The 58128-nt window shown below is 36.9% G+C and overlaps 1 protein-coding gene and 1 pseudogene across 1 annotated transcript; both read left to right on the forward strand.

Moving 5' to 3' along the window:
* Nucleotides 1-10489: 10489 nt before the first annotated feature.
* On the forward strand, nucleotides 10490-33903 carry CPSF6 (cleavage and polyadenylation specific factor 6, 68kDa). The gene is made up of 10 exons (XM_011976603.1): nucleotides 10490-10881; nucleotides 12566-12669; nucleotides 16197-16342; nucleotides 17234-17407; nucleotides 17537-17647; nucleotides 18088-18592; nucleotides 18918-19033; nucleotides 19526-19679; nucleotides 21850-22042; nucleotides 29062-33903. Exons 1-9 carry the CDS (start codon nucleotides 10768-10770, stop codon nucleotides 22037-22039), a joined length of 1614 nt encoding a protein of 537 aa, XP_011831993.1. The 5' UTR covers nucleotides 10490-10767; the 3' UTR covers nucleotides 22040-22042; nucleotides 29062-33903.
* Nucleotides 33904-43785: 9882 nt separating this feature from the next.
* Nucleotides 43786-45353, forward strand: LOC105537118 (annotated as a pseudogene).
* The last annotated feature ends 12775 nt before the right edge of the window (nucleotides 45354-58128 follow it).

Consider the following 58128-nt stretch of genomic DNA (forward strand, 5'->3'; position numbering starts at 1 on the left):
AAAGGCCAAGGACCAGGACAACCCACGCAAGGCCCTCCTCCTGGTAACACAGGGCCACAGCGCCGCCGCCGCCCCTTCCCCGCCGCTGCCGCTCGGGCTCAGATTCCTCCCATTGCTCCATTTTGTCTCCCTGCCCGCGCACTATCGCCTCATGGAAGGCCGCATTCACGGCCCTTTGTATCCCGCGCGCCCAGTCCCTGGGGCTCTCCTCGGGTTTGCGACAGGTTTCGGCGTGGCGCCTTCCTCCTCCCTTCACACTTTCTGAAGGCGGCTGAGGTGCAGGCTTGTTTGCAACAAGTCATTTGACTTTTGGAGCCACAGATAAAAGTCGGTTCGCTGGTCCTGCCTTGTTAATCCAGGGCTTGCAGTGCCTTTGGAGCCCAGTCGTTTTTGGCCTTTGTTATGAAAATACCTGGGAAGATGGGTGGCCGGGGACCAAAAGGAAGATTGGAAGCGCGATGTTTGGATGGAACAAAAAGATGTTAGCTCACCCACAGGTCTCATAGTGATTAAAATGAAAGAACGTTCACCCCAAATACTATGATGTGGTTTAAAAATGGAGTTGTAGATAAGACCCTGTTTTCGAAAACAAAGTGTTAAATCCCCCGGCCCTGCATTACCTTTTGAAAGGTTGAGCGAAAGTGAGAATGCAAGGTTTTCCTGAACGACGTTGCTTAGAGGTAACGCGGAGCTGTGATGTCTGATAATGGGCATCCTTGCAAAAGATGTCGTTTGTTGCTAGAGTAGTGACGTTTAAGGTTTGAACCTGCTGGTCGTATCTTTACTGCATTTTATGTAGTAACACATTTAAAACAAATTGTGCCTAACTGCCGTGTTCCTAAAAGCTTTATTTTTTTGTATTTCCCAGGTCCTTATGAGAAGCTTAATAAAATAATACTGGCTTAATGTGTTTTTTTCCCCCTCCATTAACCGTCGTATTCGTGACTAGTTGCTCAGGCTTTTTAAAAACAAGGAAACTCAAGAGCTCATTACTGTTTTATTTTTCAGGAATGACTTTGTTCTGGTTTAAATATTGGAAAACAGAAAACTACTAGTTGGCTTTAAATGTTTGCTACTCCGTTGAAGACTGGATTTGTTTAAATGTAATATATTGTAATCAAAGGTTAAGTTTTTAAATTTTTGTGTTTTTAAAATTGTGCTTGTTTTAAATAATAATGCTTGAATTGTGTCAGTTACAAATCAGATACATTCCTCGAGTGCAACACAGATTCTAACGCTTATAAGACCTCTAGGAAATTTTTTTCCTTTTATTTATCAAGTGACTGTAACAGTGCGTTTAGAAGAGGGCCGTAACTGCAAGAAACAACGATTAAGTGTTCAAGGCTGCCCTTGTTAGCTTTTCTTACAAGAGAATACTTTGCTTCACCTTTCTATGCACAATAAAAGAAGAATTGGGACACAATTTTAGAAGTTAAACTTTTTTCAGTACCTCTTAATGAAATATGTTTGGGCTTTTGCATTCTTAATTTGAGAGGGACATCTCCCTTTTCCGGATAGCTGGGTGGATTGTTATCCCTGTGCAGTAGCAAGTGCTGACTGGGCGGGAGGTAAGAAGAGATTAGTTTTGTGGACCCGATGAGGGACTCCTTTTAAATGTAACTTTTCAACGATTTGTATAAGGTACGTACCACATATCTAACACAGTTGTATAATTTTGCCAGTAAGATCTTTATATGTTTGAATAGATTGATGGCGAGGATACATAGAGGCATTGTTTTTGCTGCTTTGCATATCGTTGGCCAATCAATGATTGATTTGTATATCTTTTTGCAGTACCACTGCTTGCTGTGGTAGTTCCTGTACCAAAAAAAGAAAGTCACAAAAGGATAGTTGGTTATTTTCAGAGCTTATCCTGCTTTTAAAAATGTTACTGTCATTGAAATGGTTTTGCAAAATTTTGCCACCATTAGAGGCAACCACAAAATAATTTACAACTGATTTAATCTTTACTAGCTGGTGACCTTATTTCTACTAGTTGCTATAGTAGACTTGACCTCTTGTTTTATTGTTGAGTAAAATACTTTCCTAAGTATTAGCCAGTTTTGACTTATTTTGGCTTCAAAACTGTTGTAAACATTAAAAAAAAACCTTTGTTTTCCAGTGTAAACTGCAGTTCTAATTGGATTTGTGTACTTTGAAATTCGGCATGGTCTTTATTTCCATTTTCTACTATTTTTTTGTCTGTATCCTGCTGAGTCTCATATTTTAAATGTCATACTTTTATGAAGCTTGTTTGTATTTTGGTAAGGCACAGTATTATTTCAAAACGTGATTTGCATCTATTGAAGTAGAAAAAAGTGAGGCATTCAACAGTCTTAGCAGAAACTAATTTGTTTGGGGATAGATTGAGAATAATAATTTAGTGAAACTCTAATAGAGTTCTTTTCTTCACCAGGTGAACTTAAGAATGGAGAATGAAGGGGGAGGAGGCACAAGGGACTGACTAATCCTTATGGGTTCTCTTTAATTCTTAGAGGTCTTTGGATGTCACCAAGTTGAGAACAGTTAGAAGGGCAATTTGAACGTCTTCCAAACCTCCATATTACTTGAAGTTGAGAAGAAAGTGATTCTGTCTCACACTCAATAGTGTGTCAATTCAGTTTAAACTGGGATTTATACTCAAGTGTAGTAATTACTAGCCCAATATTTAGTAATTGTAGATTTTAAAATTCTGGCCAAAACTAAATAATTTAAAAGTTGAATTGTTTAGGACGAGTGTGGTGGCTCATGCCTGTAATCCCAGCACTTTGGGAGGCCGAGGTGGGCAGATCACTTGAGGTCGGGAGTTCCAGACCAGCCTGACCAACATGGTGAAACCCCATCTCTATTAAAAATACAAAAATTAGCCGGGCATGGTGGTGCCTGCCTGTAATCCCAGCTAATCAGGAAGCTGAGCAGGAGAATCGCTTGAACCTGGGAGGCAGAGGTTGCAGTGAGCTGAGATCAGGCCACTGCACTCCAGCCTAGATGACAGAGCAAGACCCTGCCTCAAAAAAAAAAATGTTGAAAATACATTTCTTGAGTGTCTGTTATGTGCCAGCAACAAGGGATACAAAGTTTAGGTAGTCTCTACCCTTAGAGTACACTGTAGGGGAGCTGAGAGATACCTACATACAGTAGTCCACACGTATCCACAGTTCCACTTTCTGTGGTTTCAGTTACTCGTGGTTCTGAGGGCTGAAAATATTACATACAGTAAGGTACTTTGAGAGATACTATATTTAGGTAACTTTTATTACAGTAAACTTATACAATCGTGTCGCTTCATGATGGCGATATGTTCTGAGAAGTCTATCTTAGGTGCTTTCATCATATGTGGTCATAGAGTGCTTTTGCATTTCAAACCTAGAAGGTACAGCCTGCTACATATGTAGGCTATATGGTGTAGCCTGTTGCTCCTAGGCTACAAACTTGTACAACATATTACTGTACTGAACACTGTAGGCAGTTGTAACACAGTGGTAAGTATTTGTGTATCTAATATATCTAAACATAGAAAAGGTAAGTGAAAATCTTGGTATAAAAGATAAAAAGTGGCACACTTGTATAGGGCACTCATCATGAACCTGCATGACTGGAAGTTGCCCTGGGAGGGGCAGCAGGTGAGTAGTGGGTGAATGTGAAGATCTGGGACGTTACTGTACGCTGCTGTAGACTTCATAAACACTGTACAGTACACTCAGGCTACACTAAATTTATTTAAACTTTTTTCTTCAATGATACATTAACCTTAGCTTACTGTAGTGTTTTCACTTGATTGATTGATTGGTTGATTATTTTCTCACTGTCATCTAGGCTGGAGTGCAGTGGTGCAATTGTGGCTTGCTGCAGCCCTTATCTCCCAGGCTCAAGCAGTCCTCCTGTCTCAGCCTCCAGAGCAGCTGAGACTGCAGGCGTGTGCCACCATGCCTGGCTAATTTTTATTTTTTTATAGGGATGAGGTCTCACCATGTGGTCCCAGCTAGTCTGCAACTCCTAGGTGCAAGCTGTCTTCCTGCTTTGAACTACAAAAGTGTTGGGATTACAGGCGTGAGCCATTGTGACTGGCCCATTTTTACTTTATATACTTCTTGGACTCTTCAATAATAACAGTTTAAAACACAAACACATTGTATAACTATATAAAATATTTTCTTTATAGCCTTATTCTATAAACTTTTTTCTTTTTTGTTTTGTTTTGAGATGGAGTCTCGCTCTGTCACCCAGGCTGAAGTGCGGTAGCGCAATCTTGGCTCACCGCAACCTCTGCCTCCTGGGTTCAAGCACTTCTCCTGCCTCAGCCTCCCGAGTAGCTGGGATAACAGGCACTCACCACCATACCTGCCTAACTACTGTATTTTTAGTAGAGATGAGGTTTCACCGTGTTGGCCAGGCTGGTCTCGAACTCCTGACCTCAAGTGATGCTCTCGCCTTGGCTTCCCAAACTGCTGAGATTACAGGTGTGAGCCACCACACCTGGCCTAAACTTTTTTCTATTACATTTTTTAAAAAAAACTTTAAAAATTAATTTTATTTTAGAAGAGACAAGGTCTTAGTGTGTTGCACAGGTCTCAAACTCTTGGCCTCAAGTGATCCTCTTGCCTCAGCCTCCCAAAGGAGGCTGGAATTACAGTCATGAACGACCACACCTGGCCTTTTTTATTTTTATTTTTTAACTTTTGTTAAAAACTGAAGACACACACACACATTAGCCTAGGCCTCCCCAGGGTCAGGATTATCAATATCACTGTCTTCCACCTTTGCATCTTGTCCTACTGGAAAGGTCTTCAGGGGCAGTAAGAAGCATGGGCTCTCCTCCCAGGAAAACAATGCCTTCTGTAATACCTCTTGAAGGACCTGCCTGAGTCTGTTTTACAGTTAACTTTTTACAGTAGAAAGGGTACACTCTAACATAATGATAAAAAGTATGGTATAATTGGCCTTGGTGTGGTGGTTCACACCTGTAATCCCAGTGCTTTGGGAGGCTGAGGTGGCAGATCACTTGAGGCCAGGAGGTGGAGACCAGCCCGGCCAACATGTCGAAACCCCATCTCTATTTAAAAAAAAAAAAAGTAAAAACAAAAAAGTGTACTATATATAAACCAGTAACACAGTCGCTTGTCACGTATCATGTGCTGTACATAATTGCATGTGCTATTCTTTTATATGACTGGGAGCATAGTAGGTTTGTTTACACCAGCATTACCAGCCCAAACGTGTGAGTAATGCATTGGGCTAAGATCACTAAACAATAGTAATTTTTCAGTTCCATTCTAATCTGACCACCTGGACCAAAAACCTCGTCATGCATGACTATAATTGTTCTCTTTTATTAGTTATTTTTTACAGTGCCTACTTTATAAATTAAACTTTATCATAGGTATGTATAAGGAAAAACATAGTATGTGGGGTTCCTTGCTTTCCTTGGCTTTAGGCATCCACTGGGGGTCTTGGAACATATCCCACTCAGATGAGAGGGGACTACTGTAATTATAGCACACTGACAGGTCCTATATTGTAGTTACCATTCCTTTATGTTTAATCTGTAGAGTTTTGTTGATCTGGAGAGGAAAGTCAAAGAAATTCTGTGAACTTGACACTGCATTCATTGAAGTAGTGTATTTTGTTGCTTGTTTGGGAGTCAAAAACTCTTAATGTGGGATTTAGTTTCTGGCCTGTCAGGCAGTTAGTCACTGAGCACAAATTTAGTAATCTGACCACCCAACTTTAAAATGGAAGTGTAGGCCAGATGTGGTGGCTCATGCCTATAATTCCAGCAGTTTGGGAGACTGAAGTAGGTGGATCACTTGAGGTCAGGAGTTTGAAACCTGCCTGGCCAACATGGTAAAACCCCTGTCTCTACTAAAAATACAAAATTTAGCCGGACGTGGTGGTGCACACCTGTAATTCCAGCTACTTCAGAGGCTGAGGCAGGAGAATTGCTTGAACCTGGGAGGCAGAGTCTCCAGTGAGCTGAGATCAGGCCATTGTACTCCAGCCTGAGTAACAGAGCAAGACTTTGTCATACACAGAAATAATTACTTTTTTAAAAATGTAGGTGTATAGAGGTGGTAGTTGAAACAAAAAATTCACTTACGAGTTACGGACCTGGACATCCGATAAGTCAGTTTTTATGTCATGAATCATTTTGCTTTACATTCAGTCATTATGTATGTATTCTAGCCAATTGTTTAGCCAGTTAATGAAATAAGTTTCTTGGACAAATATCAGAGAAATGTCGTTTATGATTTGTTTATGTTTACTAGGAAACCATCTGAAATAAAGCTGTCAGGTTGAGAATGAACTAGTTAGAATTGATTCAGAAAAATGGATAGGAATGTTCAGGGAAGCTAGAACTCTTCTCTGTTTTGTTATTTATGGGTACAGTTAATTTAGTTGCCTATGAATTGTCCACTGTGGTTTATGTGGCATATTTTTAGTACCAAATTGGCTTCCTTACCATTAGTTAAGGAAGGGATTTTTAAAGGGATTACTAGCCAATTTTAATGCCTACTCAGAACATAATTAGATAAAACCAGAAAATGATATATTTTCTTTAAAAATACATGCATTAGGTTATTTGCTATTGGATTTTGCATACTAGTGTTTCTTTTCCTAGGTACAGGATATATTTTGTAAATGCAAAATGTAACTTTCCCCCCTTCATATATTTCTTTAAATGGAAATAATTTAAAATAGGCTTTGAAACAAGTGGCCTTTGCTGTGTATTTACTGATAGTATCATGTAATGCACGAAATGTGTGTGTGTGTGTGTGTGTGTGTGTGTGTGTGTGTGTGTGTGTATATTTGGGGAGGGGCGGGTAGAGATGGGATCTCCGTAAGTTGCCCAGGCTGGTCTTAGACTCCTGGACTCAAGGGATCCTCTTGCCTTGGCCTCCCAAAGTGGTGGGATTAACAGGCATGAACCACCATGCCTAGCCTCGAATGATGTTACTGTAATTTTAGAACCATCAAAAAAATGTCAGGCCTGTCAGGGAGAATGATGAATATTTTGACAGCTAGCAAGTTCATCCCAATAGTGGTATACAATATGTATCATGTATCTGTGATATTAAAATTGTAAGACGGGTAATTAGGGGAAAAAAATGTCTAAAAGTAACTTGTTGAAGGGAAGGAGTAGACAGGGATAATGAAAAGGTTGAGAAGCCTTACTTTAAGGGAACTAATAGGATTTTGGTCATTTTACCATCCATTTTCTCTGGCTTGGCAACAGATACTTGTATGTCATGTAGAACGTAATCTTATTTCATAAAATGTTGAGAAAATACCTTGCCTTTAGAATGATTGTAGTGATTTAGAATGGTAGGGAGTGAAAAAGATTAGTGAGTTTTTTTTTTTTTTTTTTTTTAAACAAACTCTAAGAGCTGTTGTTTATTCCCATCTTTATGTAATGTAGCTAGCTAGCTACTATGAACAGCAGATAAGACTGGGCAGCATTTGGAATCAGAGATAGAGGGATGATGATATTTTCTTGTTTTTGAATGTCATTAAAATTAAAAGTAATAATTGAAAAGACCCTTCATGTAATAAAAAATGATACTGTTAAATATTTCTTTAAAACTGGAAACCTTTTTTTTAGTTTGTTCAGTAGGCTTGCAGAGCGCTATTTCTATGTGACCTGTGATATACATTTTCCATAATTTCTCATGCAAACATCATGCATGTTTTCTCACTTTCTGAAGTAAGAACAAAGTTCAGTGTGTTCTGTATTTTTTTACTCTGGAGGATTGACGTGATATGAAGCTGATTAAAAGGAGGATTACTGATACTACATAAGAGTGTGCTTTGAGTTTCATTTTTAGTAATGGCAGCAAATGTATTCAGATTCATTATATTTTTTTCACAAAGTTTAAATGTATACCATTGGGGCTAAGTGTACAGGCTGTGGCCTTGGAACAGAGAAGCTAACTAGTCCACATGGACCCCGGGACCATGGTCTTAATTAGGATCATACTACAACCACTTGGAAGCAGTACAACTGCCAGACAAAATGGCTGATCCTAAATATTGGTAGAATCATATCAATATGGAAAATTGGTTTGTGTCAACATAGGAATTCATGGATGGACAAAAATAGTGATTGTGGTGTACCAGGTTAGTGTAGCTGCAATTATGCTTATAAATTTTTTGTCTACTTATGTAAACATTTTCACAGGTTTGTAGCTAATAGAAGAAAAATAATCTGTTCACCTATTTATGTAAGTGAAAGTGTAAATTTAAAAATATATTTAGTACTGCTGTTAATAACCCTTCCATTCTTTTTTACTTTCCCTCAGACCATATATTGTGATTATAGTTTCTGCTGAGGAGGATGGAAACTCAACTCCCTTTGAATAATATTAATAATTCTACTTGATGTACAGAATTGGATTTCAAGAGAGATTAAAGTGCCCAACACCCCTTGTGGGAAACTTTTTAGTATCTTAAGTGCATGGAACTACTGCTGCAGCCACATCGCCTGAAGCTTCAGCTACACTGAAACTTCATAACAAAACTTACCCTCTTTTTTCCTAGTTTCTGTGGTCATTGAAATTTGAGGATGTTACTTTAACAAAAACTCATTTCTTGAAGATGATTTTAGATTGCTGTACAAACAATAAAATTATGGCATTATTCGGTGACTTGTGGTCTTAGTTTCTGCCCTTTGTTAAATTTAGCTTTGTTCTCTGAGTTAACCTTGAGATCCCAGACCCCTTGTTAAATAAGTCTTTTAGATATTCTACCTCATAACAAGTAAAATTGGTATGTAAAGATCCTGTAACTAGTAAATTGGATAAGTCTTTAATTACATAGATTACCTGATGATTACTTGAGGTCCCTTTATGTATATAAATGATATTTCCCCTTCTAGGGTTTTTTCTTTTTCTTTTAAAAAGATCTTATTCTGGCTGTCTTTTAAATAACAAAACAGTAGCCTGGGCCCATAATAATATCTTGTTGCTCTGTTTACCATCATATAACAAATGCTTTTCTCTGGGTCATTCTCTATCCATTTAGGGACTGTTTTGGCTCATGGTACCTAAAACCATTAGCTCCTCCATATGTGCCATTTGTATATTTCTGTAGTAAATTGTATTAATGGGAGAATCTGTAAGTTATATCTGAACTTTTAAGTTGCCTTGTAATTGTCTTTTTCCTTATGTCAAATGTTCTACGTCATAAGAATAAAATGGTTCACACCAATACAGGTACTTAGTTGTGGAAAGGGAGAGTAGAAGATAAAAATGGAAATTTTCCTGTGCTTCAGGCTCAGTCAAGCTTATGGTCTAGTAATGGTTATCAAAGGCAATTAAATAGTGTTGAGTATTCTGCTTTTACCTACATTTCGTTTTTCATGTACTTAGTCACAAATTGAACCCTCTTTTCTATTTTTTTCCTGCTCCTATGTCTGTTTCATTTTAGTTTTCCTTTTCCCTAATTATCATTTAGGCATGTGACACCCAGTAGCATTGCTTTGATTCGTTGGTGACAGTGCCAGGGCTTTACTCTTTGTTTGGTGGTCTGTTGCTTTTCTCTTGCTAATTTACTTGACTAGATAACTAAGAATTCAGGTAAGCATTAGATCTTTGTTCACTGAGAATGATACAACTTGGAAGATAATTAATTTGGATAGTTCTACATGTATTTCATTTGTTATTTCTCTTTCCCTTGTTCATTATGATGTTTTGAATTATTTATGTGCCCATATTTCTTCTTTCCGATGCCTCAGCTCACTATGCTTTTTAAAAAAATATTAGTAGATTCCTCAAGGTTGGAAAACAAGATCTGAATACTATAGAACGTAATAACTATTTTTCTGTGATCAAATATTAAAGATATAATGGCTTTGGATTTGGGGGTGATTTTTCTAATGTCAGTTTTAAAAAAAACTTGTCTATTTGCATTTTTATGTGTTATTACTTAAGAGTATTTCCAAGGAAAGTTTCATGTTGTTTGTCTCCATGTCTTTCTTTTTCCAAAAGAACTTATTTTTTATATTATAAGTATCAGTGGAAAAGTAGGATTCATTATATGGAAATTAACTTTAGGCTGGGTGCCGTGGCTCAAGCCTATAATCCCAGCACTTTGGGAGGCCAAGGCAGGAGGATTGTTTCAACTCAAGAGTTTGAGACTAGCCTGGGCATTGTAGCAAGACCTGGTCTCTACAAAAAATAAAAATAAAAAAGGAGATTCACTTTTTTATTTTTGAGATGAAGTCTCTCTCTGTCGCCCAGGCCGAAGTGCAGTGGCACCGTCTTGGCTCACTACAACCTCTGCCTCCCAGGTTCAAGCGATTCTCCTGCCTCAGCCTCCTGAGTACCTGGGATTACAGGCGTGAGCCATCATACCTGGCTAATTTTTGTATTTTACTAGAGACATGGCTTCACCATGTTGGCTAGGCTGGTCTCGAACTCCTGACCTCAAGTGATCCACCTGCCTTGGCCTCCCAAGTGTTGGGATTACAGGTATGAGCCACCATGCCCGGCAAGAAATTTACTTTTTAGGCCTGTTCAAGAATACATCTATTGCATAAAATGGAAAAAAATTGGTACTGAAATCCTTGACCTTTTTCTATCAGATTTTTAAAACAAAAAATTGAATTTGTGTTCAAATCTGTTTTAGTAGTATTTTGACTTTTGTATAATCTAGAACATTATTTCTGTATCTCAGGAAGCTGAATATGGTGGGCATGATCAGATAGATTTGTATGACGATGTCATATCTCCATCTGCAAATAATGGAGATGCCCCAGAAGACCGGGATTACATGGATACTCTCCCACCAACAGTTGGTGATGATGTCGGTAAAGGAGCGGCACCAAATGTTGTCTATACGTATACTGGAAAGAGGATTGCATTATATATTGGAAATCTAACATGGGTGAGTGAAGTTAATATATGAATTAAATTATTGGTAATTGATTTTGAACTGCTCTAGTAATTAATGTTTTTCTCCAGGTTTTTGTAAGTTTGAAGTTACTGTGTTTGTTTTTCTATACGTGTTTGCTTGTCCAGTGAGGAGAGAAATACAGATATCTTTGCAACATCATTAATTCCAATTCTTCTAGTTTTGAGTTTTGTGGTCGTTCAGCTTTTCTTGGTGGAGATACTAGTTAAATATAGTTAAATTAGTTTTGTCTTCAGTTACCTTTTTTATGCTACCACTTTACCTTGCTTCAGATAGCCTAATTTCACTAAAAATAATGCTCACATGGAGTCTCAAACCAGGATTCAAGTGTAAAAGGCAAGAGACATAGTGTCACTCCTGGTTTAAAAATAGTGTCCATTTAATTTGTATTACAAATTTGAGTTTTATTTCTGCTCTTAAATTTGAAATCTGATTTATAGAAGCACTGCTATATGTATTATATTTTAATTTGGGTTGTCATGAGACTAAGATTATTGATTTAGAGTTTCATTAAATGCACATATGTATATTTATGTTTTTATTAACATTACATTTTAAATATCATTAAAATAGTCCTATAGAATATTTGTATCTCTACTTAGTTATTATGTATACTTGAAAGTTAAAAACTTGTATATCCAAAAATCAGTAAAATTTGGCACCGTTGCATTTCCTTAATAACACTGTATTTTTAACCTTTTTATTTACATTTCTTTTTTTGGTGGGGGAGACAGAATTTGCAAAACTATCACCCAGGCTGGAGGATAGTGGTGTAATCATAGCTCACTGAAGCCTCAAATTCTTGGGCTCAAGTGATCCTCCTGTGTCAGCCTCTTAAGTAGCTAGGAACACAGGCATGTGTCACTACACCTGGCTAATTAAAAAAACAACAAAAACTTGCTATATTGCTTCAGGCTGGCCTCAAATTCCTGGCCTCAAGGTATCCTCCTAACCAAGCCTGTTAAAGTGCTGGCATTATGGTGTCCAGCCTATTCACATTTCTTTTAAAACTAATTTGTAACACATCTCCCACCACCCAGTCTGAGTATTCTATAGTATTGGAAACACTAGCAGTGTAGTTATGTAAGTATGGTTGCTAAGTAAGTATTTGGATCTTAGCTCCACCATCTATTATTAGTTTTGTCACCTTGGGCAAACTCTAACTTCTATTGTATCGTGTGTAAAATGAGGATAATAATAGGGTTTATAGGGTTGTTATAAGAGTTAAATAGTTAATACATAAAGTGTATGGTAAATATTAAATACATGTTAGTTTTTTCTTGTCTATGTTTTAATTCAAAAACAAGATGAAATTCAAAATATTTTCCTTTAATGGGAGGAAGTGAAATTGGTTTTATTCACAATTTAAAATCATAGCAATGTAAAGCTGTAAGGGACCAGAAACTCTTGAGAGTCAAATTCTATTGTAACCCCAGGGGTACTGTCTAGTTTCTGAAATATGTATCAGGGAATGAAGTTAGGTTCCCGGATGTTTTTTGTGCTGTTTAAAAATTGGAGCCTGACTGGCCGTAACTAGACTTAGATTTGCACTCAGCATTTATTTTGTATGTCCCAAATTTCCCCTTAAAAACTAAACTGGGATAATAAAAATCTTGGTTATATTTTAATGGTTAATAAGGGGAAAAATATCTTGCAGTGGACAACAGATGAAGACTTAACTGAAGCAGTTCATTCTTTGGGAGTAAATGATATTTTGGAGATAAAATTTTTTGAAAATCGGGCAAACGGCCAGTCAAAGGGGTAAGATTTTTTTCTTTCTTTTTGATTTAGTAGCTAGTGATACAGTTTTTAACAAGTTAACTTTCCTTTAAGTTAATGTTAATTACGCGTGCATACAACACATGATTGTTTACATTGGAAGGAGGTTCTTGAGCAGAGATTGATACTGTTCACTTTATGTACCCTATTACCTCGCACACTAAAACCAATAGAATGGAGATGTGGACAGATCTATTTTCTAATTTTCCCAAGTTTTCTCCATCTGTGGTTGAAATGGTGGTTGAAATCACAGTTTAGGAACCATTACTCTCCCTGTGATTAAGAGATGGGAGAAGATGGGCAGCTGAATACCGTGTGTTACATGAATGTTTTGCTGTATTTCACTAGTAAACTATACAAGTGAGATAGGATCAGAATGAGAACATTATAAAATATAGATATCCAAAAGTAAGAAAATAAAATGCCACTATCCTACCATCCATTGATGTTTACTTTTAACATTTTAGTGAAGATTCTTTTGGGCTTTTTCCTAAAAATTAATTAATTAATTAATGGAATTATAATTCATGTGTTTATATGTTTGATATAAGGAATAAAAATAAATACACATCTCTAATGTCTAATTCTTTCGCATCATAGCTGGTATGCTACCATAATTTATCTCTTATTTTTGGTTATCGTGGTTGTTTCCACCTTTGCCTATTGTAAATAACGTTGCAGCAGACATCATTTTATATAAGTCTTGGTACAGATTTTGGATTTTCTTTTAAGGATAAATTGTTAGATGCAAAATGATAAAGAATATGCTTATTTCATATATTGCTTAGTTATCTTAGAAGGTTATACCACGTTATACTAAACTGAGAATATTTTCAAAATGTATGCGGAGTCTGAACACTTCTCACTAACTTCACTTACACCACTTGGTCAAAGCCACTATCATCTCTCACTTAAACTTGGCAGTAGCTTTCTAACTGGAAGTGTAGACTGCCCCCTACAGTCTATTCTCCACATTATGGAAGTTCTAAAAAAAAGATGACATTCTTTCTGCTCAGAATCTTCTCATGGCTTCCTGTCTGTCTCAGTCTTTACCATTGTCTACAAAGTACTTTGTGATCTGTTTTCCCACCACCTTTCTAACCCTATCCTACCACTGTCTTGCAGCCACATTAGTCTCTTTGCTGTTTGCCAGACCAATTCCTACCTAGAACCTTTAGCTGTTTTCTCTTCTTGGTTTACTTTTCCCCCTCAAATATCTACATGGCTTATTCTTTCACTTCATTCAGAACTCAAAATGTTCAAGAGTTTTCTTCCATGACCACCTTGTGCAAAGTAGCACCTTTGTATCCTGTTTCCTTTATTTCCACTCTGATATATTTTACTTGTTTGTTGTCTCTTCCAAGACTTTAAGCTTAATGAGAGCAGAGATTTTTTGTTCGCTATTACATCTCCAGCTCTAGAATGGTACGTTGCTTATAAGAAGTGCTTAATAAATATTTGTTAAATTAATTTAGTTGTTTCTAAATGCTGTGACCCAAGATAATCCTGGTGCAAACAGCAGAACTTGTTGACTGGAATAAGAGGTATAGTTTACAAGATCATATTGAACATTAGGGGGAAAAGAGCTTAAGCTTCTTAAGCTACTAAGACCCTCCCTCCCTCAAATAATTTAGAATATCCTGTAACTGTACAAATTGGTAATCATTCTGATTATTTTAAATTTATTTTTCTTATTGAGGTATAATTCACATGTCATAAAATGCACCCTTTTAAAATGTACAATTCAGAATATTTATTATATTTATGAAGTTTGGCAAACATTACCACTGTCTCATTCCAGAAAATTTCATCACCCCAAGAAGAAACCTTGTACCCGATTAGCAGTCACTCCCATTTCCTATCTGCTGGTAGCCGCTAATGTGCTCTGGATATGCCTGTTCTGGACATTTCATCTAAATGGAATCATAAAATATGTAGTCCTATGTGACTGGCTTTTTTCCTTAGCATAATGATTTTAAGATTCATCCATGTTGAAGCATGCATCAGTATTTCTTTTTGTGGCTGAATAATACTCCACTACACGGATATAGCACTTTCTTCTTTTAATCTATCAGTTGATGGACGTCTAGGTTAATTCCACCTTTGACTATTAAGGAAAATGCCCCTGTGAATATTTGTGTACCCATTTTGCGTGAATGTGTTATTTTCAGTTCTGTTGGATGTGTACCTAGGAATGGAATTACTGGGTTATATGGTAACTCGGTGTTTAAACTTCTGAGGAATTACCAGATTATTTGCCAGAGCCATTGTGCCATTTTATTAATACGTGCTCATCAGCAATGTGCAAAGGTTTCAGTTTCTCCACATCTATCTTTATTTATTTATTTATTTATTGAGACAGAGTCTCACTCCATCGCCCAGGCTGGAAGTGCAGTGGCAGGATCTCGGCTCACTGCAACCTCTGCCTCCCAGGTTCAAGCGATTCTCGTGTCTCAGCCTCCTGAGTAGCTGGGACTACAGGTGTGTTGCCACCACGGCCGGCTAATTTTTGTATTTTTAGTAGAGATGAGGTTTCACCATGTTGGTCAGGCTGGTCTTAAACTCCTGACCTCATGATCCGCCTGCCTTGGCGTCCCAAAGTGCTGGGATTACAGGCCAGCCATCACACCCGGCCTCTCCACATCTTTAATACTTGTTGTCTTTTTTATTTTTGCCATCTTAGTGGGAATGTGATGGTATCTGTGGTTTTGATTTGCACTTCCCCAGTGGTTAATGGTATTGTACATCTTTTTATTGTAGCAAAAATTGGAAGCAACCCAAATGTCCGTGTACTGATGGATAGATTTCTTTTAATGTTGTATATTTATGATGGAAAATTATTCACCCATAAAAATAAATGAAATGGTGATGCATGCTGTAACAATGGGTGAACCTTGAAAACATGCTAAAGAAAGCTGGTCATAAGGGACCTCCTATTGTATGATTCCATTTAGATGAAATGTCCAGGATAGACCAGTCCAGAGACAGAAATTAGGTTTAGTGGTTCCATAGGGTACAGGGATGGGAAGAAATGGAAGCGTTGGCTAATGGATATGGAGTTTCTTTTTGGGGTAATGAACATGTTTTAAAATTGATTGTGGTGGTGGTTTTAACACTGTGAAATACTAAAAACCACCAAATTATATATTTTGAATGACTGAATTCTATGGTATGTTATAGAATATGAACAAAAATGTGTACTCATGTAGTTTTAAGAAATATTTTCAGTTTTTAAAATTATTTATTTATTTTTAGAGACAGGATCTTACTCTGTTGCCCAGGCTGGAGTGCAGTAGTGTGATTATAATGTGCTGTAGCCTCAAACTGCTGGGCTCAAGCAATCCTCCTGCCTCAGCCTTCTAAGCAGCCGGGATTACAGGCATGAGCCACTGTGCCCAGCTGTTTTTTTTTTTTAAATAAAAGCAGATTAAGACCTTTTTACAGAAGGATAACAGTAATAATATTCATCTCTTTTTACTTTGTATCCTCGCCCCTTAAACACCTTTTAGGTTTGCCCTTGTTGGTGTTGGATCTGAAGCGTCTTCAAAAAAGTTAATGGATCTGTTGCCTAAAAGAGAACTTCATGGTCAGAATCCTGTTGTAACTCCATGCAATAAACAGTTCCTGAGTCAATTTGAAATGCAGTCCAGGAAAAGTAAGCAGTCCTCAGAGGCTTTTATTAAAATATATACATTTTAACCAGTGCATTTGTTAGGCGTTTTATACTAGAGAAGTCATCTTAATACTTGCTCACTAGAAACTCCATTTCACAAAGTCCATGCTTTGAATTAGATTTAATCACTGGTTATGACTGTGGGCCTGTGTACTAGAAACCTACTCTTGTTCCATTTTTCTCCAGATATAACAGACCCAATACTACACAACAATGTGCAAGTTCTGTATCCCTGCCATTCTTGTCCTGTTATTTCCATCTTAGATACAGAAGGAAACTACATTCTAATTCTTAGATTAAAGGAAAACTATGTGGATATGTATTATGGTGGGGGAGAGATCACTGATAACCAGAAAGTGTTCATTGATTTTTCTGCTTGGCAACAAGACCTTTCACCACTTGGTAAACTGAATATAGAAAAGATTTGTCATTACACATTTAAGGATGTTACCATATAAAGAGATAAGATGGATGATTATGTAATTAACAGAAATTCAAGTGGTTCCTTTTCTTTTAATGTTTTAGCACTTAAGACTTAAGAAGAAGTATGTTACAAAATTTAAATGATGTAATACTGAAATTAAGATATCTATTGAAGAATTTCGGTCTTGGCTGCTGCAGAGTGCTGGTATTTTGAAAGTAACTCATGATTACTTATGGAAAATATATTTAAACCTGAAAAATTTGAGTCTTTAAAAGTACCCATATAGATGTGAATGTTTTTCCTAACCCATACTTCCTTATGTAGTTTGCATAGGTACAAGGCATTTGCAAGTTAATATGTTAGAAATAGAGTTGTTTTTAATAATAATGGTTGCATTTGAGAATACTATTTTTAATAATTGCTATTTATGAGTATTTGGATATTTGCAGCTACACAATCAGGACAAATGTCTGGGGAAGGTAAAGCTGGTCCTCCAGGAGGCAGTTCCCGTGCAGCATTTCCACAAGGTGGTAGAGGACGGGGCCGTTTTCCAGGGGCTGTTCCTGGTGGGGACAGATTTCCTGGGCCAGCAGGACCAGGAGGGCCACCCCCACCTTTTCCAGGTAAAACTTTTCTTAAATTACCATGTATAAAACATGTCTACCTAATACCTCTTTTCCTTTTCTCTCTTTTTCAAGTAATGCATTATTAATGTGACTTACTCTCCTTGTTATGCTATTTTTGGAATCCAGGAAATTTGATCAAGCATCTTGTTAAAGGAACTCGGCCTTTGTTCCTGGAAACTAGGATTCCATGGCATATGGGGCACAGCATAGAGGAAATACCCATTTTTGGCCTAAAAGGTCTTTATTTTTCTCCAAACTTGCTTGACTTATATATAGAATATTTACATCCGTCTTATTTTCTTACCTCTTAAAAAATCCTTTCAAGATCATTTTTCCTTGTTTCACTTTCTAGCTTGGCATCAGAGTAGAATATAAGGTGGGTGATTTCACTGTAAGAAGTGTGTGTACACTGAAAGATGGAAAATATCTCTAGGCATTGTAATCTTTTTTATTAAAGTTTTTGTTTCAGTAATTTTTCTTAAGCATAAATGGAGCTAGTTAAGTTTGTAAGGATATACTTCGTTGTAGTTGGTAGTGTAATATTTACCATATGGGTTTTGTTTAAAGACAAAGACTTGGTGTATGCTTTATGCTTTTAAAGTATAATCTTGGCATATGAAAGAAAATATCTTATTAGTGAAGTGGTTTTTTTTTTCTCTTTCTCCTTTGTTTTTTAGCTGGACAGACTCCACCACGTCCACCCTTAGGTCCTCCAGGCCCACCTGGTCCACCAGGTCCTCCACCTCCTGGTCAGGTTCTGCCTCCTCCTCTAGCTGGGCCTCCTAATCGAGGAGATCGCCCTCCACCACCAGTTCTTTTTCCTGGACAACCTTTTGGGCAGCCTCCATTGGGTCCTCTTCCTCCTGGCCCTCCACCTCCAGTTCCAGGCTACGGCCCCCCTCCTGGCCCACCACCTCCACAACAGGGACCACCTCCACCTCCAGGCCCCTTTCCACCTCGTCCACCCGGTCCACTTGGGCCACCCCTTACACTAGCTCCTCCTCCGCATCTTCCTGGACCACCTCCAGGTGCCCCACCACCAGCTCCGCATGTGAACCCAGCTTTCTTTCCTCCACCAACTAACAGCGGCATGCCTACATCAGATAGCCGAGGTCCACCACCAACAGACCCATATGGTCGACCTCCACCATATGATAGGGGTGACTATGGCCCCCCTGGAAGGTAGGTTAGTGTGTATCTGTGCAAGTACTTGATGATAAAAGATAGGAACAATGACTGTAAATAATTAGATTGTAGCTATATAAATATGTTATTTCTACCTTCCAAGAAGATGAGGTGTTTAAGCTGCTACCCTGTTTTAGCTGAAAGATACTGGTATAGGAGAATTTTTAGACGTTCTCTTTGTAGCAAAAGTAGCATGCTTCAATATGGAAAAGTAACTACTATTGCTTTGTCAGAAGCAGCTAGTATGAATTGCTATACACTATTGTGACTAACTTAGGAAATCTGTTGAGTATGAGTTAAGGTTTGTGTTTTTATTTTACAGGGAAATGGATACTGCAAGAACGCCATTGAGTGAAGCTGAATTTGAAGAAATCATGAATAGAAATAGGGCAATCTCAAGCAGTGCTATTTCGAGAGCTGTATCTGATGCCAGTGCTGGTTTGTATATTTCTTGTATTAATATTTCTTATTTATGTTATTAGGAATGACCTAAAAATGTAAGTACAATCTAGAAGATAGGTCATTTACATGTTCTTTCTGTATTCCGAAATCATTACCTGTGATTTATTTAAAAAGCATTGAAAAAAACTGTGTGTCACAGTGTAGTGGGGAAAATCCAAATTTTAGGTTATTTGGTATAGATGTAAGTCTTACCCTTGACATTTAAAGGTTCCGGGGCCTTATGACAGCTTATTTATTCTTATATTTGCAAAATGATAATGTGCTTTACACACCTGTAATAATAAGTTGAGTTAGTGTCATGACCATGAAAGTCTTTTGCAAATGGTGAAACAGTAAAAGAAGACATTGCCTTGCATAGTTATTTTATAGCACAGTACTTTTGTAAAATGCCTTATCACTCTTATCTCAAGTGGTTTGATGGTATTTTGAAAACAAAATTTGTTTGACTTGAAACTCTTTCCCTCACAGGTGATTATGGGAGTGCTATTGAGACATTGGTAACTGCAATTTCTTTAATTAAACAATCCAAAGTGTCCGCTGATGATCGTTGCAAAGTTCTTATTAGTTCTTTGCAAGATTGCCTTCATGGAATTGAGTCCAAGTCTTATGGTTCTGGATCAAGGTAAAACTTTCCTGTCTCATTTCCATTTAAAAAAAACTGTTAGTTTACAAATGGAAAGAATACTGTGTTTGAGACTTTAAAAAGAGGACTTTGCTTTTACTTATTATTTAGCATCTGGAGTGTTTTTTCTTTTTTAACTCTAAATGTTAGTTGCTTGCTTAAAACCCTTCAAAGACTTCTACTCAGTCTTAAAGCAAGACTAAAGATTGAGGGACTGTGTGATAAAGCCCCTTCCTATCTTTTTAGCTTCATTTGTACCTCTTCCTTACTGTTCTCCAGCCATATTTCTCCTTTTTCTCTAGATACATCAAATGTTTGACCACTTCACTTTATATTCCTTCTCCTGGGAGCAGTTTTCCCTGTCTCTTCACATAGCTGGCACCTTATTCTTCACGTCTCATTCTAACTTCTTAGGAGGGGGCTTCTCCCAAGTTAGTCTGTTATATTGTTCTTTTTATTTCTTCCATAGTACTTACCGTAACCAATGCTCGTTATCGAGGCATATTTTTTCCTCATTAGAGCACATGTTGAATAAACACATGTTGAATAAACATGTGCTCTAATGAGATAAAGCAGGGGCTTTATCTATCCTGTTCACTGTATTTCTTTTCTTTTAAGAGATGCGGTCTTGTTAAGTTACCCAGGCTGGTCCTGAACTCCTGGGCTCAAGTGATCCTCCCAGCTTGGCCTCCCAAAGTGCTGGAATTATAGGCATAAGCCACTGTGCTCAGCCATGCTCATTATAATATTCCTAATGCCTACAGAGTGTCTGGTATAGAATGAGTGCTAAATAAAAATGTCTTGAATGAGGGAGTGACTGAATAAATTACTGATCTATCTTATAGGTAGTTCCCTTTTTTTTTTTTTTAAAGCATTGTTGCTAACTTTTAAATTTTATATATTTTTGAAAGGCAGACCTTTAAGCTTCACTTGGTATTCTTAGATGTGTCTTTAGTGTACTGTATCTGGTAGTAGTCTTCTTTAAGTTAAGAGAAAGGAGCCTGCCTTTGACATGGTCCCCAATTTTGTAATTATTACCTTTTTGACCCAGTGTAAGAATCTTTGTGTCTGAACAAATATGTCATAGATATAGGTATCTTGTATCATTTTTTTAAGTTTTAAAGTCCAAAGTAATAATTTTTAAATCCCAACACTTTGGGAGACCAAGGCAGGAGGATCACGTGAGCCCAAGGAGTTTGAGACCAGCCTTGGCAACATAGGGAGACTTCATCTCTACAAAAAATTTTTTTAAATACCTGGGCCTGGTGGTGCATGCCTATAGTCCCAGATACTTGGGAGGCTGTGGTGGGAGGGTTGCTTGAGTCTCAGAGGTCGAGGATGAAATGAGCTGTAATCGTGTCCCTGCACTCCAGCCTGGGTGACAGAGACCCTATCTTGAAAAAAAAAGTAATAACTTAGGCCTTGATCAAGGAGCTTAGCTGTCTGGTGTAGAAATATAAGACATAAATATTATTTAATAGACAGTTATTATTGCCTTACTGTAAATTTAGCAGAATTTGTAGAAGTCTTTTAGGCAGTAAGCTTTGGTTAAATTATTTGTTTTTAAAAAATGGCAGTTCATGAAACATTTCTACATATTAAATACAGTGTGAATACTGTATCAATTCTTTTTACTGGTCGCAATTGTTAGCCCTCTCCTGTGCCTCTTCTCCTTCCCTAAATATAACATGCGTATTAGAAAGTTTCTTTGTGTTGGACGCTGCTCCTCATGAACCGTATGTTAATAGGTTGTCATTTTCATATATTTAAGCCCCATGGTATGTTATGACTTCATGACTCTTATATCTAAAAAAGTCGTATTGTAGATGTTGTTTAGCTTAAAACACGAGTGCTTTGAAATTTTCCCTGTACCTTTCTATTTGTTCATTCAGTAAATACTACACATCTGTTTTAGGCTACTAGCTTAAATAGATGATGTGATGCGTTTCTGTGATGTGTTCGGTTGCTGATTTTTTGGTAGTGTTTTTAATAAATTTCTGGTTCATGCTTACTGGTGAGTTGGTAAATCATTATTGGCAGCTCAGGATAGTAAGTTTAAACCAGATTTACGAAGAATTTTTTGCTCCCTTAGATTTTTTTAGACATCAGAAAATTGAATATTTTTAAGCTATCTAATTATGGAGAGCATTAATCCAGTAATTTCTTTTAGAAGACGTGAACGATCAAGAGAGAGGGACCATAGTAGATCACGAGAAAAGAGTCGGCGTCATAAATCCCGTAGTAGAGACCGTCATGACGATTATTATAGAGAGAGAAGCAGAGAACGAGAGAGGCACCGGGATCGTGACCGAGACCGTGACCGAGAGCGTGACCGAGAGCGCGAGTATCGTCATCGTTAGAAGGTGGGTATTCCTTGTTCCTGTTAAATGTGTGTGTATTCTTAACAGTAACTATAACTCCAAGGCTACTGTTCGTACAGTATGTACCTACATTTTAAATGGTCCAACTACTTGTGAATGTAATCTTCTGGAAACATCTGAAACAAATTATGGGTAAGTAATGACAGGTAAATTTTTGACCCTTTTATCTTTAAATATTTCATTGCTGAGTTATTACTTTTAGGTTTCAAATAGTTAATGGTCTTAACAAAACAAGGAAATAATCAAGAGGACTCATTGTGTACTTCTAAAATCTAAAAATTGGGATTCTTGTAATCACATACTTAGGTTGCGTGTAATTTAGAATACAAAATAGAGTTATTTCACATATATATTATGTGTTTGGATTTTTAAAAATAAATGGAAAGTTACTATTCCTGAACTAGTTTTATTTGTCCCTAAAAATTTATGAGAAAATCTGACACAATAATAGTTTATGATACAGGAGGATGTTTTCTCAACATTCAAAGAGACTTTTCCTTTAAAAAAAAAAAAAAAAAAAATTTTTTTTTTTTTAGAAGAGACACTATCCTGACATCTGGTTTTTGTTTTTAAAAGAAACAGTATCCTTTAATTTGCAAAGAAGATGTAAAAGTTATTCAATTAAAATGGGTTCAGGGTGCAACCATATCTAAAAAATTTTAAATTGTGTCAAGCCATATACCCAAGTTTAGAATAACTGGAAATAATTTTCTTTGATGTTTCATTCATAAATCATAATCATTGTCTTTTTTTCTGTATTTTAAAACTATTTCTTGTGTACATTTTTCATAAAGTGGGAAGAGTTGTCTGTTTATGCTTCATTTTCACATGTAATTTTATTTTTTATATTTGTTAACAGCATTTATTCATGTGAAGAGCTGGGGGGAGGGCACTATAAGGCTTATGCATGTGACACAAAGGTTATTCTGTAAATTAAAATATCTTTTTCTTTATATGTTGGTTGGCATATTCAAATTAAATTAAGGCTAAACAAACCCCTCATAGGTAAATACTCTTTATGTGATTATTTTCAGTAATCATGGGAAACTTACTGAAAATTCAGTCATGGTAATTGTTAGTATTTAAATTGTTATGGGCAAAGTTAAAGGCTTTATCAAGTGTATGTAATTCTGTGACAGAATAGCAATTTCTTTAACCATAACAGATATGCAAATGAGGTCCTTAAATGCCTAGAAAATAAGCATGCTATTTTTATGGAACACAAATAAGCTCTTAACACTATTTACAGTTTTAAGGACTTTTTAAGTTAAAAAGCTGGTTTTGATACTTTGCATTTTGAATATGCAGATTGAATATCAAAACTTTGATTTTTATATAGTTTTCCATGTGTTACAAAATTTAATATAAACTCAAAACATTCTTTTAATATGAGGCAAAACATATCTTATACTTTTAAAACTAAGCTTATTGAAATTGATATTGTTTTTGAATGTAAAAATTGAATATTGTGTTATGTAAATCTAAACACTAAATTTTAAAGATGTAGCACTTTTTTCCCCTGAGTTAAATACATCTGATCCCATCTTAATGAAAAAAATTCTCAATATCCATCAGTTGCTTAAGGTGGATTGTGACTGGGTTATTAGTTGAAATGCTTATCTATGTCACTCATTTCCATTATAGAAAGGTACAGGTTCTGTAAGTTACCTATTTTTTTTTAGACTTTATAAGTTATCAGCAAGCTTCTAGTTAGTCAAGACATGATAATGAAACGAATTCATCTGCAAAATTGGATGTGCCCATCAAGGGGCCTCCAAACCAATTTAAACCCAAAGTTAACTAATTAAATTTCTTACTGGTTTTAGTAAAACTAGCATAGTCAGCCAAGTAAACAAAATCCATTGTTAATCTTAAAAGTATTTGAGTTAGCTAACATTACTTTCTAGTAATGGGTACACCTAACTATATCATGACTTGAGTTTCATTACATTCAGACATTAGCTACAAATTCCTAATGTGCAAACTATTGTTGACATTTTTCTTAATCACTGATGTACCATACCAGAATTTCCATGTTTTGTTTGTACATTAATCAGAATTGAGTTGTAATACTGTATGTGCCTTCATCCAAGCAAAATTTTACATAAGCATTTCTAGTGCAAAAAATTCTGTTATCCTGGATTATTGTACATTTGCTATATCAAACAGTATTTATTGTGGATGTAGACATGAATAAAGGGGTGGGGACTGCGATTAAATATATTCAAGTAAAACTTTTTAATAAAAACAAAACCTATCTGCAAATTTGATCACCATCATAATAAGGTCTGTTGACCTTTTTAGAAGTTTTAAAATATGAGTCCTTTTGAGCTTTCATGTAAATCTTAAATGGACTAAATGGAATGAGTGATTTGAAAGCTAAAGTGAATGTCACTAGTAAGGCTGTATACAAATAAAATACTAATGTAATCTATTAAAGTGATGATGAATGGCTAAAAGGGCAAGTTCTTAATTTTTTAACTGGAAACTTAATGATCTTGGCAAGCTGTTAATGTCTGTCCCATCTTAATTTTTTTTGTGTTTGAACTGTTGGTAATGTTAATTGCATTCTCTCATTTTAAAATGTATTGGTTTTTCTAAAAGTATTCAATATCTAAGTTCAAATAGATAATATTTTAATGAGAAAATACCAATATTGTAAATTTCAGTATGTAAATACATTGTGCTTCATATTCTGTAATTTCTGCCTCTATTCTCAGACCACTCTGAGCAAAATAAAAGTAGTTCAGTGCTTTAAGATTGTACATTTCTTACTGAAATAATTTTAGTTTCATAGTTGAGTTACTTAAAAGGTTGCATTCCTCTTGTTACTTCTTTGGAACATCTCTGCTCAGCAAATTTGTGTTAATAATTCAGCTTTTCTTTGTTTACTGAAACCAAATTATTTTTTTTTAATACTCTTTATTCAGGCTTTTCCTCTCCCTATTTTATGAGGTTTTACAATTCTCACATCTTTATTATCCATGACAGTTTTTAAGCATTGGGTATGGGGTCTGGATTAAATAACTTGCCTTTGCTGTCCGATTACATTTTTTTTTTTTTTTTTTTTTTTTTTTTTTGAGAGGGAGTCTCACTCTCGTTGCCCAGGCTGGAGTGCAATGGTGCGATCTCAGCTCACCGCAACATCCGCCTCCTGGGTTCAAGCAAATCTCCTGCCTTAGCCTCCCAAGTGGCTAGGATTACAGGAATGTGCCACCATGCCTGGCAAATTTTGTAATTTTAGTAGAGACAGGGTTTCTCCATGTTGGTCAGGCTGGTCTCGAACTCCCGACCTCGGGTGATCCGCCCACCTCGGCCTCCCGAAGTGCTGGGATTGATTACAGGCATGAGCCACCACGGCCAGCCTCGTCTGATTATCTTTCTACTACCTTAAATATGATCTTAGGATCGTAGATTTTGTTATTGCCCAAGATTTAGGATGCTTTGCATTGTGTGTTCAGCTTATTAACTTTGTGTTAATTTGAAAACAACCAAAAAACGTCAAAAGAATAAAAAAAATTCTTACATGTTGAAGATGTTTCATTTTCTTCTTAGTGTTGCTTTGAGGCTTATGTGAAAACTAAATTATCTTAATTACCTGGTGAATGATACTGGTTGTAATAAGATTTTAAAATTGTTTCTGCAGCTCTTAGGTTATGTGAGGTCTGCCTTATAGCTCCCAGCCCTGTTTCCATATGTTTTCTAATATAGCCTAACTACTCTGCTTCATCTGGATATGTATGCTAGCTTTCATTGCTTTAGCTCTGATTTTTCTTACTTTGAGTATTACAAAACCTGTCTCACTGCACAGCTGACTTAATTGAAGTTACAAGAGGGAGTAGGAAGTGATCCCTTGAATGAATGTATAGTGTGTTTTGCTCACTGTGGTTTAAGAATATAGTTTTGTTTACAAATGATTAATGTTCCCTGTTGAAAAAAAAATTCAATGCCAGTGTGAGTCATCTTGCTCTCTCACCTTCATCTCAGTGTTAAATTTACTACCATTGTTTTAGTTTGTAAAATAGATTGTTTTGAATAAATTTTGTCTTGAATGAATATTTAGTTAACGTTGTTTAAAGAAACCTAATAACCAGAAAGGGGTAAGGGTGCCATTTATGCTATCCAAATTTTAAGAATTTTTCTTTTGTGGTAGCATGTTTTAACTCTTCATGAATTATAAATAACAGGTTATTTTGGGATGTTCATTTTGTAAATATTTTGGGAACAAAGCTCATTTTTCTTTGAATGTGATTAAGTTTATTTCTACTATTTTACTGGGTTGTAAGAGCAACAATTATGTATGTGTTTTATAGAGTAATAAAATGCTTTAGTTAAAATGAGGTAAGTACTATGTACAGAGGTAGAAAGATGAAAATATGAATGTTTGGGTAGCGAGAACTTGTAAATATCTACAATAACTAGAATTGTTTTTATGTAATATGTTCTAGTCAACACCAGAAGGAATTTTAATTTTAGAGTTAACTCGTGTGTAGATAATTATTTCTCTTGCCCACCTCATTTCCATTCCTTTAAGAAGTTTTCAGATAGAGAAAAGTGAATTATATTTCATTGAGTTAATAGTGCATCTCTAAAATTATATGAGAATCCTTTTAATTCAGTATATTAATGTGAAAATCTATAAAAGTGCCCTATCAAGTATTTATTTGAATCTTAGAAGATGAATTTACCATTAATTTAAAATACTAATTCTAGCAAATGTACGTAAATTTCTAACAAACAATTATAATTTGAGTTGTTAATAATGGCTTGATATATTAAAATACAGGTACTTCTCTGTGTGTTGAAATTTTATTTAGTGTTCACTTTAGTTTACAGACTTTATTAAAAAGGTGTAGATTCCATTTATCTTTTAGTTGTTTTAACATTTGTTTACATAGGCCTTTATTTTATAATTAATAGCTAAAGCAAGTAATTGTGTGGCTTTGACATTACAGATTTTACCAAATGATACGTTGAAAACATGGGCATTGAATGTATTTGTCACTTTTAAGCTGGTTTTTGCTATCTTTGTTGATGTAGTTGCCTACTTAGACATTTGAGAGTATAATATGGAATTGGATTACTGGAAATGGGTTGTATTGCCTTCAAAGTCACTTTCATTTAAGACTGTAAAATTTGTATTTCCAAGTGCATAAATGTAAAGTGTTTAGAAATAGAAATAAAAATGGCTAGACTATCCCCCATATTTTATGTCTGTATGGTGAAAATTAGATTTATTAATAGAAAAGATCTATCTATAAAGTATAATCAAACAAATGAGTGCATTAGTCCTGGAAAAAGATGTGTGTTGCAATTTTACAAACAGGATTCTCTATATAAAAATAGTATTAATTCTCCACTGGAGTGATAATGATACAAAGATGCAGTGTATGTGATGTGTTTTATGGAAGAATGGAATATTTTTGTTTTGCTATGACTTTAAATAGTTTTTCCCTCTTAATGACCTGATCTCTTTTTATCCCTTCCAGCACAACAGAAAATTTAGGGAGATATAGTATTCTTTTGCAGTTAAATTTATTAATTTCCCAGTAATTATTATTTAAGATTAGAACATATGCCTTGTCTTTCTTTAATACATAAACCAGTTTTTTAAAAGCATATTGCACATAATAAAAATAAAACATTTGAAAGCTGCCATTTTAGATTTTTTTCCCACTAAATAATTTTGCTAAATAGCTTCATCAATATAAGATTAAGATGCAATAAAAGATAACAATAGCAATGGCTGAAGTTATCTGAAAAATATGGGTATATAGAAACTATTATATATAAAATAGAAAGTCCTGGATTGTACCATCTATTTTTTTTCTTTTGCAGTTTTAAAATTTTACGTTATTACTGCTAGGCAGTATGCATTCATCTATGTACTGATGTTCTTAAGATACTTACAACCTAGTTGGGGAGGAAAGGACATAAAAGAAAAATTTATAACAGTGGCAGAAATAACTCTTAATTGTAGAGCAGAAAGTATTTTTCAGTTATTTTTATGGCAAAATATCACTAAACTGTGCCCTATGAACATGTTCAAATTGAAAAAAGTTTTTTTGAAAAACCTTCTGCCCTCTTGACTCTTAAATCACTTTATTATTGAAGTGGTTTCTTGTCATTTATACTTTACCTAATGTTTCAATGGTTACTTATATCCAAGTTAATTGAATGTTTCTTGTGAACCTCTACCTGAAGTTTGCATATATATGTATTCTTGAAATTTTAATTTATCAACTTTATTCTATTTTTTTAATTTTATGTGAGTTTTAAATGAACTTTATCATTGTAGATTCCCATTTAGCTTGTTTTGGTTAGTTTATAATACTACATTAGGTATTTCTATATAGGTGGAATAGAGTAAAAGTAAAGTAAATGTTTTAAATTTGTATTATGTCTAAAGATTTGTACGTGGATGTCATTAATTTAAATGTCCATACTCTATTTATAAATCTTATTTATAAATTTTGTAACATGGAACACCATTTGATTTATAATACTTGCAGAAGTTCCTGTATGCTGTTAAATAAATTAATTTGTAAAATAATTTTGAATTTTATATTTAGTTCAGCATTTAATTGTTAAACGAGTTTATAGACTTGATAATGTGGGTGAATGAAAAATATTTACATTAAAATCATCCAAGCATTTTCCATTTATTTTTGTAGCTTGCATATTTTAGAAAATGACTTATGAATGTTTCCATCATCACAGAAACAGTAGCTGCTATGTTTTCATTACTGCCTCAGTCATTAAATTTATAAGGCAATAATACCTAAGAAGAATGAAATCAGAATGTCTCAGTTTAATCATCAGGTAAATTGGAACATTTCACCGCCACAAAGGCAGCTACTGTTTCCGTTAATTCTTACTTTGTGTTAGAATACGTAACAGTGAAGTAGATGCACGACTTGTGTATGTATAGTTAAGCCAGCGTTTTTCTGTGTATTTTGGGGAATAGCAAAATCTACATCACAAATTTTGACACATTACAGCTGAAGGAAGAGGATCACCTTCCAAGACAAAACAGTCTTCATGGGGGAAAAATGACGCTTGTCCAGCAGTTTGCTTCTTGTGATTGAACTGAACCTGTAAGGATTCATGGATAAAATGAACAGGAATAGATCTGAATAAAGCAAATCTGCATAAATGGTAACCAGTAGCTCTACTTTTATTTTTTATGTTGCTTAACTGTTTTATTTGAAGGAAACCTGTGTGATTTAAAAAGTTATAGCTTTTGCAACTTTATTACTGGTTATATACATTTGGCCATTATAATGTGCAAGCAATTGGAAAAAAAGTCAAGTAAATGCTTGTTTTTGTAGTAGTTTGTTCTTGTTAAAAATGTTTATATGATAATGTCTGTAAACAGCATCACTTTGATTACAATAGATGTAGTGTTGTAATAAACTGTTTAATGGGGCTGATGTGTAAAGCTGTTCAAGTTATTTGATGTTTACACCTCAGGGAAAGTCTTGTGTTCAGCAATATCTAAAGATAATGTTACTATGACAACATTTTTACTGTCCTTTAAAGCATTGCAATAGCGTTTTTGGATATGCATCAATCTAATCTTGCGTTCAGCGAATTAAACATAGTAATAAGTGTCTTTTGCCCTTGATTTTGGTATTAGAATAGGCGATTACATGGATATTTAATATTTCTATATTCTGCTTTTCTAGCCGTTTTTACCTAGTTAGCTTGTGACTTTGCTGAATGGTATGTAAACTTGTAAAAATTGAAATTTGACGGACATAGCAATCCAGTCAATGTGTAAAGGGGTCAAAAAAGCAGAGGTTTTAATACATAAGTAAAAACCCATACATATTTGATGTGTAATGCAGGTTAATTACAATACAGATGTACTGAAACACTTAATTGTGAACTGCTAACATTGAAGAAAATTTGACAATTCTGATTTGATGCTGCAATTACTTGCTGTTTTTATTGATCTTATGGTTTATTTCTTAAGCCATAGGCAGTGTAAATACAGCCCTGCAGCAGATAAATGTGAGTAAAGAGAGCCTTAGTTTTATTTTCCAATTGGTATAAATTTTTGAAGGATGTGATGTTCATTAACATTCGGTTGTATTCCCCAGTGTTTGTAATGGGAAATTACAGATAAACCGTGTCTGCATAGTTTAAGGAATACTATGTGTATTCATGCAGTGTATTGATTCATGCTATAGTTATGTAATCAAAGATTTTTCTCAAACCTGCCTTACATACAGGCCCACTTTAAAAGCACCTGGCTAGCATGTGTTCTTGATTGCAAAATTGGCAGAGGCAGGGTGTCAACTTGATTAGATTTTTTATGGGAATGTAATTTGAAATCACTACTTCAGAAATTTGAGTTAAAATTCTTGAGCACGTTAATATATTTTTAAGATCTGATTATCTTTGAGAGATCTTCTGTTGATACACATTGGTTGTTAAAGTATACCCAAATTCTAGGACAATGCTTAAAGTGTTAAAATACCCTAGATACTATGTTATGTGCAACTGTAGAAACCCTCCAGAAATTTCCACTGCTGTTCTTCACTTTCATCTTGTCTGCTATCAAACCACTTCTGACAAAATTAGCTGTTTTGAATTACCCATATCACTGCCAGTTTTATTTTAAAATATTTTGTGTTTGAAGTATCTGCATGGGATCATTGATATTTATCAAAACTGTTCCCTTTCAGAAATGATTTTTTAAGCATTTTGTTGAAAATGCAGTTGCTTTTTTAACATTATTTTACAGTTGTATCAAAACTTTCCTATTTTCTGTATATTGTTAGTTTTTGTCATTTCTTGGCTTTTTAATATTTTGACTACAATACCCTAATGTGAAGAAGTATGGACATATAAATATTACAAGAGAAATTAGTTAATAGTAAGGTTAAAAGGTAAGTAAAATGTCCATGAAAATAAAATTTCTTTGAACAATTTGAAAATGTAATCACAAAAATCTAACTGCACTTGAAATGAAACTGGAAATTTTATACTAATTAAATCCTTTACCTTTTCATTTTTTATCAGTGGAACCTTTTAATTGCTCCTTCTATATTACTCTTCTCCCTGCTTGGCTGATCTCATTACGTGACTTTGTTGCAGACAGTGTGAGTGTACTAGATTTGTTTGCTGCTAATCTGTTATTTTAAGTGTTGTCAGAAGGAAATAACTTCTTGGTTTGACCAAGTAATTTTGCAAAGTCCTTCTCTACCTGATAACACATGAATGTATAGCAGTAAAGGTGAAAATTGCAAGCCTTGTTTCATTCTTCATACCCCCTTCAGTTGTTTATGGGTTAATGTTATTTGAAAACTCTTCCGTTTTTTTATGTGTAAAAACAATCCAAAGAGATAAATCCTTGCATAGACACCAAAAACAGTGTCTCAGAGACCTTCTCATTTTTTCCTTAGTTAATAACTGTAGTGGATATGAAAACAAACGAGTTGAATTTTAAAACATAGCATTTATTAGTGCTATACAGTCACATTCCTTTCAGCCAGTAGTAAACAGATGAGTGATACGGTATCTGAATGGTACTGCTTCTCAGACAGCACTTTGGATTGAAAGTGCTGCTTTTGGTTAAAGGAACTATGTTGTGGAAAGCATATTCCAGTGTAAATTTGCAGATGTGCATTTTATTTTGTCAATTTTCATAAGATTTGGAGTAAGTTGCAGTGGCTTTTGATCATAGTTTAGCCCGTTTAATGGTCCTTTTACCTAGAATGTTCTTAAGCAGTTAATGACAATTTGGAATATACAGATAACTTGTAGCTTAAGATACTATTTTCATTTAATTCTCCTGTGGAGAATATTGCTTTATTTTTTACTAGTTCAGGTCAGTTATTAAAATAAACGTGGAGGTTTTAATGAATGTTGTATAATATTTTATAGTGAAGGAAAATTGTTGAAAGGGTAAAGACTTTCTCTTTCCCTTATGTATTTAACTGTGCCAATCTAAATACATACTGTTTTATACAATGAGATGCATTACAAGACTTTTCTGTTGGAGTGCTCTCGACATTTTGGTTTTCATACCTGAATGATCATTGCATTTTCTGTATTTTCTACAATGGCTCCAATTTTGTGTTTTAAGCTTCAGCTTAAGAGGAAGTTTATGTTCTAATTCTTGACTGAGAATACAGTATTGAGATTCTCGCTGTTTTACAGATAACTGGTTTTTAAATTTTACTCATTAAGTTCATTTGCATCCCATAGCCCTCTGTAAATGTTGTATGTACGTAAATGCACGCTTATCCACTGTGTATAGTAGACATTTTTGTGCTAAAATATATTAAGTGGGATTTTTGTAGCAAAGCATTCTATTTTTCTGTTCTTACAGTGTGTGTGTGTGTGTGTGTGTGTGTGCGTGCGTGCGCACGCGTTTTTTTTTAACCTTAACCTTCAGTTTAAACACTGGTGTATTTATTTTTTTTTTTTTAAGCAACTTGACTCTTAGAAGCCTTAGACTGATTTTTTTTTCAATAAATATTCAACCAAAAATTATAAATTTATTAAGATGTGGCCTTACATATGGCATTCCTTGTGTTCATAATGTGAGATTTTTGATTTAGAGAAATCAAGATTCAGGATTAAAGTTTCATTGTAAGTTGAAATAGAAAATGTATTGAAATGTCTAGGCTTCTGGGAGAAAGTTCTTACACTCTTCTTTCTTGGCATTAGAAAGAAGCAATAGGAATTTTTGTGAATATTCTAAATATTCAGGCAACACTGTTCAGATTGATTTAGGTTTGTCTTAACCAATGTTCTTTTTTTAGAATTTCAGGTTGTTGGCATTCACTGAGTATGCAGCTACTATGGTTTTTGTATGGGACGTATACTTGATTATATACATTTTAATGTCTTTAAAGACTTCCTGCTATATTAGTTAACATTGTAATGGGAGTCTTAAATACTAGGTTGAATTTAATTGAAGTCACACACACCTTGAAGTGGTAAATGTGCATAGTAAATACTACCAAGAGTTTTATTCATGTGGGAGTATCCTAAAATTCTGCCATGGGTGTAAATGTTTTACAGTAATTTCATAATTGGACAGACCCTGCATTTAGCAAAAACATTTTATTTTGAAAGTGTGTTCTTTTTGTCGCACTGTTACTGCGTAACACTTCTCAACATTCTGTAATTTAAATTATTTTAAAATACTATGGTGAATTCATGTTTATTTTTTTACTTTGAAAATTGTACTCAGGTGGTATTTAATGGGAAAGGATCCTTTGGGTATAAATCATAATGTATTTTAAGGAATGCATCTATAATATTGATAACTTTAGCCTTAAAAAAAAGGTCTATTATTCCTTCCTCTGCATCCCATGGTATATTAGCAAAGTAGTTTACAGCCCTGTACAGCCTTACAAAGTTGTTTTACAATTTTTAATGGAAAGCCCTTAACAAAAAAAAAAATTGTATCATATTACCAATATCCGTGAATTACTGATTACAGTTTGTAAATAATTTGTTTAATATCAGAAGGCCAAAGAAAGTCTTAAAATTTTAGCTATTGACTCTATGGTGACTTCACAATAAGGTTTCTGTGCAAAAAGGTAAGGTGATAATTGATCAAATAGACTTTCTTTTTTTTTCTTTTTTTTTTGGCTGTCCATGAGAATTAGACTTCATATTAGCTTCTATTAAAAAGCTCATTCCATTTTATTAAAATGTTTGTAATTGCAATTTTGTGTTTAATGTTTACTTTGTCTTTCCTTTCTTTAGCATTTAGGTGACTGTTCGGCAGTTTGATATATGGCCATTGTCGGCCTTAAACTGCACTGGTAACAAGCATGGTGTTATCTTGTATTGAAAATAAAATAAACTTTTGATAAGACTTTGCAGTTTGTCCTTTTTGTTTGATTTGTGATTTGGTAACCATTGTGTATGGTTTAAATAGTTAATATTTATTGGTAGTATGCAGTATAACAGAAATTGGACTGTTGTCTGTATTTTGTCTTTAAGCCAGCCTCCTAGATAGTGGTTGTTTTCTTCTGTATTGACATTTTGGTGCTCTTTAAAGCAACTGATAATTGGGCTAAAATTAGGATTAAGAGGCCTGACAGATTTCCAGGCTGTTATATTGTTTTTAAATCAAAGATTCAGAAAGCATTTGTCTAGTTTTAGAGGATCATTAACCTCACTAGAGTTTAATCAAGTAGAAATGTTTGCAGCAAAAATATTTTACTAGTTAGCTTGGAAACATTATGGGGTACTTTTGAAACAGTAACAGACTTGTGATTTCAATAGATATTTCTGTTTCAGGTGTTAATATCAGGTCTCAGATTTCAACCTGCAAGCTTTTAGAGTATGTTAAAGGTAACTTATAAACAAGTGAATATGAACATGAGAAATAATATTACCATCACTGGGATCCCTTTCCATACCTCCACTAAAATTATGGTTCAGGTTTTTGTTAGATTTCCTATTACTGTTTGTTACATCTTTCCATTGATCAATCCCCATTTGTGTTGAATTAGTTGAGACTCTCGTCTCTGCCCTGTGAGGGCATTTAACTTTAAGAGAAGATCATTAGGAATATTTTTTGGCCAGATGCCACAGTACGTAAGACTCAGTTCAAGACCTGATTTAGTGAAAGAGAGATGCTTTTTTTACAAAAGATTTGTGGACAGATTTTTCCCAGTCTTCCTAGTTTTGTTTCAGAGCCATTACCATGAAATGATAATTATTAGAAGTGATTTCCAATGCTGTTCTTGGTCGTTCATAGTTCATTAATAGTTCTTGGATTTTCGTATGGTATATCAGTTCTGATAAGCTATTGTCAGTTTCAGATAAATGATATATACTTTACCTGTCAAAAATCTATATTCATTTTATAGAAAAACTTTTTAAAAATTTACTACTTTAATGTAATACTGAGATCTGTAGGGAAAAAAGTGACTTTACTTGGTGAATGGGAGAGGGAAGTACCTTTTAAGCACAGACTTGCAAAAAGGCCTTTTGGCAAGAGGAGCATTCTAGTAGGAACTGAAAGAATGCCAGTTTGGCTGAAGCAGGGAGTGAGGAACATAGCCTTATGTGTGGAGCTCAAGCAGTTGGCAAGGCTAGGCTCTCCAGAGCTTGTAGGTCATATTAGAGATTGTCCTAAGAGTCATGTGGAATCACTGAATTGTGTGAAGTGTCAAAATCAGCATTTCAAAAAGCTTCTTGGCTGCAGATTAAATTGGTAAAAGAACAGATAAAAGAGAAACACCCCTTCCTGTCAGGAGAGAAGATAAGGGTAGATAAAAATAGAAGTTTGTGGGCTGTAGGTGCGTGGTAGAAATTTTAAGATGTCATATTTAGTGACTTATGTTTTCTTTGAAATGGAAATTGAGGGCATTGTGGTGTGGGCATGGCTTAGTTTAGAAGTAACGGTGTTGATCTGTGAGATTGTCAGGATTTGCTATCTAAGATTCAGCGCCCATTTTTATGGTGGCAATCCACCTAGTAACACATTCGTCCCCTGGGAGAGAGTAGATGGATCAAGCTATGGGACGGAGAAGGCAGTAATTGTCTTCCTCAGTTTTCAGTTTAACGGTTGTCAACCCAGCTGAAGAACACACTGATGCTGTCCTGTTGTTTTTAAGGGATTGCCATGAACACTATTTTTTGAGACAGTCTTGCTCTCTCACCCAAGCTGGAATGCAGTGGTGTGATCTTGGCTCACTGCAACCTCTGTCTCCCAGGTTCAAGTGATTCTCAAGACTCAGCATCCCGAGCAGCTGAGATTATAGGTGTGAGCCATCACGCCTGGCCAATTTTTTTTTTTAGTAGAGATGGCTTTTCATCATGTTGGCCAAGCTGGTCTTGAATTCCTGGGCTCAAGTGATCCGTCTGCCTTCGCCTCCCAAAGTGCTGGGATTACAGGCATGAGCCACTGTGCCTGGTCACCCATCAGTGTTTTTTAAAAATAGTTTTTGTACCTATTGCTTCGTTAGTTTCTTAATTATCCTGTAAGACAGTATTCTTTTTTTGTTTTTCTTTTTTTGAGACAAGATCTTGCTGTCACTCAGGCTGCAGCGCAGTGATGTGATGGTGGCTCACTGCAGCCTTCCCCACGCTCCAGCAGTCCTCCTACCTCTTCCTCCTGAGTGGCTGGGATCACAGGTGCATGCCACCATGCCTGGCTTTTTTTTACAGTTTTGATAGGCATGGGGTTTTGCCCTGTTGCCCACGCTGGTCTCAAACTCTTGGGCTCAAGCTATCTTCCTGCGTTGGCCTCCCAAATTTTTGAGATTACAGGCGTGAGTCACCACACCTGGCCAGTGTTCTACTCTTAAAAGGGAGGCAGTGGGCTCTGAAAGGTTATGACTAGCAGAATATAGTGAGTAGAGGTTAGAATGATTTTTCAGTTATTTACTGAACGTCATGATACTAAGCTGCCACCACCATAAGATTTTAAGCTTTACTGATACCCAAACTAACCATTTAGGAACACATGACTTTAAAATGTTCATTTGCACAAATGTTGAGTACCTACTCTACAAGATACAGTGTTAGATACTTTTGTGTAAGATAGGCCATAGCATTTTAGTGTGGTATCTTGTAGTCTCCTGTAAATACTTCTACAGGTTCTACCTACACAGTTACTATGGCTGTCATATTAGATATGAGGTAGGTGGTTATAACGTGTGGGAAATGTTGGCACTGATCTAGAAATTGGACCCCTCCCCAGTACAATATAGGAACCAGCCATGTGTACCACTTTAGCTCTTTATTCCCCCTGAAATAGATTATTGTTTTTACATCATGACTTCTTCAACTTTCCTCAAATGAGGGGAAAAAATTACCTTAACACAAAATGCAAGAATCTTCCTAGGCATCTAACCTAAGAATACAGTCAAAAGTGATTTGCAGAATGTGAAAACTGGAGCTAATAAGTTATTAAAGGATTTTAGTGATGGCTGCCTTTTCACAATGGTGTATCTTAGATTATCTATTGTAAACACTTTTCTGATGAAGTCATTTTTATACAACTCAGAAATTGATCCAAGGATACTGGAAGCCCATTCTACTCCAAGTATGTAAACTTGAGCCTTTTATATTTCACATTGTAAACACATGCTATGTTTGTCTGTGTACAGTGAGAGACTGCCTACCTATAAACTTCTGTAGCAGTCCATTTTATGTTTTCCTTGACTTACTACATCTATGAATGAACACTAAAAGACGAATGGCCCAACTTCTCTTACCTCTTACGCGTACCTGGGCAGTAAGTTATCTACAGTAATTTATCTTCTAATAGTTGTTTCTTCCGCTTACACACACACGGACAGAACGTGCCCTCTAATTAGATTTGGCCAAGACTAGTTATTTGATCGGTTAATAGAAAAGGTTAAAAGCAGGGAGTCAAATTTATATTCTTTTTAGTTTCCTTTGCTGTTTTCCCTAACCTTTTAATTTTGAGGGGACTTGTCTCTACACTTGGTTCTCTTATCCAGTCTCATGGCTGTAGGATTTATATGCCGTCAGTTTCCAAATTTGTATTTCCAATTCAGATGGGCTAATATTTCAGCCCCTCCTCTCCCGTACCACCTACCTGCTCAACCCACAGCTTACCCAACAGCGAATATAAATACTATTTCATTTGTGTAGACCCAAAACAGATCACTCTTGACTCCTCACACTCTACATCTACAGGGAAATACTTTGTCTCTAGCACCAGAAGATACCTGGGACCTCTTACTAATGCTGGGGTTGCTCTCTGTCTTTGCCACTGCACAGTCTGTTGTCAGTATAGCTTTCAATCTATATTGTTTCTTAAAAATCCTGCAGTGGCTGCCCATTCATTTAAGAGACAAGATCTCTGTCACCTAGGTTGGATTGCAATGGTATGACCGTAGCTCACAGCAACCTTGAACTCTTGGGTTCAAACAATCCTCACACCTCAACTTCCCAAGCACTAGGATTACAGGTTTGAGCCACCTCACCCAGCCCCACTCTTCATTTCTATCAGAGTAAAGCTGCAGTCCTGACAAAAGTTCATGATTTGCTCTCCCTCCCCCCCTCCCCTTTTTTTTTTGAGATAGAGTCTCTCACCTTGGTTGGAGTGTAGTAGCATAATCTCAGGCTCACTGCAACCTCCATCTCCTTATCACAAGCAATTCTCCCACTCCAGCCTCCTGAGTAGCTGGAGGTGCGCACCACCACGCCTGGCTAATTTTTGTCTGTTTTGTAGAGATGGGCTTTTTGCCATCTTGCCAAGGCTGGACTCAAAACTCCTGAACTCAGGCTCCTCCTCCTTCAGCCCCCCAAAGTGCTGGGATTACTGGCGTGAGCTGCCGCACCAATTTGGCTCCTCTTACCTCTGACCAGATCTGCCAGTACCTTTCCCCATGCTCACTCCATTCTAGCCACTCTGGCCTTTGTTTTTCAAACAGGCGAGGTATCATCTTGTGTCTGAGCCTTTGTGTGGGCCATTTTCCCTGACTGGAATGCTGGAGATAGCTGCCTGAGAAGAATCTCAGTGAGGTTTGTTTTTACCATTCTATTGAATGGAAACTGCTACCTCCCTTAACTCTGTTTTATTCTTTACTCTTCACAAGCATTTACAACCTAACTATATATTTTGCTTGTTCATTCAAATATAAAGTCCCATGAAAGCAAGAATCTTATTGTAGTATCTGTTAAATCCCAAGTGTCTGCATCAGTGTGGGGCAAGCAAATGTTAATATTTGAATGAGTGATCTTGAATTATAGTTCTGCCTCACTGTCTTGTTAGCAACTATTGTAAGAGCTGTGTCAGCATGTTTAAAATTGTAAAGCATATGGAAGTTGGCATTCTAACCATTTTTAAGCATACAATTCAGTGACATTAAATACATTCAGTGTTTTGCAACCATCACCACTATCCATTTCCAGAACTTTTCCATCATCCCAAACAAACTCTACCCATTAAACAGTAACTCCCCATTCCCACCCTATCCCCAGCCCCCGATCATCTCTATTGTACATCTGTCTCTGAATTTGCCTGTTCTGGGTACATCGTATAAATAGAATCATACAATATTTGTGTTTCGGGTCTAGTTTATTTCACTTAGTATGTTTTTGGTTTTTTGAGACGGACTCTCGCTCTGTTGCCCAGACTGGAGTGCAGTGGTGCAATCTCAGCTCACTGCAAGCTCTGCTTCCCGGGTTCACGCCATTCTCCTGCTACAGCCTCCAGAGTAGCTGGGACTACAGGTGCCTGCCACCACGCCCAGCTAATTTTTTATATTTGTAGTAGAGACGGGGTTTCACCGTGTTAGCCAGGATGATCTCGATTTCCTGACCTCGTGATCCGCCCACCTCGGCCTCCCAAAGTGCTGGAATTACAGGCGTGAGCCACCGCGCCCGGCTATTTCACTTATGTTTTTAAGATTCATTCATGTTGTAGCATGTGTCAATATGTGGCTGAATATCATCCCATTTTATGTACATATATGCCACATGTTTATCCATCTGTCAGTGGACAGCCTGTTTCTACCTTTTGAACATTGTGAATAATGCTACTATGAACATAGGTGTACAACTATCTTTTAAGTCCCTGTTTTCAGTTCTGGGTATATAGGAGTGAAATTGCTGGCTAGTGGTAATTCTATGTTTAACTTTTTGGGGAATCGTGAAACTTTCCCACAGCCACTATGCCATTTTACGTTCTCACCAGCAGTGCATGAGGATTGTAGATTCTGTACATCCTTAACAATACTTGTGCTTTTCTTTTTATCTGATAGTAGTCATCCTAATGGGGACAAGTGGTTATTTCATTGTCAATGGCAGTTTTTAAAGCAGCTCATTTTTATTGAGACTTCACAAAGTACTTGCCAGGCACAGTGGCTCATGTCTGTAATCCCAGCACTTTGGGAGGCCAAGGCAGGTGGATCGCTTGAGCTCAGGAGTTCTACCCTGGGTAACATGGTGAAACCCCATCTCTACAGAAATACAAAAAATAGCTGGGTGTGGTGGCACAGGCTTGTGGTCCCAGCTACTCAGGAGACTGATGTGTCAGGATCGATCGCCTGAGCCTGGTAGGTCGAGGCTGTAGCAAGTGAAGATTGTCCCACTGCACCCCAGGTTGGGCGACAGTGAGACCCTGTCTCAAAAAGAAAAGCCAGGCCGGGCGCGGTGGCTCAATCCTATAATCCCAGCACTTTGGGAGGCCGAGACGGGTGGATCACGAGGTCAGGAGATCGAGACCATCCTGGCTAGCACGGTGAAACCCCGTCTCCACTAAAAAATACAAAAAACTCCAGCTACTCGGGAGGATGAGGCAGGAGAATGGCGTAAACCCGGGAGGCGGAGCTTGCAGTGAGCTGAGATCCGGCCACTGCACTCCAGCCTCAGAGCCAGACTCTGTCTCAAAAAAAAAAAAAAAAGAAAAAAGAAAAGCCAGAGTAAACTTAGTTTTCATCGAACCAATTCTCTTTTGCACTCAGTGTTTCATTGGTTTACATAATATTGTGATGAAATCACGACAAAATTACATTGACATTGTTTAGAAATAAACACAGCTGGCTCTAAACATTACTAGTAGCATGAGTTCTTGGATATGATGTATTTTGTGTGACTAAGTCAGTTTTATAGAGAGAATGTAGTTAGGTTATGTGGGGCCAACTGAGGGCTTTTAGAGTATTGACATTTTCTTAAATGCTCTTAAGTTTGCTCCTGAAAGTATGGTCTGCAGGGTAGCAACATTGGCATCACCTGGTCTGGGAACTGGTTACAAGTGCAGAATGTACCATGTGAAATCAAAACCTACATTTGAGCAAGATCCCCAGTGATTTGTATGCACATCAAAGATTGACAGATTGTGCCTTTAAACTACTTTGAATGGCTACCTGCTGTTTCAACTTGTAACATAATTTTAACCAGTTCTTGCCACTGGGTGTTCGGGTTATTTCACTAGGTTTTTGAGTATTATAAAGGATGCTACAATGAATTTCCTTATAGGTAAATCTTAGTGCAAATACCTGTTTTCCAATAATGAATTTCTTGGAGTGCTTGATTCAGAGTATGAATATTTGAGTTTTTTGACACAGTAAATTGCCCCGATTTACTTTTACCCTCAATGTATGTGAAAATGTGTATTTCTCCACATTCTTTTCAATAACTAGTGCTTTTAAAAAAATCTATTTTAGTGGTGGAAATTGGGTATCTTATTTTTAACTATTTCTTGATTGTTACAGTGGCTGAAATATTTTTAAATGTTGTGTGCTTCCATCTAGAGATAGGCATATATATAAAATGAATCAGTAAATAATGATTTGGTAATTCCATTTTAATAATTGAAGAAATAGTTCATTAATACAACCAGTAAAGGGCAGACCCAGGAACTGAAGATCTGATATAGGAACCAAGAAAGATTTGAAAGATCCTTTTCTAATCTATCAAACCAGAATTACCCTAATACTATTTTGACTATTATGGTGGAGTCAGCTAATCAAATCAAACCCTTTTAATTTCCATTCTTATACTGAAAATGTTTCTAAGTTTACTTAGTGCACACAATGAGAGTCATTTAAAAAGAAGTTATTTTGCATTTAGATTGTCACCTTAGAGAATCCTTAGATAATAGTTATTTTTTTTTTGTAGGGTCTCACTCTGTCACCCAGGCTGGAGTAGAGTGGCATGATCATGGCTCATCGTAGCCTCAACCTCCTGGGCTCAAGCCTTCCGCATAGCTGGGACTACAGGTGTGCACCACCACACCCAGCTGATTTTTGTATTCTTTGTAGAGGCAGATTTTGCCATGTTGCCCAGGCTGGTCTCAAATTCCTGGGCTCAAGTGATGCACCCTCCTCAGCCTCCCAAAAGTGCTGGGTTTGCAGGCATGAGCTACTGCCCCTGGCCTGAGAATACATTTAACTTTTTTTTTTTTTTTTTTTTTTGAGGAAATTTATAGTATCTTAACATTCTGAATAGAATTCTTGTGGTAGGTGTAAGAAAGTGGTCTTAATTTTATTTAGCTGTGTAATGCTGCTTTTTGTTTTTAGCCCTAGGTCAAAACATATTATAGGCTGTATATATATATTTTATATATATGTATATAGCATTTGAATGTCTATGTGTGTGGTATTCAGGAAGGAGATATAAAGCCAATGAATATTACTTCTGTTTTTTTAGGAGCCAGGAAATGAAATAATTTTCATTCATTGAGTAACTCAAAGTGATTGCAATGTGCAAAATACCTTGAGCATACAAAGAAAAAACAATTGACTGTCTGAAAGAAAGGAACTGAAGAGACTAATATATGCTGGTCACTTTCCCATATGTTGTTTCATGTAAGTGTTAAAAACAGTACTATTGGTGTTCCTCGTTTACAGGTGAGGTAAGATATCGTAAGATTCAGTAGCAGAGCATTGATCCACGTTAGGAGTCAGAAAAGCCAACCCAGAGAATATGACAGTAGAACTGATTCTTAGAGGTCATTATTTGAAGATATGAGGTGATACATATATTGTGAAAGAATCTACATATAATGTTAATAGACTTAAAAATTTAGCAAGATCAATTAATATAAAGTCAGTTTGGAAGCCAGATATAATGTAACTAGTGTTTAATAAGAGGTGTGCAAAGTTCTCTTTGTAGAAAGTTTTAAACCTTTACTGAAAGACATTAAGATAGACCCAAATCAATGGACATCTGCTCCTGAAGGTGTGTTCTATAGACTGGCATTGTTGACATCAGTATTTCTGTTGTTGGGCAGGAGGAATCAGTATCATTAAATGTGACAGCTCCTCCCAAATCTATAACATCAATGCAAATCAGAATAATATCCCAAGAAGTTTGTTTTTGTTACTGAATATGACTGTCTGGTTCTAAATTTTATACGGAAGCTCCAAAGCAAATGATAACCGAGAGGGAGATGGAGTGAGACCTGCCTTACCAGATACTAAGCTGTATTGTAAGTAAGGTAATAGAGACTTGATGCAGGAATAGACCATGGAACAATATACAGAGACTAGAAGCCACATATTATGAAAACTAGATTTATGATAGAATGGGAATCTCATATGTAAATGTCAACTTCAGGTGGATTAAATGTGGACTTAATGTAAGAGGCAAAACCAGACTCTCTTAAGAATAAAATATAGGAAATAGTTGTATGACCTTGGATTGGAGGAGTTCTTAAGACTCAGCTCACTGCAAGCTCCGCTTCCCGGGTTCATGCCGTTCTCCTGCCACAGCCTCCGGAGTAGCTGGGACTACAGGTGCCCGCCACCACGCCCAGCTAATTTTTTGTATTTTTAGTAGAGACGGGGTTTCACCGTGTTAGTCAGGATGATCTCGATTTCCTGACCTTGTGATCATGCTGGGTTCACATAAAAGTAAGATGTAAAAGTACAATAAAGACATAAAAGTACAAATTATAAAGGGAAAGATTGATAAATTTGATTAAATTAAGAACTGATTATTAAAAGAGTGGAACGAAAAGTCCCAGACTGGGAGAAGATATTGGAACACAGATAATTGACAAAGGACTTTTATCACGAATACGTAATAAACTATACATACATGAGAACAATAGAAGCCCAATAGAAAAATGGGCAATTCGGGCCGCCGCCGCTGCTGCTGAATTATTTGGGCTGCAGCGGGCGGTTTCGGCTCGTGGCCGCGAGCCACTTCTGCGGCTGCCCAGAGAACCAAAGGTCGCCGATCCCAAGTCGTCTTCCTTTCCGCCCCCCAGGAGGAGCGAGAAGGAGCCACGGCTGATACGAGAAATAGACTTTCGGGAAATGGCCTCTAAATCCTAGCTGAATTTGTTAGCCTTCCTCTGTGGATCGGCAATAGGATTTTTTGGTTTTTTTTAATGTTCTCAGCTATTGAGTATTTTGTTGGGAGAAAAGGGTGGCACTCAGCCTAATACGCTTCATGATGATTCTCATGCGAGGCATTCAGATGATAATGACACAATCATCTAGAAGGACAAATGAACTTCAATGCAGATTCTAGCCAACAGAAAGATGAGAACACCCACATCGCTGAAAACCTCTATCAGAAAGTTAAAATTCTTTGCTGGGTTTTGACAAGCCCTTAAAACCTAGAGAAAAAGGCCTCAAAGTTATGTGGGCCTAGCATTGTCACAAAGTGTTGTTATGAGTTCAGAAGGAAATAAAGACTTCACTACTGTGAGATTGAAAACCAAAGAAGGCAGAGATCAGCCATACTGGAAAACAAAGCTTTTCAGTATGTTCATGAACATTATTTAGAAGATGCTGATTGGTGTTTGAAAGCAGATGATGACACGTATGTCATACTAGACAATTTGAGATGGCTTCTTTCAAAATATGACCCTGAAGGACCCATTTACTTTGGGAGAAAATTAAAACCCTATGTAAAGCAGGACTACATTGAGTGGAGGTGCAGAATATGTACTAAGCAAAGAAGCCTTGAAGAGATTTGTTGATGCATTTAAAACAAGACAAGTGTACATTTAGTTCCTCCATTGAAGACAGCGCGGGGAGATGCATGGAAATTATAAATGTAGAAGCAGGAGATTCCAGAGATACCACTGGAAAAGAAACTTTTCATCCCTTTGTGCCGGAACATTTAATTAAAGGTTATCTACCCAGAACCTTTTGGCACTGGAATTACAACTATTACCCTCCTCGAGAGAGTCCTGGTTGCTGTTCTGATCTTGCAGTTTCTTTTCACTATGTTGATTCTACAACTATGCATGAGTTAGGATACCTTGTTTATCATCTTCGTGTATACAATTATTTATACAGGTATCAACCTACCTTACCTGAAAATATACTAAAGGAAATCAGTCAAGCAAACAAAAATGAAGATACAAAAGTGAGGTTAGGAAACCCTTGAATGGAAGTTGTGATGAACAAAGGTAAAACGTCTAGCACTGCACTGAAGAAGGACTTTTGTATTTCTAACAGAACACTGGAATCCCAGTGAGGAATTCTAAGTGAACATTCCATGGAGAAATTTTTCACATGAATGACTATAAACTGAAGCTTTAAATGACCTGTGAAGTCTGTTAAAATGTGTTTTCATACAGTAATACATAAATATATCTATATATATGAAGAATTTGTGTTTTTAAAATGGTGGCCAGGTAAAGGAACTAGAAAAGAGATTTTGTTGCCTGTTTTTGACCATCTGTATTATTATTGTCACTGAGAAACTAAAACAATTAAATTTGCCAAAACTATACTGCACCATGTTAGTAATAAACAGATCTGCCCCAAAGAAAATTTTTTTTAAATGGACAACAGACATGAACTGACATTTCACAGAAGAAAGTTTATAAATACATGAAATAAAATTTAATTTTATTCTGGAAAGTGCATATTAAAATCACAGGTGCCATTTTTTACCTACAATATTGGGGAAAAAATGTTCAAAATGTAATCTATTGGCTAGTATATGGTGCAAGGTAAAATACTGCTGGAAGGGGTATAAATTCATACGACGATTTTGGAATCTAGTTTAGCATTACTTGGTAAAGTAAATGTGCATATATCCCCAGGAGAAACTCATATCTTTACACTAGGAGACATTTACAAGAATGTTTATAGCAACACCATTTGTAATAGCAGAAAACTGGAAACACCTCAAATATCCACCAATAGAATAAATAGTAGGACATTCATACAATAAAATAGTGTGGAACCTGAAAATGTAATAACTAGTTATACACATGAACATAAAAAGATCTTAACATTGGCCAAGTGCAGTGGATCACGAAGTCAGGAGTTCCAGACCAGCCTGGCCAAGATGATGAAACCCCGTCTCTACTAAAATTACAAAAATTAGCCGGATGTGGTGGCAGGCACCCTGTAATCGCAGCTACTCAGGAGGCTGAGGCAGAGAATTGCTTGAATCCAAGAGGCAGAGGCTGCAGTGAGCCGAGGTCACGCCACTGCACTGCAACCTGGGCAACAGAGCGAAACTCTCAGAAAAAAGAAAAAAAAAAACCTTCTTTACTGGAATAAGCAAGTCACAGATGAATTCACACAGTATTCCATTTATATTAGAGATTCTAACATTTAGAGACATATTAGAAAAGCAACGTAAGAAACCATTATTAATTCAGCATAGTTTTCTAGGAGCAGGAGGGTACAGGGATGTAATCAAGGAGGAGGTCTCACAGGGCATCTAATGTGCTGTAACCAACCAGAATGGCTGGCACCCAAGCCTTTTTACTCTTTGGACAGTATGTATTTTAATACACAAGTATGATGTATTTTATAATCAATAAAATGATAGAAATATGCTTACTATTGTATGTCTAGCTGAATTCTAGAGTTTGACCATCATACCTAGAAGGTGGTAGTAAAAAATATTTAAAATAATGCTTAGGTATTTTTCCAAAAACATGACAAATACTACTTTTAAATAATTTTCTATTTATATTATCTGAAATTTTGTTTTAGTACATTTTACTTGAAGTAGGAGATGATAGTCCAGTGAGCGCATGGAAGTAACAAATAGTTAATGTTATAAACAGTCGTCTTCTCTATCAGAGAATCTCAACATGAGAGAGGAACATGTAGTTTGCAAAAGCATATTTTGAAACTTACTGCTTTGATATATTTTCTTTCAAATAATATCAAAGGAGAGTATAAGGCTTATATTTATCAGAAGTGAGCATATAACACCACTTCTCTCCAGATAGCCATAAAATTAGTCTTCATACAGCACCAGGTGGACAAAGCCAAGGGCCTGGTCACCAGCATCCCAAGTACTGGACTGGGGGTTGGGAGGACTTCAGTTACCAATTATGGTATCTCTAGGTCCACAACAAGGTAAACAGTTTGAAACTTTGATTTGCAGTTGATGCCACACAAAAATTTCTCTATTTGTTGTCTTGATTGGGACATAGTGATCAGTACAATTAATGTACCTGAATGGGGACCTAACAGTCATCCTCCCTTATGAAGCAGACAGCTGTAGAATTCCATGCAACTTGGGGCCACTCTGCTGAGCCTGTATATCTTCCTGACATGTTTGCACCTAGTGGTAATCTACCTGTGCCAAACCATTTCTGCCCTTGTGGTGGTGTGGTATCTCGTTTTTCCAAATACTTTTTAGAGTCCTAACAGCTCTCAAATCTCAGAATGATGACCTCAATTGGAGCCTGCTTCCTGGAGAAATTGGCCAAGGTAGAGATTACCAGAACCATAGTCTTTCTAGGACAGGTTAAACCTTAACATTGTTGAAAGCAACTACCATTACATGACAGCTTGCCAAGATGTGTTGGGGAAGCCAGGATTTTGGTGATGATGAATAGTGTCTTCCAGTATTTGAGAAACCTTAAGTACTGTTGGGTTCTGTGTATTCATTCATTCAGAATTACTGAGTTGCCCATTGGATGTCAGGCACTGTGCTAGGGTCAAACTAAAAACTCCACTTCAAGATTAGCTAATATTTGCATGAAGCAGTGAATATTTTAATCTTCTTAGAGACAGGGTCTCACTATGTTGCCCAGGCTAGACTTGAACTCCTAGGATCAAGTGATCCTCCTGCCTCAGACTCCTGAGTAGCTGGGGCCACAGGTGCGTGCCACTGAACCCAGCTATTTTGCTCAATCTGTAGGGCTTCCAATCTGCTATGTCTGAGATCTTGTTGAATCTTATAGAGATAACTTAGAAAAGATGTAGCTCAGGAATTTCATTTTTTGGGCTGTCACATATATGCACTTTTCAGGGTTAGCCAAAAAGAGGTGGTGCTGCAGTATTCAGGATGTCTTATGTCTTGGAAGAAGAGTTTATGTGAGGTCATGGGATCTGAATCAGATAAGATATAGTTAGTATCTCTTCAGGTAGGATTCATTTAACAAATATTCTGGTCGCATATCCAGGTGCCAAAATGAACATAGCCGTGAATATAACATAACATCCCTCATCTCTTGAAGATTATTTATAGTCAGGAAAGGCAGACAGTGATCAAATATATCGATTTGTGTTAAAAATTATTAAGCAATATGAAGCAAGGTATTACTATATATGTTTGTCGTGGAAGATCCTTATAAGGTGTGATTTGAACAGAACTGAAAAGAGAAAGGGAGTGATAGTCATGTGGCTATCAGGGAGAAAACCACTTTTTTTTTTTTAAGATGGAGTTTCACTCTTGTTGCCCAGGCTGGAGTGCAATGGCACGACCTCGGCTTACTGCAACCTCTGCCTCCCGGGTTCAAGCGATTCTCCTGCCTCAGCCTTCTGAGTAGCTGGGATTACAGGTGGCCGCCACCATGCTGGCTAATTTTTTTGTATTTTTAGTAGAGATGGAGTTTCACCATGTTGGCCAGGCTTGTCTCGAACTCTTGACCTCAGGTGACCCACCAACCTTAGCCTTCCAAAGTGCTGGGATTACAGGTGTGAGCCATGGTGGCCAGCCAGAGAAAACATTCTCGCAGAAGTAATAGTGCAAGTGCCCTAAAGTGTAATTGAGGCAGCAAAAGGCTGATAGAATGAGGGAAAAGAAGAATGACCAGAAATGGGTTCAAGAAGATATTTGGGGACATGATTTTGTAGGGCTTTATATGGGAATGACAAAATTTGGAAGCATATGAGCAGATAAGGTATAATCCTATATTTTATCACTGGTTACTATTTGAAGAATAAGCTGTTAGGGAACAATTCCAGAAGCAGGTGGACCAATTGGAATTAAAGCAAAGGCTTTAATATGGGTAAGAGAGAAAAGTATAGTTTCTTAGATTAGGGTAATAGCAGTGGAAACAAAGATTCCAAGTTTATTTTTAAGGTAAAACTAACTTCATCTGTTGCTGTATAGGTGAATATGAGAAAAAAAAGATCTCCAAAGCTTTTGACTAGGAAAATGAAGGAAAAAATAAGTCATCTAATACTGAAAGAAGACTGGGGAATGGGGTGGAAACTTTTGAGGGGGTAGGTATCAAAAATTTCATGCTGGGTATGTTGAGTTTGAGAAAACAGACCATCAAGTGGACACATCAAGTAGTCCTTGGAATATACATATTGGGAATTCAAGGTCAGTGTCAGGGCTAGAGATAGAATTGTGGGAAGTATAGGGTCAGGCGCAGTGGCCCAAGCCTGTAATCCCAGCACTTTGGGAGGCCAAAGCAGGCAGATCATGAGGTCAGGAGATCAAGACCATCCTGGCTAACACGGTGAAACCCCGTCTCTACTAAAAATACAAAAAAAATTAGCCAGGTGTGGTGGCGGGCACCTGTGGTCCCACCTACTCGGGAGGCTGAAGCAGGAGAATTGCTTGAACCCAGGAGGTGGAGGTTGCAGTGAGCCGAGATCGCGCCACTGGGTGACAGAATGAGACTCCGTCTTAAAAAAAAAAAAAAAAGAATTGTGGCAACTATGGGTGTATAAATAGTATTTAAAGCAGTGGGACCAGATGAGCTTACTGAGAGAATGATAGTTAAAAGGTCAGCAGGCTGAACCCTGGGGTTCTATATTTAAGATAGAGAAAATTAGAGTGACTCAATAAAGAAGACTGAGGGGACAACCTGTGAGGTAAGAGAGCTGAGAGAAAGAGAAACAAATTTAAAGTTGGGGAGTTGAGTGGCCTTGAAGCAAAGTTTCATAAAAGAGGGAGAAACATTAAGTGTCTGGCATACTACTGAAGGATTGACTAAGATGAAGACTGAATTGACCATTTGATTTGACAATTAAGTTCATTAGTGGCTGAGTAGTATGGTTTGAGTGGAGTGGTGAGGACAAAAGGATGATTTGAGTGAACTGAGGAGGGAATAAGAGGGGAGATAGTGAAAACAGTTTTATTGTTTGCTTGCTTGTTTGTGGAGATTGGGTCTTGTCCTGTCACCCAGGCTGGAGTGCAGTGATGTGATTATGGCTCATTGCAGCCTCAACCTCCTGGGCTCAAGCAGTCCTCCCACCTCAGCCTCCCAAGCGACTGGGACTACAAGTATTCACCACCAAGCCTGGCAATTTTTAAAAATTTTGTAGAGATGAGGTCTTACTATGTTGCCCAGGCTGGTCTTGAACTCCTGCACTCAAGTTATCCTCCTGCCTTGGCCTCCCAAAGTGTGAGTATTACAGGCGTGAGCCACTGTGCCCATCCCAGAAATGGTCTTTAAAAGAGTACTGTAGCATGTCAGCAAGGTGATGGAACAGGAAGCCCAAGACCCTTCTTCTGTTATGGATAAATGAATTTAACAATGATAGACCAGATTCCTCTGTGAGAAGTCCAGAAACCAGTTACAGGTTGCTTTACCACAGGTGAGACTAAAATCAACGGCATCAAATCCAGGTAGGTAAATTCAGCGACCTGTCGCTTGCCAGAGCCTCCCAGCCCCCCAACCCCTACACAGCGTGGAGCAATTGGGAGGAAACCTTCAAACTTCTATCTGCAGAGGGAAAGGTATATATAGAACATACATATATAGAACAGATATATATAGAACATATATCCAACATTCTAAGTTTTGGGGGCCTGGCTGAGGGACTGCTTTCTGTATTTTTACCTGAATCTGAGCACTAACAGCAACGGGGAACCAGCTGTAATCTCTGGGAGCAAACTGCTCTGGAGTCTGCAGTACCACAGACAGACACTAGGCGAAGCTCCAGTTCCATGACTTGCTATAGCACCCAAGATGCCACGGTATTGCAGGGGAACTTCTGATTAGAACCGCAGACCTCTTCAAGCAGAATTCACACACAAGCCTAAAGAGGATGCATTCCCAGAAAAGGCTTAAGAAGCCTCTAGAATCTCTAGCCAGGCTGAATGGAGAAAGTCTTTGATATAGAAAACGAGATGAGAAAATCTGGGTGGGATGGCTGATTTTTCAATACTAAAATCCCAACAAAAATTAATGAGACATAACAAAGAAATGGAAACATGGCACATTTAAGAAACCAATTAAATTTCCACAAACCAACTTGAAATAAAGGGAGGTAAATGAGGTGCCAGAGAATTAAGAAATACCATTATAAAAATGCTTAATTAAAATAGAGCATAGATAGCTAAACAAAACCAAGAAAATCATGGATAAACAGATTGAGAGTATCATCAAAGAGACAGAAACTGTAAAGAAGTACCAAACAAATTCTGCAACTGAAGAATAACTGAATGGAAAAAAAAATCTCTATAGGGAATGAACAGACTTGGAAAGGCAGAAGAAAAAATCAGTGAACTCAAAGACAGGACTTTCAAAATTGCTGAGGCATAGGAGAATGAAAACATACGAAGAGAGCCTAAGGGGCTTATGGGACGCCATCAAATAGAACCACATTAAGGGAGTTTCAGAAGGAAAATAGAGAAAAGACACAGACCTATTTAAAGAAATAACAGCAAAAAAATTTCCTAGATATGAGAGAAACCGACATATAAAAGAAACTAAGAAAATGCCAGCAAAGATAAATCTCAAGAGACCACACCAAGACACATCATAATAAACTATCAAAAACAGAGAATCAAGAAAGCAGCAAGAGAAAAGCACTCATCATGTACAAGAGGGCTTTTAATTATTAGCAGATTTCCCAGCAGAAACCTTGCAGACTAGAAGGGAATGGGATGATATATTCAAAGCACAGAACTTCCTGATAAGGTAAATGCATAGAAATATATACAGACCTATAATATTGTAATGTAGGTGTGTAAATTACATTTAATTCTAGCATAGAATTTATCATTTATTATTTTTAAAGGTGGGGTCTAGCTTTGTTGCCCAAGCTGGTCTTGAATTTTTGGGCTCAAACAGTCCTCCTGCCTTACCCTCTGAGTAGTTGGGGCTACAGGTGTGCACCACCATGCCCAGGTACCGGTTTTGAATACAAAAAACAAAAGTGTAAAAAGTAATTATATATTTGAGTTAATGGATACTCATTATTAAAAAAAAAGGAAATTGTGTTATTAATTACAAAGTGAAGGGGGGCAGAGATGTAAAGGAGTAGAGTTTTTATACGTGAATGAAGTTGTTAGCTGTTTCAAATAGAATGTTACAATGTTTAGGTGTTTTATGTAATTGCAATGGTAACTTCAAAGAAAATACCTACAAAATATACACAAAGGGAAATGAGAAGGGAATCAAAGCATGTCACTACAAAAGAAACAAACAAAAAACACAACAAAACAAAAAAGACAGCAAGGGAAGAAAGTAGGGGCAAAAAAGCTACATGACATACAGAAAACAACAAAATGGCAATAGTGAGTTAGTTCCTATCAGCAATTACTTTAAAGGTAGATGTGATGAACACTAATTAAAGATATAGATTGGCTGAATGGATTAAAAAAAAAAAAAAAAAAAAAAGTCCAACTATATGCTCTTTACAAGAGACTTACCTTAGACTTAGGGACACACAAAATCTAAATGTGAAGGGATGGAAAACAGTTCCATGTAAATAGGAAGCTAAAAGAGAGCAGGGGTAGCCATATGTAATATTAAACAAGATAGTCTTTAAATAGAAACTGTCAGGAGGACAAGAAAGGATGTTATGTAATGATAAAGGGTCCATTCATCAGGAACGTATAACAACTATAAATATATGCACATCTAATGTTAGAACTCCCACATAGGTGAAGCACTGACAGGACTGAAAGAAGAAATTAACAGCAACACAGTAATAGCAGGAGACATAATACTCCTCTTCCATTTGTGGCCAGAACAACCATACAGAAGATCGACAAGGAAACAGAAGACATGAACAACAGTAGATCAGTTGTCTCTAACTGATGTCCACTCATTACAGCAGAATACACATTCTTAAGTACTCGTGGAGCATTCTCCAAGATAGACCACATGTTAGGCCGTAAAACAAATCTTGACAAATTTAAGGAGATTGAAATCGTACGAAGTATCTTCTCCAATCACAATGAAATAAAACAACAAATCAATAGCAGAAGGAAAACAAAGTTCATGAATTTGTGGAAACTAAGCAGTGCCCTCTTAATGAATGGTCAGAGAAGAAAACACCAGTGAATTTAGAAACTATCTGGAAATAAATGAAAATAAAAAGGCAACATATCACACTTATGGAATGCAGTGAAAGTAGAAGTGAGAGAGAGGTTTATAGCAGTACCCTGATACTGAAAACAAAAATACAACAAGAAAACTATGGACCAACATTTTGGATTAATACAGTAGCAACAAAATAGGTAGATAAGGAATTCACCTCAATCGAATAAAGGTCACCTGGGCATGGTGGCACATGCCTGTATTCCTGGCTACTCAGAGGCTGAGGCAAGAGGATCACTTGAGTCCAGAAGTTCTGGGCTGTGGTGCGCTATGCTGATCAGTTGTCTGTATTAAGTTGGGCATCAATATGGTGACCTTCCACAGTGGGGGACAACCAGGTTGCCCAAGGAGGGGTGAACTGGCCCAGGTCGGAAAAGGAGCAGGTCAAAACTCCTGTGCTGATCAGTAGTGGAATCACGCCTGTGAATAGCCACTGTGCCCCAGCCTGGGCAACATAGCGAGACCCTGTCTCTTTATATATATGTATATATAGGTCATATATGACACTCAGTGGAGAAAGATTGAAAGCTTTTTCTCTAAGATTAGGAATAAAGCAAGATTGTCCACTGTCACCACTAATACCGCTAATATTTTGAAGGGGTGGCCTGCCCCTCCACACCTGTGGGTGTTTCTCGTTAGATGGAACGAGAGACTTGAGAAAAGAAATGAGACACAGAGACAAAGTATAGAGAAAGAAAAAGTGGGCCCTGAGTTCCCTTAGTATTTATTGATAATTACCATCTTAAAGAAAAGGAAGTGGCAGGATAATAGGATCATTGTAGGGAGAAAGTCAGCAGTAAGACATATGAATAAAGTTCTGTGTGACATGAATAAGTTTTAAGGAAAAGTGCTGTGCCTTGATATGCATATGCAGACATTGCCATAAACCTTTTTAGTGCATAAAGAGCAGCATTGCACTAGCAAGTCCCACCTTTCACCCTAAGGCGGTTTTCTCCTTTCTCAGTAAACAGAACATACAATCGGGTTTTATAACGAGATGTTCCATTGCCCAGGGACGGGCAGGAGACAGATGCTTTTCTCTATCTCAGCTGCCAACAACCGCCAAGAGGCCTTCTTTCTTCTTGTACTAGTCCTCCTCAGTACAGACCCTTCACGGGTGTCAGGCTGGGGGACGATCAGGTCTTTCCCTTCCCACGAGGCCATATTTCAGACCATCACATGGGGAGAAACCTTGGACAATACCTAGCTTTCCTAGGCAGAGGTCCCTGCGACCTTTGGCAGTGTGCGTATCCCTGGGTACTTGAGATTAAGAGAATGGTGATGACATTTAACCAGCAAGCTGCCTTCAGGCACTTGTTTAACAAAGCACACCCTGCACAGCCCAAAATCCTTTAAACCTTGAGTCACCATAGCACATGTCTCTTGCAAGGACAAGGTTGGGGGTAGGGTCACAGATTAACAGCATCTCAAATACAGAACAAAATGGAGTCTCTTATGTCCACTTCTTTCTATAGAGACACAGTAACAGTCTGATCTTTCTTTCTTTTCCCCACATTTTCCCTTTTCAACAAAACCACCATTGTCATCATGGCTCGTTCTCAATGGTCGCTGTCTCTTTGTAACTGTTGGGTATAACTGCCGACTAACAGCAGACAAAACAGGCACATAAGGATTAATATGAAATTTACAATAGTAGTACTTTAGATGGTCTTAACCAAAGTGACAGAGTTAAGATTTGCGAGGCCATCAGCAACTCCTGCAATTGCCTCAGTTTCTGGTACCAACACAGAGATCACATACTTCACAAAGTAATAAAATATCACAAAGCAAGTGGAGGCAGGATGAGATCACAGGATGGCATTAAAATTAAAATTAAAATTGCTAATGAAATTTCGGGCAAGCATTGTCATTGATAACATCTTATCAGGAAACAGGGTTTGAGAGCAGACAACCTGTCTGACTAAAATTTATTAGGTGGGAATTTCCTCGTCCTAATAAGCCTGGGAGCACTACAGGAGACCGGGGCTTATTTCATCCCTTTGGCTTCAACCATACGGGGCGGCACGCTTCCAAGGGGGTCGTTTATAGGCCTACCCTCAGAGCTCATTTTCTTTCTCAGGGATATTCCTTGCTGAGAAAAAGAATTCAGCGATATTTCTCCTATTTGCTTTTAAAAAGAGGAGAAATATAGCTCTGTTCCATCCGGCTCACCGGCGGCCAGTTCAAGGTTACCTCCCTTGTTTCCTGAACATCGCTGTTATCCTGTTCTTTTTTCAAGATGCCCAGATTTCATATTGTTCAAACACACATGCTCTACAAACAATTTGTGCAGTTAATGCAATCATCACAGGGTCCTGAGGTGACATATATCCTCTTCAGCTTACAAAGATGATGGGATTAAGAGATTAAAGTAAAGACAGACATAGGAAGTTATAAACGTATTAATTTGGGAGAACTAATAAATGTCCATGAAATCTTTACATTTTATGTTTTTCTGCCATGGCTTCAGCCAGTCCCTCCGTTCAAGGTCTGACTTCCCGTAACATCCTCTCTCCCTTTCCGTCTATATAAATGTGCCATGGCGACGAAGGCTTGTTCGTTCTCTCGATTTTGACGCAGGATTCTTTGAGTAGTCTGGCACACTACCATCTCCGTGTAGGCACTTTTCTTTGCATCTCCGATGGGTTCTTTGTAGAACTTCAAATGTCTAGTGGGTATCCAAACAGGAAGCTGATTTTCTCCTGGTGAAACACAAGCAAAACCTCTTCCCCAGGTTATCACCTTCCCTGTTTCCCATGTCTTATTTTTGTTGTCTTTCCACTAGATCAGTTTTCCTTCACGTGGACTGTTCTTTTTACCAGTAAGATGTTGTTCTGCAGAAGTCGTAGTCTGATTTCTGTAAATGTTTAAAAAATTTAAAGTATAGAGTGCTAGATTAAGCTGCATCTGAGGAGTGGTACCCTCCTTACTGTCTCCCCCTTCTTTTTGTTTAACTAACTGAGTTTTGAGTGTTCTATTAGTTCTTTCAACTATGGCCTGTCCTTGGGAATTATAAGGAATTCCTGTTGTATGTGTAATTTTCCCCTGATTTAAGAATTTTTGGAAAGCTTTACTACAATATCTTGGTCCATTGTCAGTTTTAGTTTTTTCTGGAACTCCCATTACAGCAAAGCAAGATAATAAGTGTTTTTTAACATGGGAAGTACTTTCTCCTGTCTGGCAGGTTGCCCATATGAAATGTGAATAAGTATCAACTGTTACATGAACATATGATAATTTTCCAAATGAAGGTACATGTGTAACATCCATTTGCCATAATGCATTAGGACACAGACCTCTGGGATTAACTCCTGCCTCTTGAGTGGGCAGGTGTAGTACTTGACACTGGGTGCAATGTTGTACTATATCTTTTGCCTGTTTCCATGTGACATTAAATTTGTTTTTTAACCCTGCTGCATTTACATGAGTCAAAGCATGAAGTTCTTGTGCTTTTATGAATGCAGAGGATACCAGTAAGTCAGCTTGTTCATTTGCTTTAGTTAAAGGTCCTGGTAAATTAGTGTGTGCTCGAATATGAGTAATATAAAATGGGAAATTCCTTTTTCTTACAGTTTGTTGTAGTAAATTGAACAGCTGGTTTAACTGATCATCCGTGCTATATTTAATTAGAGCTGTCTCAACATCCCTTGTAGCCTGTACTACATATGCAGAATCTGATATAATATTAACAGGTTGATTAAAATCTTGTAACACTGTAATGACTGCAACCAACTCTGCCCTTTGAGCCGATTGATATTGAGTTTTGATTACTCGCTCTTTTGGCCCTGTGTAAGCTGCTTTTCCATTGCTGGAACCATCAGTAAATACTGTCAGAGCATTTTCTAGAGGTTCATGTCTGGTAATTTTAGGTAAAATCCAAGTAGTCAATTTTAAAAACTGGAAGATTTTTGTTTTGGGGTAATGATTATCAATAATTCCCACAAAATCAACAAGACCAATCTGCTATGCACCAGAATTGATAAAGGCTTGTCTAACTTGTTCCTTGGTTAAGGGAACAACTATTTTGTCTGGGTCATTACCACACAATTTTATTATTTGTAATCTTGCCTGACCAATTAATGTAGCTATTTCATCCAAGTACAATGTAAAAGTCTTAATTGTACTGTGAGGAAGGAATGACCACTCCACAAGATCAGTATTTTGAACAATGATGCCTGTTGGAGAATGTGCAGTAGCAAAAATCAAAAGTTGGAGTGGGGCTAAGGGATCTATTTTACTTATTTGCGCTGACTGAATTTTTTCTTCCACTAATTTAATTTCTTTTGTTGCCTCTGGGGTTAATATTCTTTTACTATTTAAGTCTGGGTCTCCTCTAAGGATAGAGAACAAATTTGACATGGCATAAGTAGGAATGCCTAGAGTTGGCCGAATCCAATTAATATCACCTAACAATTTCTGAAAGTCATTTAATGTTTTTAATGTGTCTTTTCTTATTTCTATTTTTTGTGGCTTAATTTTTCTATTTTCTATCTGCATCCCTAAATAATGAAAAGGAGCAGAGGTTTGGATCTTATCAGATGCTATTGTTAGTCCTGCGTTGGCAACCTCTGCTTGCAGAAATGTGTAACAGTCAATTAATTTGTCTCTTGTTTCTGCAGCACATAAAATAGCATGAATATAGTGAACGATATAACAATCTGAACAATTTGTCTCTAACTGGTTGAAGGACTTGACCTACAAAAGTTTGACAAATAGTTGGACTATAAGCATTCCCTGAGGTAATACTTTCCACTGAAACCTGGTGGCTGGTTCTTTATTTCTTATGGCTGATATAGCAAAGGCAGATTTTTCACAATCCTGCTCTGCCAGAGGAATGGTAAAAAAGCAGTCCTTTAGATCAATTATAATTAAAGGCCAGTCTTTTGGGATCATGGCCGGAGAGGGCAGTCCGGGTTGAAGAGGCCCCGTGGGTTGAATTACGAATTACGGCATTTACGGCTCTTAAGTCCATTAACATATGCCATTTGCCTGATTTTTTCTGAATTACAAATACAGGAGAATTTCAGGGCGAGAATGAAGGCTCAATGTGTCCCTTTTCTAATTGTTCCTTTGCTAATAAATGTAAAGCCTCCAGTTTTTGTTTCGATAGCGGCCACTGATTTACCCATACCGGTTTTTCTGTTTTCCACGTTAA

The sequence above is a fragment of the Mandrillus leucophaeus genome, unplaced genomic scaffold (assembly GCF_000951045.1).
Source record: "Mandrillus leucophaeus isolate KB7577 unplaced genomic scaffold, Mleu.le_1.0 Scaffold169, whole genome shotgun sequence".
NCBI classification, from domain to species: Eukaryota; Metazoa; Chordata; class Mammalia; order Primates; family Cercopithecidae; genus Mandrillus; species Mandrillus leucophaeus.

Excerpts from the sequence above, each read along its gene's own strand:
- CPSF6 (XM_011976603.1), top strand. The coding sequence starts at position 10,768 with ATGGATACTCTCCCACCAACAGTTGGTGATGATGTCGGTAAAGGAGCG. Across the intron at positions 17,408-17,536 it reads GCCACCCCCACCTTTTCCAG|GAAATTTGATCAAGCATCTT; the intron begins GTAAAACTTTTC and ends TTTGGAATCCAG. Across the intron at positions 19,680-21,849 it reads TCTTATGGTTCTGGATCAAG|AAGACGTGAACGATCAAGAG; the intron begins GTAAAACTTTCC and ends AATTTCTTTTAG.